We start from the raw sequence: 72089 nt of genomic DNA, 5'->3' as shown, positions 1-72089 counted from the left end.
GCTCCTTCAGCCCAAGCGCTACATAATTGCTGCGGCGTGCAGCCCGATCCATATAAGTAATTGTTGCGGCGTGCAGCCCGATCCATAATATGTAATTGTTGCGGCATGCAACCCGATTCATAATATAAATATCCTCACTATTGGGTCCTCGACCCCTCTCAGTCATTTAAAAATCACAGCCTCTCAGGCGTAATGTACGGTCGGGATCTAAGCCCTCATATCTCTTCCTATTTATGATTAACATTTCAAAAATCTGGTTCATATCATTCTTAAACAATTGGAAACATGACTGAGGATATAAATTCTTTTAACAAAATAAGTAAGGAAAACCAGTCAAACATTCCCTAAGGGTTCTACAGGTCGGCATAAGGCCCCAAGCATGGCAACAAGCCCAATTCACAATAATAAAGTATATGTCTCAATCAAAAATGTAGTAAAATATCATTCGGGATGGACCAAGTCACAATCCCCATAGCATTGAACCTCACGCTCGTCACACAACGTATATCTCAACTTAGTATAACACTACGTTGTTCAAATCCGGAGTTTCAAACCCTGAGGACATCATTTAAAATCATTACTCACCTCAAACTGGCCAAAACTCTAGCTTGTTATGCCCTTGCCTATCAAATTGGCCTCCACGCGCGTCGAATCTATCCAAAATCAGAACGAATAGGTCACAATATGCTAAGGGAGCATAGCCCAAGTGAAAACATTCGAAACATATCAAAAATCTCGAAATTAGCAAAACCCGAGCCCCGGGCAACGTCTCGAAATCGGATAAAATTTACATTTTCAGAATCCTCATACCCTCATGAGTCTAACCATACCAAAATTATCCAATTACGATACCATTTGGTCCTTCAAATCATCATTTTACATTTTTTAAAGATTTCACAATTTTCTTCCCAAATTCCATCCCAAATCACGAATTAAATGATAAATTCAGTGATAGATTCATGTATTCTAGCAAAATCTGAGTTAAAATCACTTACCCCGATGAATTTCTTGAAAAACTTTCGAAAAATTGCCAAAATCCGAGCTCTCTAGGTCAAAATATTAAATAAAACTCAAAACCTCATATTTATAGGTACCCCCTCAGATTTCAGCTACCGCGGGCCGCACCAAAACGACCGGGGTCCGCGCAAGCCAGTGCAGCCCGCGCAAACACAACCGCGGCCGCACAGGCCTTCCTCTGCAGTGATAGGTTTTAGTATTTTGTCCATAACTTTTGCTACAGATGTCCAAATTGCAATATCTTTACCTTTCTGGAAACTAGACACGAAGGGCTACAACTTTTGTTTTTGAATCACCTCAAAATTCCTTGTAGAGCAAAAGATATGAGCTTACGGCGTTGGACTAGCGGGAAGGTTCTTCACCGCGGCCGCGCTCACTTTTGTGCGGTACGCGCGACACCTACCGCGGCCGCGGCCGCTTTTGTGCGGTCCGCACAGCACTCATCGTGGGCGCACTCATTTTTTTGCGGACCGCATGGGTGAGTTCTGGGGCCTGCAACCCTCCTGGACCTGCTGCAACTATGATTTTCGGCCTAAAACATCCTGGAACCTACCCGGGACCCCCGAAACTTCAAACTAATTGTACCAACACATCTCATGACATCATTCAAGCTTGTTCAACATTTCGGAACGCTTCCAACAACATCAAATCACCAATTTAACATAGGATTCAAGCCTAAGAACTCCAAGAACTCTTAAATTATGCTTTCCATCAAAAGGCCTATCAAATCTTGTCCGAATGACCTGAAATTTTGCTCACACATCCCAAATGACACAACGAAGCTACTGCAACTCTCGGAATTCCATTCTGACCCTATATTAAAATCTCACCTATCAACCGGAATTTGCCAAAATATCAATTTCGCCAATTCAAGCCTAAATCTTCTCTACAACTCCAAAACCCATTCCGATCGCGCTCCTAAGTCACAAATCACCTCCCGAAACTAACCGAACCATCAGAACTCACTTCCGAGCCTTCTAACACATAAGTCAATATCCGGTTGACTTTTCCAACTTAAGCCTTCTTAAAAGAGACTAAGTGTCTCATTTCTTACCAAATCCTCTCCGAACTCGAACTAATCAACCCGATCACATAAAATACGGATAACGAAGCGTAAAGAAGCTAAAATAGGGGAAACGGAGCGGTACTCATGAGACGACTGGCCGGGTCGTCACATCCTCCCCAACTTAAGCAAACGTTCGTCCTCGAACGAGTCAGAGTTGTTCTAGAAGCCAACCAATAGCTGAATAACTTTACCATGCATATGCCTGGGGGTGATCCCACGTCACCCTATCTCATATAGGTCTGATAACACATTGTAACTAAAAATTTTACAGTCCAAATCCCATAAACCATAGAATCACATTTCCACTTCTAAAGTTATCGATACGATCAGAATCTCACATCTATTTTCATAATTAGCTCGAACAAGCTGTAATCACCCATACTTGCAATCTCAGGTGCAATCACTTGATATGACACAAAACTCAAACACTCGTAGTGATAACTTCTACTTATAGCAGCTGCACACAATCGGAACACCGATTGAAAAACTCTTATCAACTAGAGTCTCACCCCAACACCTTTATATATTGCCAATGATCACTAAAACACGCGGTAAGCCATAACCATTTCCCAAATTAACCTTTCAAGAGGACACTCTTCCTTTGGCAAATACCACAACAAATTTCTGAGCTGAAGCTCGATATTATCCTTCCAATATGCTGAAATCGAACCCGTCCGTATTCATTAATGATCCCAACGATCTCATCTAATCCAACACACCACTCTGGTGACATGGCACCTTAATATAGGCCTAAGCAACAACTTGCATAATACGCGCACCAATAAGCAACAATCCGAACATTCCTCCAATCATGAAAATGAATCAAATGAAAGAGTTGTACTTCAAGCTCACTAGTACCGCCACAACACAAGGCTGAGACCCGACTCGCATTGTAGGAACGTAATACACGAATCTAACCCGCAAGATCATACCTATACATAACTTCTCTGCGATGTGTGATCCTATCCAACACTACTCTATATGGACCACCTCAAGTCACTATGCTCGAAATCGATAACCACGTACAATTTGATGTCTAGAACCAAAGAAAATCATCATACCCACAGTAGAGCAAATAACCTACATCACACAAACCCGACAAGACATAACCAATACACCATTCACCGAGCAATACCAAATTTCTCTTCCTGCTCGACTTCCACTATGAAACCCCAATCGAACCGTACCATAAGTGCCTATAGCCAACGAATCACAACACCTTGCAACACAGAAAGGTAACTCATAGATCTCCCTAGATTACTAATAAGCTCAATAACAATCGAATCAGCACATCCCTCAGCAATACAATTCGGAGCCAACCAAGCCGACTCAAATTAGAACACGCATCCGTGTTGGCCTGCCAACGAACTTCTTATCACAAAAATCCTGGAGCTGCTCTACAACTCCCTTAACTCTGTCGGTGTCATACGATACGGTACTCGGCATCGAATCAATAGCAAAATCAACAACCTTGCCTGGCGATATGCCCGGCCACAAGAAACACATCCGAAAAGTCCATTACTACCGGAACTGAATTAATATGAGGAGCCTCAGCACTAGCTCCCATTACAAGAGTCCAATTAAGAAAGGCAAATCCTTCCCAGTCGTCCGTTAGGCCTTCGAAATATAAAAATCTCTCTAATAGGACATGATCCATCGAACATCGCCACTCAATTCGTGGCATTTTCCGATAGCCAACAGTGCCGCCTTAGCGCAATAGCCCAGAATAACACAACACGGAGATAACCAGTCTGAACCTTATATCACGTCTAAGATCTAATCTACCAAGTAACAAAAGATCCGTTCGGGTCTCCAAACCCCGATAGTCACTAAACAGTGTCGATATACACGATCTATAACCATACATAGCCTGAATATAAGAACTTCCGTCTCCAAATCCAGACGACACATGAACCACCGTATCTGATCCCAACTTCGCCGTCCGAATACATGCCACACCTCTAATACCCAGTCATATCACCAGAGATACTCTAAAATTCTTTTATGCCACCAAACAAACTCGAATATCAGCAGTCGATCTAGCCCAAAAGTGTCGCACTACTACCGAAGTGCCATCAACTTAATCGCATTGCTTTTATTTTTCTGAAACATATAATCTCATCAAATCATTTCCTTAATCATCTGAAGATTCCTTCTCAAACCATCTGACATTCATTTCTCTAATTATCTGAAACTACCAGTTGCCTAAGAGTTTTATGAACTCCCTTCCAGAACTGAACTGAACCTTACACACATTAATCTCGATCCTCCACTACATATCGCACATACCACACCATCCTAGTATAACTTGAGAACTTCATCTCCCTTCCGAGCCACAGACATCTACGTACTGAACTAGTCAAGAACTTTCCATTGATCCCATCACAAAGAAAAATCACTATACCTCACATGCTCCGCATGCCTATAGAAAATATACATCTCCAAACCGCAGTAGAAATCCTCACGGACTCTCCGAATTCCATTTACACAAATTCAACTGATCCTTCTACTAGACCAAGCAAAGCAAGCCATCAAAACCCAAGAGCATTGCTGCAAAATACCTGTAAGAACTCATTACCTCGAACACACACAAGGAGTTAATCATATCCTTACCATACTGATCCGGTCTACTATCAAGCTGCTCCATCTATCTAAACTTCCTTCTGATTCATCTTCAAGTTGCAATTCCCTCTTGCTATAGCACCATAATTCTTCAACCCAGGCTTGCTACACAAGATTCAAGCGTAAAACCACACTGTCTAAGAACCATAAGCCTGACTACTCTCTCAAATATTCCAAAAAGTACTACATCCGAAATACTTCGCTCTGAAGAACTTTCTGCGGATCTAAATCAGTTACCTCCTAATATTAATACATAGAATCCCACAATTAATATAGAAAACACCACAAGTCTTGACGTCTTCCAAGGAAACCTCAGTTTCTATCCATAAGTACAACTTGAAAGCCTACAATTATTGCATGTAAAATTTTGAACACAATAGGACCATTCTCTAGAGGCATCCACTCTACTTAAACCGTAGTTAGATTGATTAAATGAACCAAACAACCTGTGCTTTATTTGCGCTCCGACACCGCAGAATGTGACCTTATTTCAATATAACCAAGCAACTTCCTGCACTATGCACCGAGCATTCCTTACCAACCACAACTCAAGTCATTCCCCGATTCTCGTACACCCATAAGGCATAACATAACCTTTATTGAAATTTCCTTTACTCGAGCCATAACTGATTCACAAATATGCCTCAAACAGGAACCATTAGAGCAGATAACCGTGCAATCAACTATTCAATAGTGGACTCCCCCACTTGGCTCAAAGCCATAGATCAAAACACGCACCATAACTTATAACGCGTATACTTTTTTTGTTTCCATAATACCATAGTGAGATTAGACTCAGTCCTTCATAAGCTCTTGAAACACCGACCATCAAGTACTTTAACTCTATGCAAATCTCACATTCACTCTCGTAACAGTTAAGCCCACTCTATTAAGTGACCCAAATTTAAGTTTCAACACATATGTTTCACTTGTGAATGAGATCTTCTAACAGACAGCATAAGGATCACACAATCTTAGAACACCGTAGGAGAAAACCCGCCTGCTTCGCCTCAATATAACATTTATGTATACCTTCCACCGTCATACACATTACACAGTCACTTAATTTTCCTGAGTCTGAACTCATACCGCAACATCAAATTTACTTCACTCCAACTAGGAGACATGAAAAGATTCTTCACGCGCCCATAACTCGGGGCTACACATCCAACCACAACGGAAATCAAACACTTAATAGTTCATTTATCATCCATCAAACCTTCCTCGTCACTTCCAAGTCATATAGATACCTCTCGCAGTACCAACATACTCATCACATAGTTGTCAGCCATCACTTCTACTAATGGGGACAATACCGCACATATAAGTTCAAAACGCTTGCTCACACAATCCTCACCTCGGTGATCAAGCCATAGGCAAAGATCCGACCTCAAGTCCTCTAGATTGGCCCAACATCAAACTCACAGAGATCATATCTCCCCCCTCGATCAGGGAATCACAAGCCATCAAGGCATATCTGATACTAAGCGCTCATGCACACATACGAACGCGTGGAAGGAATTTCAAGAGTTACTTTTCAAGCTGAATCAAGAACGCACGATAAGAATTCAAGAATACGAAGTTTTCCTAAAGGTTCTGCAACCTCTCGAGGATAAATACAGACGTCTCCGTACCGATCCACGAGACTCTACTAAACCGGCTCATGACTCGCGAGACCAAGTAACCTAGGCTCTGATACCAACTTGTCACGACCCCAAACCCTGGCCGTGATGGCGCCCAACACAATTCTAGGCAAGCCCGACCAATTAACATCTTACAATCTCTTTTTTTATAATTCAATACCAATTTTTGGGATTTAATACCAATTTGATATAAATAGAAGTATGAATTTTAACAAATGAAATGTGCGGAAACCATAATCACGAAAAATCTCTATAAAATAGCCCACTGATCCGGTGTCATGAGTCTGAGCCTCTAATACAAGGTTTCAACAATCTAATACAGAAATATATCTAAAATGCGGAATAATAAGTGGAGATAGAAGGAGAAATCGGGTCTGTGAACGCCATGCATCTACCTCGATAACTCCAATGAAAACCGAATGGCAGGAAAGCTTGCTCTATGCCTCAGGAATACCTGTACCTGGATATAGAGATTGAAGCGTAATTGATTTATTTAGTTTCATCGAAATGTTAGATTGCCATTGTAGATGATGCCAAGCAAATCATAGATAAGTCCTCTAAGGCAGTATACTATAGCTAATCTTTTCAGTAGGAAGATCAATATAAGTTCAAAGCATGCCTCACGGTATTATTGCACAAAGGGTATTTAATCAAAATGCAGTACAATAAGAATATGAAACTAATTAAACCAGGATAAGAGCTAGACAGTAGCATAAAATTCCAATCACATTTTCTGGCTAGTGCCTAGTAGAGCCAATAGCAATCCAACCACCAATTAATACTCTGGCATAAGATAGGACTTCTGCTCGAGAAAGCACCAATTCCTCCAAATGCTAACAATACCAAGCTCACTGCAGCCACAATAACAGCAAGCTTGTTCGAAATTAAATCAAGATTAATTATTATTTTTAAGTTGTCTAGAATTTGATATTTGGTAGTTTATTTAATTCATGTCTTATTAAGATTTGCTTTTACCAATTTTATATTGGAATAAGTTTTTGTTTTGTAGTATTATAAATAGGGGTGCTACTACATATTTTCTAGTGTGGAGAGGTAGCTACGACATATAAGAGATTCAAGAGTTTATGAGTTGTGCAAAAGCCCCCTACCAAGTTCTCTCCCTAGTTTAATAAATTTCTTATATATAGCTTTTGCTAAATCTCTTGCTTGTACCCAAATTGTTCTTAGGGTATTTCAATCCTTCAAATTGGTATCAGAGCCTGTGTGAGATCCTGTCAGAGCCGGTAGGAGATCCAAAAAAAATGGATACTCTATTACCTAATTGTCCTGTTTTTGTATTTGAGGGCAAAAGTAATTTTGAAACTTGGTATCAACAGATGGAGAATTTTTTTAAGGATATTGGATTATAGTCCATCATTGATAAAGGATTTGAGGAATCCCTAGAAGGCACAACATTGACAGGTGATGCAGCTACGCAATTGGAGAACAAAATACATTTAGATTATAAGGCACACTACTATCTCGCCATCAAAGTCGATTTGTATATATCTAAAAAATATTTGTATGCAAAGTCATCAAAGGAGGCTTGGACAATCTTGGTGAAATAATATCGAAAAGTTACTGACATAAAAAAGGAGAAACTGCAAGAGTTTAGGAGTCAATTTGAGTTGGCTCATATGGGACCAACAAAGTCTGTCAAAGAATTTTTTACGAGAATTGAAGAAATAGTCAATGGTCTAAGGATCAATTGAGAAGTATTGGAAGAAGTTAAAATTGTTGAAAAAGTATTGCAGTTTCTAAGTTTAAAGTATAGCAACAAGAAAGTTATTCTTGAGGCTACCAAAGATCTTAGCACTCTCGGACTTGATAATTTAGAAGGAGAATTGGTGATATATGAGAGATCACTGAATCAACAAAAAGATGATACATTGGAGGAGGCATCACGAGAAAAGGATGATCAACCAAAAGAAAATAAGACACATCAAATCCGGCGGAGATAAATCAAGAAGGCCAAAATTCAGAAACAGAGGAGAAAGGAAGAGATGGTACATGTAATTTTTGTTGTGATAGAGATTCTATTGAATGCGAAGGAAAGTCAAATAATATTCAAATTGATCTGCCAAAAATTTCTCCGGTTGCTTAAAAGGAAGAAGTGGTTGCAAGGGACGTTCGTCCAAACGAGGTTGGTGTTTCACCTGACAAGTTATTTGATAGTATTGAAGATGAACCTATTAACGAAAAAAGCAAGATGGTCCATCAAGAGAAAGTCTCTGATGATCTACACAAGATTGATGCAAAAATATCTTGGGATCCAGAACTACAACACATGATTATTGAAGATGAAATAAATTTTGCGCCATTGTTCGAGATAACATGTTTCAAGGAGCAAGACGAAATATCTATTGGTGGCATTACTCTACAACCTATACAATGTTCAATTGGAGTTGAATGGGAGTACAAGTCTAACTATAAGGCAACTCGAGAAGTAGATGATTTCAAAGTAAAGAAAAATTATATTGATGATATTTTGGAGGGATTACCATGGTTAAAGACAAATCATATATGGCCAATATTGAAGGGAAACTGATGTTAACTAAAGACGATACTCGTGACTTTGTTGATGCAACATATTTTAGAGAATTGGTGGAGAATCTAAAGTACTTGACTTCTACAAGGCTTGATGTTACTCATGGCATGAGCAAGTTTGAAGATCTTGGTTTAAGGGAGGCTGTTGGAAATTAAACCAAGATTAATTAGTATTGCTAAGTAGTCTAAGATTTGATATTTGGTAGTTTATTTAATTCATGCCTTATTAGGATTTGTTTTTACCAATTTTATATTGGAATAGGTTTTTGTTTTGAGTATTATAAATAGGGGTGCTACTACATATTTTCTAGCGTGGAGAGGTAGCTACGACATATGAGAGATTCAAGAATTTATGAGTTGCGCAAAAGCCTCGTACCAAGTTCTTTCTCTAATTTAATAAATTCCTTATATATAGTTTTTGCTAAATTTCTTGTTTGTGCCTAAATTGTTCCTCGTGATATTTCAACTTATGATACAAATGTAGCAGCAAGAATAGCACAACGACACCCAATTAATAAAAATGCAATACTCGAGGCCACGGCTGACTTCTTTATTTGAGCTAACTTTATGACAAATTCTCCCATTGCCATGCTATAAATACCTGCAAAGCCAGTAATGATCATGGTTTTAACATTTTCTTGGACAATGCCAACGCCCATCATCAAGGATGCTACTTAACGGCTTGTATGGATGGTTGTTCTGTATTGTTTCATAATGTATTGTACAGTATTATGTTATATTGTATTATATTGTATTGTATCGTTTTGATGTATACAATATTTGGATAGATTGTATTGTTTGCCGTCGTTTGATGAAGTCATGCACTAAAAATATGAAGAATAAACTTGCAATATTATATAAAAAAGAAGAAGTAAGGTACGAGGTAGAATTATCTATCTATATTATTATAAAAGCATGAATAAAAAGTTGGATTACAAAAATAACCTTTTAATATTAAGCATAATAACTCACAATAAAAGGACATAATTGGAATTCTAGACATTAACCTTGTAATCCTATTAGTTTTAGGACATAATACTATACATTAGAAATTCTACATGATTACCTTTATTAATCCTACTATTATAATTATTTTCGGGCATCTATATTAGATATTAAAATAGATGTGCGTTCTAGCGAAATATAATTATTGTTGCAATTCATAAATTACTTTCTTCGTAGTTTTGTAGCTTTAGGAGAGAGACTTGTGACTTTAGTTATGCTATATAATGACCTAGATACATGCATATATACACGTTTGATTTTCCAAGTTAAGGTGAAACATATTATAGTTATATATTTCGTACATAGTTCTAATAAGGAAGTAATTTTATAAAGGTTAAAATCTTAATCAACTTTAAAGTCCTAAATATTAGGATTTATTACATAGTTCAAATAAGGAACGATTTAATGAATAAAATTTTAGCTGATTGCTAAATCCAAAATATTAAGAAAATGATTAAATTACAATATTGTCCAATGTAAACTCTATTTTTAAAGAGTAAAAAAGGTTATATTGCCAACATCCATTTAGAAACAAGATAGTATATTTTATTATAAAGGCCGATTATTAAACAAAAGAACTCATCGGAAAAAAACATAGTTGTAATAACTTTTTTTGGACTACAATAACTTTTATGTTAATTTTTTTAATATTTAATATTTTAAAATTAATACAATCTTGTCTATTAACTTCTTATTTAAAATATGTAGGAAGGTTTAATACAATCAAATCCATAAGAATCCTTCATATTGATATGTCACGACCCCAAACCCCGGCCGTGATGGCGCCCAACACAATGCTAGACAAGCCCGACCAATTAACATCTCACAATCTCTTTCTTTATAATTCAATACCAATTTTTGGGATTTAATACCAATTTGATATAAATAGAAGTATGAATTTTAACAAATGAAATGTGCGGAAACCATAATCACGAAAAATCTCTATAAAATAGCCCACTGATCCGGTGTCATGAGTCTGAGCCTCTAATACAAGGTTTCAACAATCTAATACAGAAATATATCTAAAATGCGGAATAATAAGTGGAGATAGAAGGAGAAATCGGGTCTGCGAATGCCATGCAGCTACCTCGATAACTCCAATGAATACCGAATGGCAGGAAAGCTCGCTCTATGCCTCAGGAATACCTGTACCTAGATACATGGTGCAGGGAGTAATGTGAGTACTCCGACCCAGTGAGTAATAACAATAAATAATGGCTGACAGTATGAAATCACGTAAAGGCACTAAGCAGTTCTATACCAAAACAGTAAAATCGTTTAAGCAGCAGTGAATGAGGAAATCATGTGAAATTCTTTAAACCAGGTAAAACAGATATAATCAGTATAAATCAGCTCCTCAAGCATTTCAGTTCATTTATTCGTTCTTATCCTCAGTTCTCAATTCATATACTTCTCACGATAACCGAATCAATAAATATATATACCGCTGCAGTGTGCAGCCCGATACGTATATCGATATGGCGTACAACCCGATCCATAATAATAATAGTCGACTGCGCTCGGGGTGTGCAGACTCCGGAGGGGATCCTTCAGCCCAAGCGCTATATAATTGTTGCGGCGTGCAGCCCGATCCATATAAGTAATTGTTGCGCCGTGCAGCCCGATCCATAATATGTAATTGCTGCGGCGTGCAACCCGATTCATAATATAAATATCCTCACTATTGGGTCCTCGACCCCTCTCAGTCATTTAAAAATCACAGCCTCTCAGGCGTAATGTACGGTCGGGATCTGAGCCCTCATATCTCTTCCTATTTATGATTAACATTTCAAAAATCTGGTTCATATCATTCTTAAACAATTGGAAACATGACTGAGGATATAAATTCTTTAACAAAATAAGTAAGGAAACCCAGTCAAACATTCCCTAAGGGTTCTACAGGTCGGCACAAGGCCCCAAGCATGGCAACAAGCCCAATTCACAATAATAAAGTATATGTCTCAATCAAAAATGTAGTAAAATATCATTCGGGATGGACCAAGTCACAATCCCCATAGCATTGAACCTCACGCTCGTCACACAACGTATATCTCAACTTAGTATAGCACTACGTTGGGCAAATCCGGAGTTTCAAACCCTCAGGACATCATTTAAAATCATTACTCACCTCAAACAGGCCAAAACTCTAGCTTGCTATGCCCTTGCCTATCAAATTGGCCTCCACGCGCGTCGAATCTATCCAAAATCAGAACGAATAGGTCACAATATGCTAAGGGAGCATAGCCCAAGCGAAAACATTCGAAACATATCAAAAATCTCGAAATTAGTAAAACCCGAGCCCCGGTCCAACGTCTCGAAATCGGATAAAATTTACATTTTCAGAATCCTCATACCCTCACGAGTCTAACCATACCAAAATTATCCAATTCCGATACCATTTGGTCCTTCAAATCATCATTTTACATTTTTTAAAGATTTCACAATTTTCTTCCCAAATTCCATCCCAAATCACGAATTAAATGATAAATTCAGTGATAGATTCATGTATTCTAGCAAAATCTGAGTTAAAATCACTTACCCCGATGAATTTCTTGAAAAACTTTCGAAAAATTGCCAAAATCCGAGCTCTCTAGGTCAAAATATTAAATAAAACTCAAAACCTCATATTTATAGGTACCCCCTCAGATTTCAGCTACCGCGGGCCGCACCAAAACGACCGCGGTCCGCGCAAGCCAGTGCAGCCCGCGCAAACACAATCGCGGCCGCACAGGCCTTCCTCTGCAGTGATAGGTTTTAGTATTTTGTCCATAACTTTTGCTACAGATGTCCAAATTGCGATATCCTTACCTTTCTGGAAACTAGACACGAAGGGCTACAACTTTTGTTTTTGAATAACCTCAAAATTCCTTGTAGAGCAAAAGATATGAGCTTACGGCGTTGGACTAGCGGGAAGGTTCTTCACCGCGGCCGCGCTCACTTTTGTGCGGTACGCGCGACACCTACCGCGGCCGCGGCCGCAATCGTGCGGTCCGCACAGCACTCACCGTGGGCGCACTCATTTTTTTGCGGACCGCATGGGTGAGTTCTGGGGCCTGCAACCCTCCTGGACCTGCTGCAACTATGATTTTCGGCCTAAAACATCCTGGAACCTACCCGGGACCCCCGAAACTTCAAACTAATTGTACCAACACATCTCATGACATCATTCAAGCTTGTTCAACATTTCGGAACGCTTCCAACAACATCAAATCACCAATTTAACATAGGATTCAAGCCTAAGAACTCCAAGAACTCTTAAATTATGCTTTCCATCAAAAGGCCTATCAAATCTTGTCCGAATGACCTGAAATTTTGCTCACACATCCCAAATGACACAACGAAGCTACTGCAACTCTCGGAATTCCATTCCGACCCTATATCAAAATCTCGCCTATCAACCGGAATTTGCCAAAATATCAATTTCGCCAATTCAAGCCTAAATCTTCTCTACAACTCCAAAACCCATTCCGATCGCGCTCCTAAGTCACAAATCACCTCCCGAAACTAACCGAACCATCAGAACTCACTTCCGAGCCTTCTAACACATAAGTCAATATCCGGTTGACTTTTCCAACTTAAGCCTTCTTAAAAGAGACTAAGTATCTCATTTCTTACCAAATCCTCTCCGAACTCGAACTAATCAACCCGATCACATAAAATACGGATAACGAAGCGTAAAGAAGCTAAAATAGGGGAAACGGAGCGGTACTCATGAGACGACTGGCCGGGTCGTCACATCATCCCCAACATAAACAAACGTTCGTCCTCGAACGAGTCAGAGTTGTTCTAGAAGCCAACCAATAGCTGAATAACTTTACCATGCATATGCCTGGGGGTGATCCCACGTCACCCTATCTCATATAGGTCTGATAACACATTGTAACTAAAAATTTTACAGTCCAAATCCCATAAACCATAGAATCACATTTCCACTTCTAAAGTTATCGATACGATCAGAATCTCACATCTATTTTCATAATTAGCCCGAACAAGCTGTAATCACCCATACTTGCAATCTCAGGTGCAATCACTTGATATGACACAAAACTCAAACACTCGTAGTGATAACTTCTACTTATAGCAGCTGCACACAATCGGAACACCGATTGAAAAACTCTTATCAACTAGAGTCTCACCCCAACACCTTTATATATTGCCAATGATCACTAAAACACGCGGTAAGCCATAACCATTTCCCAAATTAACTTTTCAAGAGGACACTCTTCCTTTGGCAAATACCACAACAAATTTCTGAGCTGAAGCTCGATATTATCCTTCCAATATGCTGAAATCGAACCCGTTCGTATTCATTAATGATCCCAACGATCTCCTCTAATCCAACACACCACTCTGGTGACATGGCACCTTAATATAGGCCTAAGCAACAACTTGCATAATACGCGCACCAATAAGCAACAATCCGAACATTCCTCCAATCATGAAAATGACTCAAATGAAAGAGTTGTACTTCAAGCTCACTAGTACCGCCACAACACAAGGCTGAGACCCGACTCGCATTGTAGGAACGTAATACACGAATCTAACCCGCAAGATCATACCTCTACATATCTGCGATGTGTGATCCTATCCAACACTACTCTATATGGACCACCTCAAGTCACTATGCTCGAAATCGATAACCACGTACAATTTGATGTCTAGAACCAAAGAAAATCATCATACCCACAGTAGAGCAAATAACCTACATCACACAAACCCGACAAGACATAACCAATACACCATTCACCGAGCAATACCAAATTTCTCTTCCTGCTCGACTTCCACTATGAAACCCCAATCGAACCGTACCATAAGTGCCTATAGCCAACGAATCACAACACCTTGCAACACAGAAAGGTAACTCATAGATCTCCCTAGATTACTAATAAGCTCAATAACAATCGAATCAGCACATCCCTCAGCAATACAATTCGGAGCCAACCAAGCCGACTCAAATTAGAACACGCATCCGTGTTGGCCTGCCAACGAACTCCTTATCACAAAAATCCTGGAGCTGCTCTAAAACTCCCTTAACTCTGTCGGTGTCATACGATACGGTACTCGGCATCGAATCAATACCAAAATCAACAACCTTGCCTGGCGATATGCCCGGCCACAAGAAACACATCCGAAAAGTCCCTTACTACCGGAACTGAATTAATATGAGGAGCCTCAGCACTGGCTCCCATTACAAGAGTCCAATTAAGAAAGGCAAATCCTTCCCAGCCGTCCGTTAGGCCTTCGAAATATAAAAATCTCTCTAATAGGACATGATCCATCGAACATCGCCACTCAATTCGTGGCATTTTCCGATAGCCAACAGTGCCGCCTTAGCGCAATAGCCCAGAATAACACAACACAGAGATAACCAGTCTGAACCTTATATCACGTCTAAGATCTAATCTACCAAGTAACAAAAGATCCGTTCGGGTCTCCAAACCACGATAGTTACTAAACAGTGTCGATATACACGATCTATAACCATACATAGCCTGAATATAAGAACTTCCGTCTCCAAATCCAGACGGCACATGAACCACCGTATCTGATCCTAACTTCGCCGTCCGAATACATGCCACACCTCTAATACCCAGTCATATCACCAAAGATACTCTAAAATTCTTTTATGCCACCAAACAAACTCGAATATCAGCAGTCGATCTAGCCCAAAAGTGTCGCACTACTACCGAAGTGCCATCAACTTAATCGCATTGCTTTTATTTTTCTGAAACATATAATCTCATCAAATCATTTCCTTAATCATCTGAAGATTCCTTCTCAAACCATCTGACGTTCATTTCTTTAATTATCTGAAACTACCAGTTGCCTAAGAGTTTTATGAACTCCCTTCCAGAACTGAACTGAACCTTACACACATTAATCTCGATCCTCCACTACATATCGCACATACCACACCATCCTAGTATAACTTGAGAACTTCATCTCCCTTCCGAGCCACAGACATCTACGTACTCAACTAGTCAAGAACTTTCCATTGATCCCATCACAAAGAAAAATCACTATACCTCACATGCTCCGCATGCCTATAGAAAATATACATCTCCAAACCGCAGTAGAAATCCTCACGGACTCTCCGAATTCCATTTGCACAAATTCAACTGATCCTTCTACTAGACCAAGCAAAGCAAGCCATCAAAACCCAAGAGCATTGCTACAAAATACCTGTAAGAACTCATTACCTCGAACACACACAAAGAGTTAATCATATCCTTACCATACTGATCCGGTCTACTATCAAGCTGCTCCATCTATCTAAACTTCCTTCTGATTCATCTTCAACTTGCAATTCCCTCTTGCTATAGCACCATAATTCTTCAACCCAGGCTTGCTACACAAGATTCAAGCGTAAAACCACACTGTCTAAGAACCATAAGCCTGACTACTCTCTCAAATATTCCAAAAAGCACTACATCCGAAATACTTCGCTCTGAAGAACTTTCTGCGGATCTAAATCAGTTACCTCCTAATATTAATACATAGAATCCCATAATTAATATAGAAAACACCACAAGTCTTGACGTCTTCCAAGGAAACCTCAGTTTCTATCCATAAGTACAACTTGAAAGCCTACAATTATTGCATGTAAAATTTTGAACACAATAGGACCATTCTCTAGAGGCATCCACTCTACTTAAACCGTAGTTAGATTGATTAAATGAACCAAACAACCTGTGCTTTATTTGCGCTCTGACACCGCAGAATGTGACCTTATTTCAATATAACCAAACAACTTCTTGCACTATGCACCGAGCATTCCTTACCAACCACAACTCAATTCATTCCCCGATTCTCGTACACCCATAAGGCATAACATAACCTTTATTGAAATTTCCTTTACTCGAGCCATAACTGATTCACAAATATGCCTCAAACAGGAACCATTAGAGCAAATAACCGTGCAATCAACTATTCAATAGTGGACTCCCCCACTTGGCTCAAAGCCATAGATCAAAACACGCACCATAACTTATAACGCGTATACTTTTTTTGTTTCCATAATACCATAGTGAGATTAGACTCAGTCCTTCATAAGCTCTTGAAACACCGACCATCAAGTACTTTAACTCTATGCAAATCTCACATTCACTCTCGTAACAGTTAAGCCCACTCTATTAAGTGACCCAAATTTAAGTTTCAACACATATGTTTCACTTGTGAATGAGATCTTCTAACAGACAACATAAGGATCACACAATCTTAGAACACCGTAGGAGAAAACCCGCGTGCTTCGCCTCAATATAACATTTCTGTATACCTTCCACCGTCATACACATTACACAGTCACTTAATTTTCCTGAGTCTGAACTCATACCGCAACATCAAATTTACTTCACTCCAACTAGGAGACATGAAAAGATTCTTCACGCGCCCATAACTCGGGGCTACACATCCAACCACAACGGAAATCAAACACTTAATAGTTCATCTATCATCCATCAGACCTTCCTCGTCACTTCCAAGTCATATAGATACCTCTCGCAGTACCAACATACTCATCACATAGTTGTCATCCATCACTTCTACTAATGGGGACAATACCGCACATATAAGTTCAAAACGCTTGTTCACACAATCTGCACCTCGGTGATCAAGCCATAGGCAAAGATCCGACCTCAAATCCTCTAGACTGGCCCAACATCAAACTCACAGAGATCATATCTCACCCCTCGATCAGGGAATCACAAGCCATCAAGGCATATCTGATACTAAGCGCTCATGCGCACATACGAACGCGTGGAAGGAATTTCAAGAGTTACTTTTCAAGCTGAATCAAGGATGCACGATAAGAATTCAAGAATACGAAGTTTTCCTAAAGGTTCTGCAACCTCTCGAGGATAAATACAGACGTCTCCGTACCGATCCACGAGACTCTACTAAACCGGCTCATGACTCGCGAGACCAACTAACCTAGGCTCTGATACCAACTTGTCACGACCCCAAACCCTGGCCGTGATGGCGCCCAACACAATTCTAGGCAAGCCCGACCAATTAACTTCTTACAATCTCTTTTTTTATAATTCAATACCAATTTTTGGGATTTAATACCAATTTGATATAAATAGAAGTATGAATTTTAACAAATGAAATGTGCGGAAACCATAATCACGAAAAATCTCTATAAAATAGCCCACTGATCCTGTGTTATGAGTCCGAGCCTCTAATACAAGGTTTCAACAATCTAATACAGAAATATATCTAAAATGCGGAATAATAAGTGGAGATAGAAGGAGAAATCGGGTCTCTGAATGCCATGCATCTACCTCGATAACTCCAATGAAAACCGAATGGCAGGAAAGCTCGCTCTATGCCTCAGGAATACCTGTACCTGGATATAGAGATTGAAGCGTAATTGATTTATTTAGTTTCATCGAAATGTTAGATTGCCATTGTAGATGATGCCAAGCAAATCATAGATAAGTCCTCTAAGGCAGTATACTATAGCTAATCTTTTCAGTAGGAAGATCAATATAAGTTCAAAGCATGCCTCACGGTATTATTGCACAAAGGGTATTTAATCAAAATGCAGTACAATAAGCATATGAAACTAATTAAACCAGGATAAGAGCTAGACAGTAGCATAAAATTCCAATCACATTTTCTGGCTAGTGCCTAGTAGAGCCAATAGCCATCCGACCACCAATTAATACTCTGGCATAAGATAGGACTTCTGCTCGAGAAAGCACCAATTCCTCCAAATGCTAACAATACCAAGCTCACTGCAGCCACAATAACAGCAAGCTTGTTCGAAATTAAATCAAGATTAATTATTATTTTTAAGTTGTCTAGAATTTGATATTTGGTAGTTTATTTAATTCATGTCTTTTTAAGATTTGTTTTTACCAATTTTATATTGGAATAAGTTTTTGTTTTGTAGTATTATAAATAGGGGTGCTACTACATATTTTCTAGTGTGGAGAGGTAGCTACGACATATAAGAGATTCAAGAGTTTATGAGTTGTGCAAAAGCCCCCTACCAAGTTCTCTCCCTAGTTTAATAAATTTCTTATATATAGCTTTTGCTAAATCTCTTGCTTGTACCCAAATTGTTCTTAGGGTATTTCAATCCTTCAAATTGGTATCAGAGCCTGTGTGAGATCCTGTCAGAGCCGGTAGGAGATCCAAAATAAATGGATACTCTATTACCTAATTGTCCTGTTTTTGTATTTGAGGGCAAAAGTAATTTTGAAACTTGGTATCAACAGATGGAGAATTTTTTTAAGGATATTGGATTATAGTCCATCATTGATAAAGGATTTGAGGAATCCCTAGAAGGCACAACATTGACAGGTGATGCAGCTACGCAATTGGAGAACAAAATACATTTAGATTATAAGGCACACTACTATCTCGCCATCAAAGTCGATTTGTATATATCTAAAAAATATTTGTATGCAAAGTCATCAAAGGAGGATTGGACAATCTTGGTGAAATCATATCGAAAAGTTACTGACATAAAAAAGGAGAAACTGCAAGAGTTTAGGAGTCAATTTGAGTTGGCTCATATGGGACCAACAAAGTCTGTCAAAGAATTTTTTATGAGAATTGAAGAAATAGTCAATGGTCTAAGGATCAATTGAGAAGTATTGGAAGAAGTTAAAATTGTTGAAAAAGTATTGGAGTTTCTAAGTTTAAAGTATAGCAACAAGAAAGTTATTCTTGAGGCTACCAAAGATCTTAGCACTCTCGGACTTGATAATTTAGAAGGAGAATTAGTGATATATGAGAGATCACTGAATCAACAAAAAGATGATACATTGGAGGAGGCATCACGAGAAAAGGATGATCAACCAAAAGAAAATAAGACACATCAAATCCGGCGGAGATAAATCAAGAAGGCCAAAATTCAGAAACAGAGGAGAAAGGAAGAGATGGTACATGTAATTTTTGTTGTGATAGAGATTCTATTGAATGCGAAGGAAAGTCAAATAATATTCAAATTGATCTGCCAAAAATTTCTCCAGTTGCTTAAAAGGAAGAAGTGGTTGCAAGGGACGTTCGTCCAAAAGAGGTTGGTGTTTCACCTGACAAGTTATTTGATAGTATTGAAGATGAACCTATTAACGAAAAAAGCAAGATGGTTCATCAAGAGAAAGTCTCTGATGATCTACACAAGATTGATGCAAAAATATCTTGGGATCCAGAACTACAACACATGATTATTGAAGATGAAATAAATTTTGCGCCATTGTTCGAGATAACATGTTTCAAGGAGCAAGACGAAATATCTATTGGTGGCATTACTCTACAACCTATACGATGTTCAATTGGAGTTTAATGGGAGTACAAGTCTAACTATAAGGCAACTCGAGAAGTAGATGATTTCAAAGTAAAGAAAAATTATATTGATGATATTTTGGAGGGATTACCATGGTTAAAGACAAATCATATATGGCCAATATTGAAGGGAAACTGATGTTAACTAAAGACGATACTCGTGACTTTGTTGATGCAACATATTTTAGAGAATTGGTGGAGAATCTAAAGTACTTGACTTCTACACGGCTTGATGTTACTCATGGCATGAGCAAGTTTGAAGATCTTGGTTTAAGGGAGGCTGTTGGAAATTAAACCAAGATTAATTAGTATTTCTAAGTAGTCTAAGATTTGATATTTGGTAGTTTATTTAATTCATGCCTTATTAGGATTTGTTTTTACCAATTTTATATTGGAATAGGTTTTTGTTTTGAATATTATAAATAGGGGTGCTACTACATATTTTCTAGCATGGAGAGGTAGCTACGACATATGAGAGATTCAAGAATTTATGAGTTGCGCAAAAGCCTCGTACCAAGTTCTTTCTCTAATTTAATAAATTCCTTATATATAGTTTTTGCTAAATTTCTTGTTTGTGCCTAAATTGTTCCTCGTGATATTTCAACTTATGATACAAATGTAGCAGCAAGAATAGCACAACGACACCCAATTAATAAAAATGCAATACTCGAGGCCACGGCTGACTTCTTTATTTGAGCTAACTTTATGACAAATTCTCCCATTGCCATGCTATAAATACCTGCAAAGCCAGTAATGATCATGGTTTTAACATTTTCTTGGACAATGCCAACGCCCATCATCAAGGATGCTACTTAACGGCTTGTATGGATGGTTATTCTGTATTGTTTCATAATGTATTGTACAATATTATGTTATATTGTATTATATTGTATTGTATCGTTTTGATGTATACAATATTTGGATAGATTGTATTGTTTGCCGTCGTTTGATGATGTCATGCACTAAAAATATGAAGAATAAACTTGCAATATTATATAAAAAAAAAGAAGTAAGGTACGGGGTAGAATTATCTATCTATATTATTATAAAAGCATGAATAAAAAGTTGGATTACAAAAATAACCTTTTAATATTAAGCATAATAACTCACAATAAAAGGACATAATTGGAATTCTAGACATTAACCTTGTAATCCTATTAGTTTTAGGACATAATACTATACATTAGAAATTCTACATGATTACCTTTAGGAATCCTACTATTATAATTATTTTCGGGCATCGATATTAGATATTAAAATAGATGTGCGTTCTAGTGAAATATAATTATTGTTGCAATTCATAAATTACTTTCTTTGTAGTTTTGTAGCTTTAGGAGAGAGACTTGTGACTTTAGTTATGCTATATAATGACCTAGATACATGCATATATACACGTTTGATTTTCCAAGTTAAGGTGAAACATATTATAGTTATATATTTCGTACATAGTTCTAATAAGGAAGTAATTTTATAAGGTTAAAATCTTAATCAACTTTAAAGTCCTAAATATTAGGATTTATTACATAGTTCAAATAAGGAACGATTTAATGAATAAAATTTTAGCTGATTGCTAAATCCAAAATATTAAGAAAATGATTAAATTACAATATTGTCCAATGTAAACTCTATTTTTAAAGAGTAAAAAAGGTTATATTGCCAAAATCCATTTAGAAACAAGATAGTATATTTTATTATAAAGGCCGATTATTAAACAAAAGAACTCATCGGAAAAAAACATAGTTGTAATAACTTTTTTTGGACTACAATAATTTTTATGTTAATTTTTTTAATAGTTAATATTTTAAAATTAATACAATCTTGTCTATTAACTTCTTATTTAAAATATGTAGGAAGGTTTAATACAATCAAATCCATAAGAATCCTTCATATTGATATGTCACGACCCCAAACCCCGGCCGTGATGGCGCCCAACACAATGCTAGACAAGCCCGACCAATTAACATCTCACAATCTCTTTCTTTATAATTCAATACCAATTTTTGGGATTTAATACCAATTTGATATAAATAGAAGTATGAATTTTAACAAATGAAATGTGCGGAAACCATAATCACGAAAAATCTCTATAAAATAGCCCACTGATCCGGTGTCATGAGTCTGAGCCTCTAATACAAGGTTTCAAACAATCTAATACAGAAATATATCTAAAATGTGGAATAATAAGTGGAGATAGAAGGAGAAATCCGGTCTGCGAACGCCATGCAGCTATCTCGATAACTCCAATGAATACCGAATGGCAGGAAAGCTCGCTCTATGCCTCAGGAATACCTGTACCTAGATACATGGTGCAGGGAGTAATGTGAGTACTCCGACCCTGTGAGTAATAACAATAAATAATGGCTGACAGTATAAAAACACGTAAAGGCACTAAGCAGTTCTATACCAAAACAGTAAAATCGTTTAAGCAGCAGTGAATGAGGAAATCATGTGAAATTCTTTAAACCAGGTAAAACAGATATAATCAGTATAAATCAGCTCCTCAAGCATTTCAGTTCATTTATTCGTTCTTATCCTCAGTTCTCAATTCATATACTTCTCACGATAACCGAATCAATAAATATATATACCGCTGCAGTGTGCAGCCCGATCCGTATATCGCTGTGGCGTACAGCCCGATCCATAATAATAATAGTCGACTACGCTCGGGGTGTGCAGACTCCGGAGGGGCTCCTTCAGCCCAAGCGCTATATAATTGTTGCGGCGTGCAGCCCGATCCATATAAGTAATTGTTGCGGAGTGCAGCCCGATCCATAATATGTAATTGCTGCGGCGTGCAACCCGATTCATAATATAAATATCCTCACTATTGGGTCCTCGACCCCTCTCAGTCATTTAAAAATCACAGCCTATCAGGCATAATGTACGGTCGGGATCTGAGCCCTCATATCTCTTCCTATTTATGATTAACATTTCAAAAATCTGGTTCATATCATTCTTAAACAATTGGAAACATGACTGAGGATATAAATTCTTTAACAAAATAAGTGAGGAAAATCAGTCAAACATCCCCTAAGGGTTCTACAGGTCGGCACAAGGCCCCAAGCATGGCAACAAGCCCAATTCACAATAATAAAGTATATGTCTCAATCAAAAATGTAGTAAAATATCATTCGGGATGGACCAAGTCACAATCCCCATAGCATTGAACCTCACGCTCGTCACACAACGTGTATCTCAACTTAGTATAGCACTACGTTGTGCAAATCCGGAGTTTCAATCCCTCAGGACATCATTTAAAATCATTACTCACCTCAAACAGGCCAAAACTCTAGCTCGCTATGCCCTTGCCTCTCAAATTGGCCTCCACGCGCGTCGAATCTATCCAAAATCATAACGAATAAGTCACAATATGTTAAGGGAGAATAGCCCAAGCGAAAACATTCGAAAAATATCAAAAATCTCGAAATTAGCAAAACCTGAGCCCCGGGCCCACGTCTCGAAATCGGGTAAAATTTACATTTTCAGAATCCTTATACCCTCACGAGTCTAACCATACCAAAATTATCCAATTCCGATACCATTTGGTCCTTCAAATCATCATTTTACATTTTTGAAAGATTTCATAATTTTCTTCCCAAATTCCATCCCAAATCACGAATTAAATGATGAATTCAGTGACAGATTCATGTATTCTAGCCAAATCTGAGTTAAAATCACTTACCCCGATGAATTTCTTGAAAAACTTTCGAAAAATCGCCAAAATCCGAGTTCTCTAGGTCAAAATATTAAATAAAACCCAAAACCTCGTATTTATAGGTAGCCCCTCAGATTTCAGCTACCGCGGGCCGCACCAAAACGACCGCGGTCCGCGCAAGCCAGTGCGGCCCGCGCAAACACAACCGCGGCCGCACAGGCCTTTCTCTGCAGTGATAGGATTTAGTATTTTGGCCATAACGTTTGCCACATATGTCCAAATTTTGATATCCTTACCTTTATGGAAACTAGAAACGATGGGCTACAACTTTTGTTTTTGAATCACCTCAAAATTCTTTGTAGATCAAAAGATATGAGCTTCCGACGTTGGACTAGCGGGAAGGTTCTTCACCGCGGCTGCGCCCACTTTTGTGCGGTCCGCGCGATGCCTACCGCGCCCGCGCCCGCTTTTGTGCGGTCCGCACAGCACTCACCGCGGGCGTACTCATTTTTGTGCGGACCGCATGGGTGAGTTCTGGGGCCTGCAACCCTCCTGGATCTGCTGCAACTATGATTTTCGGCCTAAAACATCCCGGAACCTACCTGGGACCCCCGAAACTTCAAACTAATTGTACCAACACATCCCATGACATCATTCAAGCTTGTTCAACATTTCGAAATGCTTCCAACAACATCAAATCACCAATTTAACATAGGATTCAAGCCTAAGAACTCCAAGAACTCTTAAATTATGCTTTCCATCAAAAGGTCTATCAAATCTTGTCCGAATGACCTGAAATTTTGCACACACATCCCAAATGACACAACGAAGCTACTGCAACTCTCGGAATTCCACTCCGACCCTATATCAAAATCTCGCCTGTCAACCAGAATTTGCCAAAATATCAATTTCACCAATTCAAGCCTAAATCTTCTCTACAACTCCAAAACCCATTCCGATCGCGCTCCTAAGTCACAAATCACCTCTTGAAGCTAACCGAACCATCAGGACTCACTTCCGAGCCTTCTAACACATAAGTTAACATCCGATTGACTTTTCCAACTTAAGCCTTCTTAAAAGAGACTAAGTGTCTCATTTCTTGCCAAATCCTCTCCGAACTCGAACTAATCAACCCGATCACATAAAACACGGATAACGAAGCGTAAAGATGCTAAAATGGGGGAAACGGAGGGGTACTCATGAGACGACTGACCGGGTCGTCACATGATAATACATTACCACTCTATAATATTCAATACCAACAAAAAAGTAATGCTAAACGGACTGCATAAAGCGTTGAAATTGAGAAAAAAATTCGGAAGATAATATATTATTATAGTACATCTGAATGGTTTCCTACTCAAATAATAATTTTTTTTATTATCAATTTTTCGTGTAATATAGAAAAATATACCCAATTATTAAAGAACAACTACGAAATTTTTTACGAATATAATGTGTGAGAAAAGAAAGAAAAGGTTGGTAAGAATCCATACCATTAATGATTTTACAAACATAAAGATCTAAACGTAGAATGTCATCGATCTTTTTACTCTTTGAAAATAAAACTTATGGTGGATAAAATTATAATCACGGTTGAATATCCAAACATGAAATGAACTAATATTAAGAATATAATTCAACAGAAAATAAATTATATTTTATGTTAAAACTAAACAATCAAATCTTTCAATTAATTATTTAGCAAGAGAATTCAATTAAATTGTTTAATAAATCATCATATGAGTAAAATAATTTTTTAAGTTACAAAAATCTTAGGGTACATAAATTTATTCCATAAAAAGTGTATTAGAGATTAAAAAAATAGATCACAAAGTAAAAGAGATTAATATAATATTAAGAAGGCCATACAAGTGTTTGAGGAAGCACAACTAAAGCTAAATCCTAAACAAAAATGAGCTTTCAAGACTATATTATAAAAAATTGACTCTGGTATAGTGGGATTATCCTTTGTAGATGTCTCCAGTGGAATCGAAATAATATTTCTATGTCATGCATTACTTGCAAATGTCAGATCAAGAGACATGATATTGTTAGTAATAAGAATAAGTGGTGTACTAGCAACGATTTTATTATGAGGTCGTACAACTCACTTCAAATTTGATATATCTCTTCAAATAACTGAATTAATCATCATAAATATCAAATCAGAGCAATAATGCTAAATTTATAAGGAAGACAAAAGTGATAATATGGGATGAAGCGCTTTTGGTTAAGCGTCATACGATTGAAATAATCACCCACAGTTTTAGAGATATGATGGATATCGATGAACCGTTTGGTAGAAAAATAATAGTTTGGGAGGTGATTTCTATCAAGTACGATCAGTAGTTCCAAAAGTGACCAAAACATAATTTGTAAAAGCTAGCTTGCCAAAATTATACTTATGACCTCAAATGAAAAATATTCAAATGAAAAGAAATATAATAGTAAGAATAGATCTAACATTCAGTGACTTCTTGCTTCGTATAGGAAACTAAGAAGAGCATCCAATAAAAGATGATTTGATTCTACTAGAACACTTGGTTATCAACCCCAATAGTAATAGTAGTGCATTTAATAAGGAAAATATTTTCATCATTAGATTAAAATGCAATTTGTGCATATTACATGATAGAAATTAAAGAGCTTTCTTAGCTAGCAGAAATGAATATATTGATTAACTAAATAAAATGTTGATTGCTAAGTTTTATGGTAAAAACAAAATATTTTTCAAGTCTAACTTAGCAGAAGATGATACCAACAATAACTACCAAGAAGAATACTTAAATACTTTAATACCAAATGGCCTTCTACTATATATGTTTGTTGTCAAATTTATTATTTCTTACATATGTTAGTGTCGCCATGTATATAATAGACTAAGTTAAAAATGATCTTCCATTGCATATAGGTTGATTTTGAAGAAAAATATGTCCGTCATGCTACTGAAAACTTAGATTCACTAAATAGCTTATATAATGGTACACATATGGTATATAGAAGTTTGTACAATAACGTTGTCACGATCCAAATCCCAAACCTGGTCGTGATGGCGCCTCTCGTGAAGACAAGGCAAGCCAGTCTAACACAATTCATCCTTTTAAACAGTTATTTAACACAATTATAGTACAACATGGTTTAATAATACCAAATACCGGAAAATATAGATAAAATGTGGAAACCCAGCCCGACATAGCCCTAACCGGGGTGTCACAAGTCACGAGTATCTACTAGGGTATAAATACGACTGAAAGCCTGGAGTGTACAAATACAGACTAATGAAATGAGGAGAGAGAAAAGCAGTGTTGCGAACGCCGGCAGCTACCTTGCCAAACTCTAATGACTCTGCCTTCGATCAGCCAAAACATACCTGAATCTGCACACAAGGTGCAGGGAGTAATGTGATTACTCCGACTCCGTGAGTAATAAATATAAATAACGGCTGAAAGCAAGAAAACACGTACAGGCACAAAGCATTCTATACAGAAGCAGTGAAATCACTTAAAACCAGTAAATCAGTGAAGTATCAAATGAAATCTCTTTTAAAACAATTAAAACAGGTAATTTGGCAGTAAATAACAAGTAGAAATCTGCCCCTCAGGCTCAGTATCAAAATACAAGTAGAAATCTGCCCCTCGGGCACAGTATCAATCATTCAGTACAGTATCAGCCCCTCGGTCTCACTCTCAAAACAGTATCAGCCCCGCGGGCTACCTCACAATCACTCATATCAGCCCCTCGAGCATAGTATCAATCACTCAACATAATGGGTACCCGCGCTCACTGTGGGTGTGCAGACTCCGGAGGGTCCCCTTACGGCCCAAGCGTTATATCAAGCCACCTCGTGGCATCATCACTCAGCATATCCTCACATCACTCAAGCCACCGCGTGGCATATAAAGTATCATAGGCCCTCGGCCTCATATCACTCGGCCTCACATCACTCAAACCACCGCATGGCGTATAAAGTATCATAGGCCCTCGGCCTCATATCACTCGGCCTCACATCACTCAAGCCACTGCGTGGCGTATAAAGTATCATAGGCCCTCGACCTCATATCACTCAGCATATCCTCACATATGGCCCTCGGCCTCACTCAGTCCGAAAATCATCATAAGCCCCTCGGGCATTTGTAAAATAGTAGTTCTCAGCCCAAAATATCATTTAGAAATATCATTTGAGTTTCAAATCTGTATAAAAGTGGTTGAGTTTGTAAAATAATAATCATCAACAGGACTGAGTTTAAATATAAGTCAAAACAGTAAGGAAATAGTGATAAAAATCCCCGAAGGGTTCAAATAATTGGCATGAAGCCCAAATATGGCAAACAACCCAAATCATGATGATAACAAATAAATTTCAGTAAAATACGCAGTAAAATCATCAATCGGAACGGACCAAGTCACAATCCCCAGTAGTAAAAGACCCCGCGCTCATCATCCAGCGCGTTTCTCACCTCAATATAGCACTACGATGTGTAATCCGGGGTTTCAAACCCTCAAGGCATCATTTACAATCATTACTCACCTCGAACCGGCTAATTCTCTAGCTCGCGATGCCTTTGCCCCTCGAATTGATATCTGAATGCCTCGAATCTAGCCATAACGATTCGATTCAGTTAATAAAAATTATAAGAATTAATTCCATATGGAATTCTACATTTTTCATCAAAAATCTAAAATTACACTCAAAATTTGCCCGTGGGGCCCACATCTTGAAACCCGACAAAAGTTACAAAATATGAAATCCCATCCAACCACGAGTCCAACCATACAAATTTTACCAAAATCCGACAACAATTCGGCCTCCAAATCTAGAATTTTCGTTTTTGAAAGGTTTACAATTTTCTCCAATTTCTTCCATTTGATTCACTAATTCATGATGAAAATAACCATGGAATCATTAAATATAATCACTTTTAGATATAGAACATTTACCCCAATCCATATGGTGAAAATCGCTTCGAAAATCGCTTCAATCCGAGCTCCATAGCTCAAAAAATGGGAAAACTCTCGGACTCCCGAATTATACATTGTCCAGGAATTTTCGGGGTACTGTTCATACGTTTTTACTATTCACGGTACTGTTCACGGGGTACTGTTCATGAGGTACTATACACGATACTGTTTCTGCAATTTTCTGCAATTTTCCCTAAGTCCGAAATCACTCCGAGACACCTCCGAAGCACTCCCGAGCCCTCGAGGCTCCTAACCAAACATATACACTAACTCAACAACATCCTACGAACTTAACTGTGCGATCAAATCGCCAAAATAACGTCATATACCATGAATTAAGCTTTAAAATCCAAGAATTCTTTCAAATTTCATAAAACATCAAATTTTCCATTTTGAGTCCGAAACACGTCAAACGACGTCCGTTTTCAACCAAACTTTACAGAAAGTGCATAAACCATATATAAGACCTGTACAGGACACCAAAACTAAAATACAGGCCCGATATCATCACTTTCTAATCAAATTTCATTTCCATTTTCCTTAAATATTTTCAAAAAATAATTTTACTCAAAAATTCATTTCTCTAGCCTGGAACCTTGAAATTCGATGATTATTGTTCCTATGAGTCACAAATAATGATACAAACATAGACCTTCAGTCGAAACTCAATTCGGATCTTATTTGCTTAGTTCAATACCCATTTAACTCGTTAAACAATTAACTCATGTTTAGTGTCAAAAACCCAATCGCGACTTGATGAAATTAGACCAAACTTTTCAGATCAGTCCTATAATTCATTATCAAAATTCCAGAAGTTTCGAAATCAAATTTTGATCTCTAGAACTAAAAATAGACCTTTGGATCATTACATGCTTATGCTCAAAATGGCAAAATCTTCCAAACACTCTTCCAAAACTTATCCGAGCCTCATGGGACCCCGACCAAAAATGTCAACATAATTCATAACATCATTCAAACCTGCTCCAATCATCAAAACACCTCAAACAACATCAAATTACCCAAAACTCATCGAATTCAAGCCTAAGTTTTCAAAAACTTCCGAAATACTCTTTCGATCAAAAACCCGACCAAACGATGTCCGAATAACCTGAAATTTCACACACACATCACAAATGACATAATGAAGCTATATCAACTCTCGGAATTCCATTCTGACCACTATATCAAAATCTCGCCTATCAACCGGAATTCGCCGAAATACTAACTTCGCCAATTCAAGCCTAATTCTACACCGGACCTCCAAAACCAATTCCGATCACACTCCTAAGTCACAAATCACCTAACAGAGCTAACCAAATCATAAAAATTCCAATCCGAGATCAAATACACATAAGTCAAATTTTGGTCAAACCTTTCAAATTTCAAGCTTCAACTGAGAACTGTTCTTCCAAATTCATTCTGATTAACCTGAAACCCAACCCCAATGATTTACATAAGTCATAATACACCACATGGGGCAAGTAATGCCCAAGAACTGGCGAGCGAAGTGCAAAAGCTCAAAACGACCGGTCGGGTCGTTACATCCTCCCCCACTTAAACACACGTTCGTCCTCGAACGTACTCAGAGTTGTTCTAAAAGCCAATCAATAGCTGAATAACTTTACCATGCATATACCCGGGGGTGATCCTATATTACCCTATCTCATATAGGTCTGATAACACAATGTAACTGAACTTTCACAATCCAACCTAGCACATAAACGTTAGAACCACATTTCCACTTCTGAAATCATCTATAAGATCAGAATCTCACATCTATACTTTGAATAAGTCCGAAAAAGCTGTATTCTCCCATACCTGCATCGTTAGGTGCAATTATATGACATACCACATAACTCAAACATATGTAGAGATAAATTCCATTCATAGCAGTTGTACGCAACAACCGAATACAGGTAGAAAATCTCTTATCAACTAAAGTCTCATTCCAGCACTTTCATATACTGCCAATGATAATGAAACACGCAATAAGCCATAACCATTTCCCAGATCAACCATTCATGAAGCCACTTTTTTTTTTGGCAAATACCAAAGCAAATTTCTGAGCCGAACCTCGATATTATCCTTCCAACATGTTGAAATCGAATCCATTGTATTCATTGATGATCCCAACGATCTCATCTAATTCAACACAATTACTCTTCCCGCTCGACTTCCATTATGAAACTCCGATAGAACCACACCATAGGTACCTATAACCAACAGATCATAATGTCTCACAACACTGAAAGGTAACGCATAGATCTCCATAATTGCTAATAGCTCAAAACAACCGAAGCAACACATTCTTCGCCAACAGCAACTCGAAGTCAACAAAACCGTCTTGATGCCGGACACATATCCCATATTGGTCTACCAATGGACCATACATCAACTCCAGTTACACACAACCGATAAATAATCCTTCGAAGGTCCACAATGACTGAATCATAGCACATACTAATATCTGACTAACTTACCCATATTTTGCCATCCACAACCACAATCTAACCTGTATATGAGAACTCCTAGTCTCCAAGTCCATAAAACACATGAATTACCATATCTGATCCCAATTCTGACTCTCATATATAACTCACCTCTAGTACCCAATCACTTCACGAGAGATACAAAAACATTCTTCTGTGCCACCAAGCAAACTCGAATATCAGCGGTCAATCTAGCCAGAAAGTGCCGCAATACTACTGAAGTGCCATCCACTTTATTATGTTACCCTTTTTTTGAACATATACTATCGTCAAATCACTTCTAATTAGAAATATCATTCCCTTAACCATCTAAGGCTACCCACTGCCTAAGAGTTTTATGAACTTCCTTTCAGAACTGAACTGTAACTCTACACACGCAAATCTCGATCCTCCACTACATACCGCACATACCATACCATCCTGGTATAACATGAGAACTTCATCTCCCTTCCGAGCCACACGAATCTACGTACTCAACTAATCAAGAACTTTCCATTGGTCCCATCTAGAAGAAAAGTCACTACACATCCCATGCTCTGCATGCCCATAGAAAATATATATCTCCAAACCGCGGTAAAAACCATCAAGAACTCTCCGAATTCCCTTTGCACAAATCAGACCTGCCAAGACTGAATCCTTCTAACTCGGCCAAGCTAAGAAAGCCATCAAAACCCAAGAGCATTGCTGCAAAATACTTGTAAGAGCTCATTACCTCGAACACGCACAAGGAGTTAATCATATCCTTACCATACTGATTGGCGCAACTATCAAGCTATTCCATCTATCTGATTTCCCTTCTGATTCATTTTCAACTTGATATTCCCTCTTGCTGTAGCACCACAATTCCTCAACCCAGGCTCACTACACGAGACCCAAGAACAAGACCACACTATCTAAGACCCATAAGCCGCTGAATACTCTCTCAAATATTCCCAGAAACACCACATTCCAGAATACTTTACTCTGAAGAACTTCCTGTGAATCTAAATCAGTTACCTTTACTTTCCTGATACTGATACATAGAATCCCATAATTAACATAAAAATACCACAAGTCTTGACCTCTTCCAATGAAAATACAGTCTCTAACACATACACAACCTTAAGATACCCGATTGTTCCACATTCCATGTAGAATCCTGAACACATTAGAACCATTCTCGAAAGTCATTCACTCTTATTCAAACTGCAACTTACCTGACCTAACGAACAAAACTACCCGTGCCTCATTGGCACTCTGATACCGCAAAATGTGACCTCATTCTAATATAACCAAGCAATTTCTTGCTCTATGCACCGAGCATTCGTTACCAACCACAACTCAAGTCATTCCCCGATTCTCGTACACCCATAAAGCATAACATAAACTTTATTGAAATTTCCTTTACTCGAGCCACAACTGATTTACAAATACGCCTCAAACTGGAACCATTAGAGCACATAACCGTGCAATCAACTATTCAATAGCGGACTCCCCCACTTGGCTCGAAGCCATAGATCAACACACGCTCAATAACTCATAACGATTATACTCTATTGATGCCATGATACCATAATGAGATTAAACTCAAATCTTTTATAAGCTTGTGAAAACACAGATCATCTAGAATTTTAACTCTTCTGCAAATCTCGCATTCCACTCTCTCAACAGTTACACCCACTCACTAAGCGACCCAATTTAAGTTGCAACACATATCCTTCACTCGCAAATCTAACAGACACATAAGGATCGTACAACCTTAGAACACTTCGCATGAGATAACCCACCTTCTTCGCCTTAAACTAACATTTATGTATACCTTCCACCGTCATAACCATTACGAAGTCACTTAGTCTTCCTGAGTCTAAACTCATACCGCAACATGAAATTTACTTCACTCCCAACTAGGACACATGAAAAGACTCTTTGCACACCCATAACTCGGGGCTATACCTTAAATCAAGATGGATACATCTCGCAGTACTAACATACTCATCACATAGTTATCCAGCCATCACTCCCACTAATAGGGACACTACCGAACATATAAGTTCAAAAATACTTGCTCACACAATCAGCACCTCGGTGCTCAAGCCATAGGCAAAGATCCGGCCTCAAGTCCTTCAGACTAGCCCAACATCAACTTACAGAGATCACATCTCGCCCCTCGATCGGGGAATCACAAGCCATCAAGGCATATATAATACTGAGCGCTCATGTGCATGCGAACACGTGGAAGGAATTTGAATAATTAATTTTAAAGCTGAATCAAGGACGCACGATAAGAATTCAAAATGTGAATTTTTCCTAAAGGTTCCGCAGCCTCTCGAGGATAAATACAGACGTCTCCATACCGATCCGCGAGACTCTACTAAACCTGCTCATGACTCATGAGACCTATGTAACCTAGGCTCTGATACCAACTTGTCACGACCCAAATCCCGAACCTGGTCGTGATGGCGCCTCTCGTGAAGACAAGGCCAGCCAGTCTAACCCAATTCGTCCTTTTAAACAGTTATTTAACACAATTATAGTACAACATGGTTTAATAATACCAAATAGCGGAAAATATAGATAAAATGCGGAAACCCAGCCCGACACAACCCTAACCGGGGTGTCACAAGTCACGAGCATCTACTAGGGTATAAATACAACTGAAAGCCTAGAGTGTACAAATACAGACTAATGAAATAAGGAGAGAGAAAAGCAGTGCTGCGAACGCCGGTAACTACCTTGCCAAACTCTGATGACTCTGCCTCCGATCAGCCAAAACATACCTGAATCTACACACAAGATGCAGGGAGTAATGTGAGTGCTCTGACTTAGTGAGTAATATATATAAATAATGACTGAAAGCAAGAAAATACGTACAGGCACAAATCATTCTATACAGAAGCAGTGAAATCACTTAAAACCAGTAAATCAGTGAAATATCAAATGAAATCTCTTTTAAAACAATTAAAACAGGTAATTTGGCAGTAAATAACAAGTAGAAATCTGCCCCTCGGGCTCAGTATCAAAATACAAGTAGAAATCTGCCCCTCGGGCACAGTATCAAAATAACAAGTAGAAATCTGCCCCTCGGGCACAATATTAGTCACTCAGTACAGTATCAGCCCCTCGGGCTCACTCTCAGAACAGTATCAGCCCCGCGGGCTACCTCACAATCACTCATATCATCCCCTCGAGCATAGTATCAATCACTCAGCATAATGGGTACCCGCGTTCACTGTGGGTGTGCAGACTCCGGAGGGTCCCCTTACGGCCCAAGCGCTATATCAAGCCACCTCATGGCATCATCACTCAGCATATCCTCACATCACTCAAGCCACCGCGTGGCATATAAGGTATCATAGGCCCTCGGCCTCATATCACTTGGCCTTACATCACTCAAACCACCGCATGGCGTATAAAGTATCATAGGCCCTCGGCCTCATATCACTCGACCTCACATCACTCAAGCCACCGCGTGGCGTATAAAGTATCATAGGCCCTCGGCCTCATATCACTCAACATATCCTCACATATGGCGCTCGGCCTCACTCAGTCCGAAATTATCATAAGCCTCTCGGGCATTTGTAAAACAGTAGTTCTCAGCCCAAAATATCATTTAGAAATATCATTTGAGTTTCAAATCTGTATAAAAGTGGTTGAGTTTGTAAAATAATAATAATCAATAGGACTGAGTTTAGATATAAGTCAAAACAGTGAGGAAATAGAGATAAAAATCCCCGAAGGGTTCAAATAATTGGCATAAAGCCCAAATATGGCAAACAACCCAAATCATGATGATAACAAATAAGTTTCAGTAAAATACGCAGTAAAATCATCAATCGGGACGGACCAAGTCACAATCCCCAGTAGTAAAAGACCCCGCGCTCATCATCCAGTCTCACCTCAATATAACACTACGATGTGCAATCCGGGGTTTCAAACCCTCAGGGCATCATTTACAATCATTACTCACCTCGAACCGGCTAATTCTCTAGCTCGCGATGCCTTTGCCCCTCGAATTGACCTCTGAATGCCTCGAATCTAGCCATAACGATTCGATTCAGTTAATAAAAATTATAAGAATTAATTCCATATGAAATTCTACATTTTTCATCAAAAATCCGAAATTACACTCAAAATTTGCCCGTGGGGCCCACATCTCGAAACCCGACAAAAGTTACAAAATATGAAATCCCATCCAACCACGAGTCCAACCATATAAATTTTACCAAAATCCGACAACAATTCGGCCTCCAAATCTAGAATTTTCGTTTTTGAAAGGTTTACAATTTTCTCCAATTTCTTCCATTTGATTCACTAATTCATGATGAAAATAACCATGGAATCATTAAATATAATCACTTTTAGATATAGAACACTTACTCCAATCCATATGGTGAAAATCGCTTCAATCCGAGCTCCATAGCTCAAAAAATGGGAAAAATCTCGGACTCCCGAATTATACACTGTCCAGGAATTTTCGGGGTACTGTTCATACATTTTTACTGTTCACGGTACTGTTCATGGGGTACTGTTCATGGGGTACTGTGCACGATACTGTTTCTGCAATTTTCTGCAATTTTCCCTAAGTCCGAAGTCACTCCGAGACACCTCCGAAGCACTCCCGAGCCCTCGGGGCTCCTAACCAAACATATACACTAACTCAACAACATCCTACGAATTTAACTGTGCAATCAAATCGCCAAAATAACGTCATATACCATGAATTAAGCTTTAAAATCCAAGAATTCTTTCAAATTTCATAAAACATCAAATTTTCCATTTTGAGTCCGAAACATGTCAAACGACGTCCGTTTTCAACCAAACTTTACAGAAAGTGCATAAACCATATATAAGACCTGTACCGGACACCAAAACTAAAATACAGGCCCGATATCATCACTTTCTAATCAAATTTCATTTCCATTTTCCTTAAATATTTTCAAAAAATAATTTTACTCAAAAATTCATTTCTCGAGCCTGGAACCTCGAAATTCGATGATTCTTGTTCCTATGAGTCACAAATAATGATACAAACATAGCCCTTCAGTCGAAACTCAATTCGGATCTCATTTGCTTAGTTCAATACCCATTTAACTCGTTAAACAATTAACTCATGTTTAGTGTCAAAAACCCAATCGCGACTTGATGAAATTAGACCAAACTTTTCAGATCAGTCCTATAATTCATTATCAAAATTCCAGAAGTTTCGAAATCAAATTTTGATCTCTAGAACTAAAAATGGACCTTTGGATCATTACATGCTTATGCTCAAAATGGCAAAATCTTCCAAACACTCTTCCAAAACTTATCCGAGCCTCATGGGACCCCGACCAAAAATGCCAACATAATTCATAACATCATTCAAACCTGCTCCAATCATCAAAGCACCTCAAACAACATCAAATTACCCAAAACTCATCGAATTCAAGCCTAAGTTTTCAAAAACTTCCGAAATACTCTTTCGATCAAAAACCCGACCAAACGATGTCCGAGTAACTTGAAATTTCGCACACACATCAAAAATGACATAATGAAGCTATATCAACTCTCGGAATTTCATTCTGACCACTATATCAAAATCTCGCCTATCAACCGGAATTCGCCAAAATACTAACTTCGCCAATTCAAACCTAATTCTACACCGGACCTCCAAAACCAATTCCGATCACATTTCTATGTCACAAATCACCTAACGGAGCTAACCAAATCATAAAAATTCTAATCCGAGATCAAATACACATAAGTCAAATTTTGGTCAAACCTTTCAAATTTCAAGCTTCAACTGAGAACTATTCTTCCAAATTCATTCTGATTAACCTGAAACCCAACACCAATGATTTACATAAGTCATAATACACCACACGGGGCAAGTAATGCCCAATAACTGGCAAGCGAAGTGCAAAAGCTCAAAACAACCGGTCGGGTCGTTACAAACATCATACATGCAGAACTTATGATACTGCTCAATGTGCTTCTAAGTATGTGTTTATTCCCGAATTCAACTTTTGTCTTTCGAAACTAAAGAATATCCTTTTAAATTTGTTTGAAAATAATTTTCAGTATGTTTATGTTTTGTAGTTATAATAAATAAAGCACAAGGACAAACATCCTAAATATTGAACTATATTTACCACAATATATTTTCTTACATGAATAACTATATTTTGCACTTTCAAGAGAGATATCAATATAAAAAAGTGTTCGGTAAGATACTATCACATTAGATAACTTTATACCGCAATACATAATTATCTACTTAACATCACTAAAATTGATCATTTATGTAAGTTCTGATGATATCCTTTCATTTTGAATTCACGTATTATGCTAATGTAACAATATTTTTCGTCATTTAGATGATTGTTGTAATATTATATATAAGATTTCTCTCATTAATTAAATTCTATTGTTCCTTCATAACAAATTAATATTTAAACCATCACGTGCTATTATTAACGTGCAACACACGTTTATAGATACTAGTTATATAAAAAGGTAGGGTAAAGGATAAAATAAAATTATTATTTAATATAATAAGGAAGGGCAAGATGAAAGAGAAAAATAAGGTAACGATGCGATCACACAAAATTTGTCGTTCTATAAAGTGACACTTTTCATCGTTACGTAACAACGAATTTGACGATGCGATACAACAAAATTTAAGTAACAATCAAAATAAATATCGTATTTAAAGTAACAATACGATACAATACAATATGTGACAGCCATCCAAACAAGCCGTAAACATTGATTACTGCATTGGACGACACCTCACAATCTTCTATTGGCACTAAAAAATAGAAGTGTGTGTCTTCCACAAGAAAAGCGGTTAGTTATGGCATTACATATCCCTGTACAATTAATCCGCGCACAATTTTCTCTAAACCAAACGACCCCTAAGTTTCTTAACATAGGGACTCAATTGAAAATTACAACTAGATTAAGGACAAAACTATATAAACACAAGAAATTTCTATCAACAGTTAACTTCTTAAGTCTTAACGTAATACTCCCTTCGGTCCAAAATAAGTAATTTTTTGGCCTTTTATTTGTGGTCCATAAGTATTTTTCCAGATTTCAAGAACGGATTAATTATTTTTTTCCTATATTGTCCTTGGAGTAAATAGTATTGGAGTATGTGTTAGGATTATTTATGTGAAGAAATAGTAAATATTAATATAATTAATTTCATTGCTAATTAATATTAAAAGATGAATTTCTTAATTTACACGAAAACAACTAAAAAATCATGGACCGTCGTCATAGTACTCTTTTAGCTTAGCGTACTATCATTTCATAACACAATAAGGACAAATTTTGGTTAACTATAGTGCAAAACCATTTGGAAAAATTTAGGGGCAAATTTGTATCGTTGCCATTTTACACGATAGATTCGATTATTTATCCAAAACGATGATCGGAAGTATCCTAGTTCCGGCGCCGTTGACGCTGCCACTTCACCGGATAAGCCTCTGGAACCGTCACGCACAGTCAGGTAGTCCTCGTTGCTCATTAAGCAAACAAGGCCACCGCTTTATCTCCACCCTTATCGCCACCGATTCCGACGATATATCCGCTACTCACCGCTTGCTACGGAAATTCGTCGCTTCTTCTTCAAAACACGTTGCTCTCAGTACTCTATCTCAGCTCCTATCTCCTACTACCTCTAACCTTCGCCTCTCTTCTCTTGCCCTCCCCGTACGTCTCTCTCTTATCATCTATTTCAGTTTGTCCTTCTCATTGATTAAGCTAAGAATGATACGCTGCCAAGCGAAATATGTTTGCAGTTATATTATTTTGTATTTCAATGTTTATACAATCAGATTAACTTATTAGGTAATTAAAGTATAATTTAAGCTATATATTTTGTCAGTTCAAGTAAGATGTGCGCTATGAGGTCATTTTTAGCTGTTGTAGAAGGTAATATATCTTATTTTCAAGATTACACATTACCTTGACGGTGTATGTAACTTAAAAGTATTACACAAAAATCTCTGGATAAGCATTAATTAGTAATCTGGTAAAAATGTTAACTAACCTACTATTTAAGGTTACAATTCACTGATAGTGTAAAATAATTTCACTGTCAATGTATAAAATTTATATCTATTCCAGTTTCCTACTTAATTTCTAATACAATTAATCTGATTGAATGCAAGGCAAAGTGTTTATTTGCAGTTGTATTTGGAAATCAGTGAAGCGTCATGGTTTGATTGGAATTCGAAACTAGTGGCTGACTTGGTTGCATTGCTTTACAAGCTAGAGAGATTTGATGAAGCTGAAACCCTAGTTACTGAAACGGTTTCTAAATTGGGAAGCCGAGAACGAGATTTGTGTAGTTTCTACTCTCAGTTGATTCATTCACTATCTAAGCAAAAATCGGAGAGAGGAGTTTTGAATTTTGTTACAAAATTGAAGCAGGTTATCTTGTGTTCGTCGTCTGTTTATTTGAAGCAACAAGGGTATGCCTCGATGGTGGATGCATTTTGTTCTATTGGATTACCGCGTGAAGCTGAGGAATTCATGGAAGAGATGAAGGAATTAGGATTGAAATTATCAAAGTTTGAATTTAGAGCTCTAGTTTACTCATATGGGAAATCAGGATGCTTTAGCGAAATGAAAAGGATTGTTGGTCAAATGGATGGTCTGGGACTTAAATTAGATACAGTTGGTGCGAATATGGTGCTTAATTCATTTGGATCTCAGTACGAGCTTTCAGAAATGGTGTCGTGGCTCCGAAAAATGAAAGCTTCAGATGTTCCATTTTCTATCAGGACTTACAATTCGGTGTTGAATTCATGCCCCACGATTAGTCATTTGCTGCAAGATCCAAAGAGTCTTCCTCTTTCTCTGGAAGAGTTAATGGGCAATCTGAATGAGAATGAAGCTGGTTTGGTGAAGATACTGGTTGGCTCATCGGTTTTGGAGGAAACAATGCAGTGGAACCCTTCAGAGTTGAAGCTGGACTTGCATGGGATGCATTTGAGCTCTGCTTATGTGGTCATATTACAATGGTTTCATCAGCTTCAATGCAAGCTTGTTGCTGAAAATCGCGTTCTTCCTGCGGAAATCACAGTGGTATGTGGGACGGGAAAACACAGTGTTGTTAGAGGAGAATCCCCTGTGAAAGGGTTGATCAAGGAAATACTGCTACGGGTGGGATGTCCACTCAGGATTGATAGGAAGAACATTGGATGTTTCATTGGTAAAGGAAAAAATTTCATGGAGTGGTTATCAAGTTACAATGCCACTTATACATGAAAGGATATCCCGACAGCGATAGGTCTACATGTTGAATCAAGAAAGATGTTACCACAACGGATTACTACAAGAAGCTGAATATGTTCAATTGAGTTAATACCTATCAATCTAGTTGGTATGTTTGAAAGTTGAGACACGATCATCTGATATCCTCAAATGTGCATTTTGCCGTCATAATCAGTGAGGTAGCTGATAAGAAAAAAGGTAAATCATTAATTGTTGCGGCATGTAGCTTTTTGTTGAACGGTCATCTTCAGCTATTGAAGCATCTAATATTTTGCTGCATATTGCGAACTGTTCAAGCATTTAATATTTGGTTATTGGCCTAATTACCTGTTTTTTCACAATGGCAAAACGCCTGCAAAGAAGTCAAAGAAACAAATCGAGCTGCATCGCAGTTCAGAAGTAAGCAATGACAGCGATTTGCATCCAAACTGAAGTGGAGAAACAAATCATAGCAAGATTTCCTGTTTAAGAAATATATGAATTTATTACTCTTGCAGGGTTTATGAGCAAAATCTTAAAGATCAAGGTCCTTGTTTGGGTGGATTATTCATAATAGAGGAGGACAAACATGCCGGCAAAATCGATTTGTAGCATAGATTGCTCATACCTAACCAATCACACCAACGTTTACTGCTCCGTGGAAAAAAAAACGTTGGGTTGCAAAAACATTGTCATTTTGTCTCGTGATGGTATCCAAAAAACTCAGCAACATCCACCTTTGTGCAAAATTGGCGAGACCATCCGTGGACCGAGGAGCGGAGTAATAGTCGAGGAATATCTGTAAGTTCTTCTGTTCAAGAAGAAGGAATTCTAACCAACAAGTAAGACAACGAGCTTGCGCACTACAAGATTTAATGATGGTGTAGCTCCAACCCGAACAATTGTGTACAACCGTGCTTCAATATTTCTGATTGCCGCAGATTTTACGCAAGGTCAGCACAGAAGTTATGTCCATTATTTTATCCTTGGTATGATAGTTATATTAGATCAATGATCACCAGGTGGAGAGAATCTCTTTACTAAAAGAATTCAGGCAACTGAATGTAATTCACTCTACTAAACTACTTCCTTCTTGCGAAGGCAATATTCATTCAAGAAGACTTGCTAGCTTGCTGCTAATTAAGAGAATTCTCACTTCAAAGTAATGTACCAAAAGCTGGCTCCTATTTGAATTTATCATTACAAGAAAATGTTGCACTATTTTAGCCTTGTCATTAGGTCCGTTCAAAAATATTACACGATCCTCCAATATGACAATCCTACTTGATCCAATCCATTCCTAATTGCACGTTGTTTAGTAGGCGCGAATAGATGTGTGCCTTTGTAGCAAGTATAGTAGGCAGGGATAGGTGTGCATCCTCGGTAGCATATAGAGATGCACTAGTCACTTTTGGCTCAAATTCTTTTATGTAGTTGCATAATTTAACCAAAAAAAAAAAAAAAAATAGTAATATATTTATGCTAATTTTACCTTGATTGTCACAAACTGGATGAATGTGGGTACTTTGTACCTAATTCCTTGATCTGCCTATGTTAGAACTTAGAAGGGAAAAACTTCTAATTATAATAACCTTCTCTACTTTAAAAAGTGGAAAACAACTTATGCCGAGGCCATCCAGGGCAACACCAAAAACCCTGTGGCATAATGTCCTATACTAATAAAAGAACACCAAAAGTGAAGCTCTCGCATTTGGAAATTGGAGCATCTGCAAGCCAATTCCGATGAGATTTTCTTGCTTAGTTCCCAGCAGTAGGCCAAGTTGAGGGAACCCTGTTGGAGGTAATGGGAGGCATACCGCGGACATTGATGTCAATGGGATACAGTCGATATTCAATGTCTAGCTCTTTGAAAATCTTAACCATTTCCTCAATCAATTGAGCTCTTCTGAGCCATTTCTCTCCCATATCCTGATGGTTCATTCTATGTCTAATCCATACAGACATTTTCAACCTGTTTAGGTCTTCCAGGTTCATCAGTACAACTGTAGGAGAGGGATACCAGTGGTCCTTCTTGCTCTCAATATAACTGCAATAGCAAGCCACCAAAATTATGTCAAGTCATAACTCAATATCATCTAATTTTCACTATTATACAAATTCTTTTAACTAATAAAACTTTTATTTAACGGTGTTAGGGCTAGCTTGTGTGCACCTCGATTATCCACCTGGTATTTGCTACCCCACACCAGTGCGAATATTGGATAACTTTGCCTACCAAGACAAAGTTACCAATACATGTACTGGTGGGAGATAGCAGGTACTTGGTGGAATAGTCAAAGTGTGCTCAAGATGACCCGGGGACCATTTAGATTAAAAGAAAAAAAATAGCTTCTCTTCAGCTTTTTTAGTTTTTTACTTTTTCCCCTTTTCTTGCTAGGTGGATATACACATGAAAACATTAAAAAAGGAAAGAAAGGGGCATCCATCTAAAGGCCAATCAAACATCCTTTTCGCGACATTATGTCACGAAATTCATATGCGGCTGGTGCGTTCTTTCTTTTGAATTCTGTTACTCTAATGTCTTTTGTCAATTAAATATGTAAGTAAAGTTTTCTACAAACCTGTTGCAAAGCATTCGCAGAGGTGATAAAAGATAATATTGGATGACAAGAATAAATATATACCTGGTTATTCTTTGTTTCACAGCAGCAATTTTATCTGCTGGTGTAGCAATGTGGACAGTAAAGTCAATCGAGTCTCCCATATCAGGACTACGGTAGTAATTGCCAATAGGTCGAGTTGAAAGAGTACTATTTGGATACATTATCTTTTGGTTGTCGAATCTCAGAAAGACGGTAGTTAAAATGTTCATCTCTTCAACAATCATCTGAAACACAAAAAATTATACATATCAGGCCTTGCTAAACACATAACTACGCTAAAAAGCGGTACTAGATTGTTTTAAAAAGAAATGGCACCTATCTATATTTGGAAGACCTTTATATTTAGACTTTCCGTTTTACCCTTAATGGCATTGCTCTTATAGCCAAAAAAATATAATGAAATATTTAATACCACAAGTTCTAAGATTAATCTTGTAATGTGAATTACTTAAATTTTGTGTCAAGTCAAACACTGATATAAAAGATGAAACAGAGGAAGTATTATGTTTGAATAGAAAGGAATGAACAAATAGAGACATAATTAAAAGGAAAAAGGATCAAGAAAGTATGCTATATACCTGAACTCCATCAACCTCACAACGATCTCCCACGTCAAATGGATGCATTACAAATAAGAAGATGATGGATTCAAATATGGTTTTGCAAGTGTTTCCAAATACAAATGCCACAACAACAACCTGAGAGCTGACGAAGAGCAAGAACTTGCTGGTCGCGATCCCTAAAATTACAAGGCAGATGACCAGAATGATGATGCTAACTAAAACATTCACCATCTGATGAAGTTTGTTCACAGCTGTTTTTGTATCATTTAGCGTCAATGCAAGTGCCCTTCGTTCTCTAAAAGCATTCACCTGCAGAAATTCAAGGATAGTCGTTTGATAACGTGGACATAGACAACTATTGATAGAGTGTTGGAATTCAAATTAGGCTAGCTACCACTTATTGTAAATGGAAGAAGAGACTAACAAAATTCAAAGGAAGAAAATTATAAGGCATAAGGAGGATGGAAGAGGGAGATAACCACTGATAAATATTATGAAAAACTCCACCATTACAATACAAGTTCAACATTTATAAACATTTTAGGATGATTCAAAAGACACCACCCTGTAATAACTCAACAGAAAAATGAAAACATTTAAGGGATCGTTTGCGGACTAAATTATCCTGGGACTATTATCCTGGGATTATAATCCCTACACTAATTTTAATCCCAAGTTTGATGGGATAAATTTAATCCCACACCTTAATATCCCACCTTATTCCACGTACCAAACGACCTCTAAGTTTATTATTTCAAACAAAGAGTATGTAGAAAAGAAAAAAATATGTGCATAACTTCATCAAGAATTAATGAGCAGAAAGCAATAGTTATTGCATAATATGCATTTCTTACCACCCAGCTCTTGAGTGATGCTTTACTGATCTTTTCTCTGTCTGGTGATCCTTCCACAAGATTCATAGTCTTCAAAGCCTCTTCTTCTCGCAAGAAACACCTCAAGTCGTCCAGGTAGATGAATCTGTCCGAAGAACAAAGTTTTAGACAATTTTACTGAAGTGATATGATCATGTGACTGCTATTTAAGTAGTATATGATTCTTTGTGACATGAGTAATAAGTGTACCACAAGATAGAATAAATCAGGTGATCTTTATTCAGCATAAAATATGGAAAGGTGTTATTGATCAGAACAGTAAGGGCTCGTTTGGTAGGAGGGATAAGGACTAATTAATTCCGGGATTAAATTTGAGATAGGTTTATCTCACGTTTGGTTGGGATAAAATCGCGGTATAACTAACTAATTCGGGGATTGTAGTGTTATTTTTATCCCTACAGGAAGGTGGGATAACAATCCCGGGTTATCTTGTTTCCCAACCAAACGACCCCTAAGTTATTAAGAATAAAAGTCAAACTACAGCAGGTCACAAAACCAAAGTATACACTATACAATTAAAAAAAAGGGCAACCCGGTGCATGAGCCATTCCGTATTCACGCATGGTACTGGGAAGGGCCGCACCCAAGAGGTGTGATGTAGACAGCCTACCTTAATGAAACATTAGTGACTGATTTCACGGCTCAAACCCGTGACCTATAGGTTACACGGACACAACTTTATCGTTGTTCCAAGGCTCCCCGTCATACACCATACAATAGTAATTCCAAAATTGGGAATCATTTCAGGAACTGCTAAATGTTATTGCCACAAAGTAGGTATTTAACAAGAATCAAACGTGAAGATCAGAATATGATGAAAATTACATAGAAGTATCTTTTTTCCTATTGTCTTCCATTATGTTAATTGTATTAGCATAAGAGGGGGATCAATGCAACCTCAGATTTGGACTAATATGTCTGACTGACTGAGCGTTTATGAAATTACTTACTTGGATCGAGGCTTGGCAACGTTTCGGAATATCTTCCTGGCTGCAACTTTGGCCTCATATTCACTTCTAATCTGTGTCGTAGACTCATCCTCTTGTTTGGTATCCAGTATTTGCTCATCCAGCGTAGATATTACCCCATACCTTACTATTTTAATCAATCTCTTCATATTCCAAGCTGAAATATTCTTGGGGTTCAACTTATGCAAATGATCAATTGATATCCCTTGGTTCTGTTCATCTGGATTTTTTGACAAGGGACCAGAAATACCAGAAATCGAAATGCTTACTGTTCTTGATGGTTTTGGTGTTGGCGTTTGTCCTCCATTAACACTTACGCCCTTGTTACTACTGTATTGAGGAGCAATCGGGGGCCTAAGTTCTGCTGGTAACTGTGCCCCTGCAATATTCTGCAGCTTCCAAACTTCAGCCAATGTTCTGTCCTCTTCTACTTGAGATCGATGAATTTCTATCAAAGGTGGTCCTGATAGTGTCTCAATCACATATTGATTGAACAACGATTCTTGAATTCGATCAAAGAAAGTGCTAACATGAAATGAAGATGCTAGCACTTTAACCATAAGAGTTTTCACTAACCATAACATTGTCCCAATTAACATACATATCATCAATTTATTAATATACCCTAAAAACTTATTGTTCTCATCAACTTTCTTGTCAAACATGAAGTGCCACGCAATTAAAACGAGGCCTAACCAAAGACAATTCTGAACAGGCTTTCTAACACCATAAACAAAATATAATACCCTTTTTCGCAACAGAAAATTCCTCTCAATGAAGAACACAACTAACCGAATCACCCAACCGGATAACAATCTCCCACATATTAAAACAAGAACCAAAACCTCCCATTTCCACAAATGGAGTCCCCTGAATTCTTTCCTCTTCAATAAAGGGATAGCAAGTGTGCATATTAAAGCTGTCACAATAATAACAAGACTTATCCATTGCAACAGAGTCCAACAATCAACTTTGTCCTTTTTAAATTCATCCGGAAGATCTTCATCGAATAATGGATCATCGTCTTCCTCCTCTGGTGGCTTTAGCATCCCAGAAGCTCTTCCTAACAATCCAGATCTTATTTGACCTGATTTTCCAATTTTTCCTGATCTCCTCTCAGGTATCTCAGGCGGGTCAATTAGTCTTGATTTTGTCTTTGCTCTTCCTAACACGCTCGCTCTTCTCTGAAATGAAGTGCACCTTAGCACCTGATCATTATCACCAGCATTGGTTTTAGGAGTATAGTAAGTATTGTTGCTGTTATTACTATCATCTGGAGGATTATTAATGTTCATCGTCCTTCTTCGGCTAAGATACTTTGGTTCATCGGGTGTTGCATCGCTAGTTTCACCTTCATCAGTCGAGCAACATTCATTGTCATTATAGGCTTGGTCAGGCTCGATGTCAACCACATTACTAGGTGGTGACGGAGCCTGAAATGAAACTCTTAGATCCTTTGACGTCGTATAACGATGATTATTTATGTTGTTGTTCATGTTATTGTCAACAGATGGAAAATTTAGTGGACTGGATCCGGCAGCGCTATCATTATCAGGTTTTGGATGATTCCTCAGTTCATCCATATCCAAATCCATGTCCAATGTCATTTCACAACCAACAGCTCTCTGTTTATTCAAGAACTGTCCGATTAATTTCGAGGGTGGATCTTCAGGCATGTCCTTAATGCCACGTTGGATTGTCGCGCCATTGTTTTGAGGCCCGCTATTCATCATATCCTCTCTCCAAAATTCATAACTTGTCTCATGCCATAACATGTTACGTTCGCTTCCATCCCGAGTGGTCCTTTTTTCTCCGCCATCAATCTTGACAATGACTTCGCGACGATCATTAAGATCAATGGATGATCTTGTTGTCAACGAGGAAGAATTGACGGACGAAGAAGCAGAATACGGGGTTTCGGGGCTTTGATGAGAGAGGATAGGTTGGTTTTCGATATCGTGAGGAACGGATAACTTTTTCGTATGTTTATAGGAACTATGAGGTTTAAATGATTTCTTGAGAGATGAGGAAAGTTGATCCATGCCTTTGTTAGATGATTAATATGAAATTTTCTATGTTATTGATGTTTCCTCTAATCTTTCAGGTTGATGAAGCACATTTTTGGATGAAATTTCAGTTATGAGATGCTGTAGTTGGGAAACATTTAATGTTCTAAATTCCCATATTAAATGTAAGTTTGTGTTTGTGTTTGTGTAAATCTAATGACGTGGTTTTGGACAATTATGGTATTGGAAAGGAAGAGAAAATTAAAGAAAAGGGAAAGAGATTAAGGGAAACAGAATCACAGATGGGTTATGTGACGATTAATTAGGAGGTAAAATACGGCGGGCTTTGCGTTAATGTAGGTTTAGACTTTGTATTAGCCAAAACTTTTCTTTCTTTCCCATGAGATATGCTTGCTTTACATGACATGAAAATTCTTGTGTAATGTTTTCTGGAATTCTGGTTCACGTTTAAATCTTAACCTAAAAGGAATTATACGAATGCATCGAAAAAATGGCTCTAATAATAATCATGAGACGAGTAAATTAATTAATTTAAACATTCTTTCAATATTTCTTACACTTAAAAATATGTTATTTGTGGCACGATAAATAGAAATATATCAAAAAATTATATTATAAACAAGACTTTTAATAACTAAATTGTGGATGTTATTGCGTTTTATATGAAACACGGATCCTCAACAAGAAAGAATCTTTCAATTTTGAAGACATAGATTTTTCTTTTAGGAAAAATAAAATTAATTATGGTAAATATTTTGCCCTTCCATAATCAAATATGGTAATAAATCAGGGTAAATCTTAACCACTTAATTATACCGCACATAAAATTTAATTAGGCTGAGAAAGAAAAACTTTGAAACTTGTCCTATTTAACATGCACTAGTCTTTAGGGTACGCGCGTTGCGCGTGTACCTCGTATTAATAAATATTAAATTTTAAAAAAATAACATAAAGTTTAAACTGAAAATTTTGATTGAGTTATCATAAAAGAAAAGTTAAAACAAAGTATAAGTTTACTAATATAGTAATTGTTTGGTGTATTCCTATATATAGGTGGTATTTTCCTATTTTAAATTTGTACATGAGTGTGCTCTTATTTTAGGACTCCTTTATTACATACATAACTGCAATGTTTATTTATGTTTCTTTATTAATCATATAAAAATTAAGTATAATTTAATGATTATTCTATCATTTCAAGTCGTCTTATATATTTAAAGTAACTTGCGTAAGTTCAGATATTTAAGTTGGTGTAATTTTATGTGTTTATTGGCTTATATCAATGAAGTGATAAATTCTCAGTAGATTATATATATAGTAATGAATATTAGGAATTTTTACCTAATTTAATAAATAGTGGTTCAAATCAGATTCATTCCTATTTATTCTCTCCTCATTTTTTTTAGGCTTTGCAGCTCATGAAACAAGAGTTAAACATGAAATAGGACTTAAGTTTACAAATGCAATAAGAAAAGCATTATAGTGTAGATGCATAATACAAATAAAATAAGGAAGAAGTATCTATACATAAATTCTTCATTGATTTAAACTCCTTAATATTAGGAAAAAACTTAAATGTCGGTAAATTTTTTAAAATCTGAAAAAAATTAGTATTGTTAATTATTAAACGTAGAAAAAATAATAGGGAACTAATAAGACATACATCAAATTTCTAACTAATTATTTTTATTGAATCACCCAAACAAATTATCTCAAATTTGAAATCCTTCGAGTCCAAAACATGAAATTGAAAAAGATATGTTAAGGGAAAATAATTGAGAAGTTGGTGTAGAAGATTTTAAGATAAAGAGCAAATAAAAACTATCTTTATATAAAACCGAATCATTGTCAAAAAGAAATTCTGGCAGCTCTGTGTATTCAATAATAATGTAGAAACGACTTTTACTTGTACTATCTATGTGTATTTTGCCAGGCTAGTCATTGCTTGATTTTAGCACATTATCAAATCTTTCTTCACAAAATTACTAACGTGGTTACAATTGCAGATTCTAAGGCTAGTTAATTATCATATCACGGTTTCTATATATATTACACTATGTTGTCTACAATAAATCTGTCTAAATAGAGTATTGCAAGACTTTAAGCAAAAGAAGATTTTAAGTTGGTCAACATAGACAAATTACCAAGAAATCATAAGAAACGTAATAATGGCTTTTTCGTTTTCCTTCTTCTTTGCGATGAAATGCATATTCTTTTTAACTGATCTTCATGCTTATTAACAACCACAACATCTGCGTGCAACAATGGTTGATAACAACTATTCCTACTAATTAATAAATAAAAAATGTCACCGTATCAGAACTAACAAATAATACTACTAAAACAAGAGGTAATATGCATGCTAGCATAGTTTATGTTCTTAGTTGGTCAAATATCAGAGAGTTAAACACAACTCAAAAAGTAATTATCATAATTAAAAAGTCAAAAAATCCGAGCATGAATAAATATAAATTGTTTGTATTCAGAAAAAGAGAATCTGGAAATCGAGACTTGGAATAATAGCTCTTTTATAGAAGTTTTGCCTATACAATTCGAAAAGGAAAGAATTTATGATTAGGAAAAAATTAAATGACTATTTCTATATATTAGGAAAATAAATTAATGAATATTCAGATATTAACGAAATAACTAAATGACTATTTTATCTAGTGTGAATTCTGTTTTAAAAGGGTAAAAAAGACGAACGACATTTCGCTAAGGACCTTCGTGCTTTTAATATAGTACTAGTCTCAGGGTACGCGCTCTGCGCGTGCACCCCATCTCAATAACTATAAAACTTTAAAATATTCTATAAATATTATTAAGCTACATATATTTAATGTATAATTGTTTTGTATCATTTCAAAATTATTCCTAAAATTTAATGTTGAGATAAAAAGTATAATAATTGTGGATATTAATACAAATTATTCTAATTATAGTATTTATTAGAATGTTTATTTACATTTTGATAAATAAACTTTCTAGAAGGAGTGTTTGATTAAAGAGAAATGGAAATATTATTATATATCCAGATAATCAAACATCATTTTTCATACAAAACTTCTATGTGTGTTTTTTATTCTACTAAGATAATTATTTATATAAAATTAATTTGTCTTAGTTCTAACAATGGTAAGCAACCTCCGCTTCCAACCAAGAGGTTGTGAGTTCGAGTCTCCCCAAGAGCAAGGTGGGAAGTTCTTGGAGGGAAGGATGCCGGGGGTCTATTTGGAAACAGCCTCTCTACCCCAGGGTAGGGGTAAGGTCTGCGTACACACTACCCTCCTCAGACCCCACTAAGTGGGATTATACTGGTTTGTTGTTATTGTTGTTGTTGTTAGTTCTAACTATCTATACTATTATAAAAGCACTAAGCCCATGCGTGACATATAGATCAATTATTTTTTTATTTAAAAAAAAAAGAAATTGCACCATAAAATTATCATCTAGGTATATTTTTAGTTTGTGCGGCTTGATTATTAAATAAATTTTTCCTTATTAAATAATTTCTAATATGAACCATCTAGGACTCTTAATATTTAGAACTTTAAAATCAATCAAAATTTTATCTAATATAAATTCTCATCTTATTTGAACTATGTAGCACAACTATAATATCCTAAATGTTAAATAAAATTGCAGTTATAATAAGTTTTTAAAAATTCTATTATTTCATTATATTTATTGTTTGATCTCTAAGTATTTTATATATTTTGCTCATTTCAAAAAGTTATATAAATATTTTTTTATGAAGACCAAATTATTGAAAAAATTCTTTATATCATGTTGGAATTAACATAAAATAGGAAAAAATTATAATAGTATAGTTATATATAGATATATAGATAATAGTTTTTATGAAGACCAAATTATTGAAAATATCCTTTATATCCTGTTGGAATTAACATAAAATAGGGGAAAATTTATAATAGCATAGTTATATATAAATATAGATAAAAAACTAACTAAAAACCAATTTAGCTCCTACATATATATGGAGAAAGTAAACGCAATGAGTTGAAAATGAAGGAAACTTTATTAATATGGACTGAAAGCACTTAAAATTTCAGAGCGGAAAGGAATTGGAATATTATTAATATTATAAATGATAAGAGAATAATTAAATGACTATTCCTAAAGAGTAGGAAATTAATTAAATAACTCTTCCTAAATAATAAGAAAATAATCAAAAAGACTATTTTATCCGGGGTGAACTTTATTCTTTTAAGGGTAAAAAAGGCAAACGATATTTCGCTAAGGGTCTTCGTGCTTTTAATATAATATATATATATATATATATATATATATATATATATATATATATATATATATATATATATATATATATATATATGTCTCCTTATTTAATCATATAAGTATTAAGTATCAATTAATTGTTATTCTATCATGTCAATTGGTTTTATCATTTCGCTAGTTTTAGTGTGCGTGTGTTGCACGTGTTTTTTGCATCAATCAATAAAAAATGTACAAAATTTAGAATAAGAATAAATTATTGTAATAGCAATTGACATCAAGATAAATACACCATTTCTTTATTGAAAACAATTATTTTAGTCTATTAATTTTTACTTACGCCGTCTTATTTATCTAATAATATAGACAAATAAATATACATATAAATGCCTTAAAACAATAATTTATAGTCTTTACGCATGTACATTGCAATGCATTTTGTGTTATTATAGATTTGAAAAGTAAAATGTTGAAAGATATATGTGCCAAATTTCAAGAGAAATTCTTTTATACTTTCTAATAAATGAAATCATCTTGTGAATTAAAGCTTACTTATGACAGAATTATATACAAGATAATAAATTTATATTTGATTCTTTTAGGAGCAAACTCACAACAACTTTTATAAAGAAGCAATAACGGTTCGTTTCTTTGATATACTTGGAAGTCATATATATAGAATATTTTCTTAAAAACAGTTCTTATTTGTGTTTTTGAAAATATGCAATTATGTTGTACATAGAAGATAAGTAAGACTGCATTGTGCATATATAAAAAAAAGGATTAATTATTTTTCTATAAGGAAATAAAGAAGATATGTTTGGAGGCTAGCACCTTTGTGTTTATTTTTGATGATTTTGAGAGAGCTGAGGAATGTTCAAAGGAGTTGAAACACCTAAACAAAAGATCAAGAACTTTATTAGTAGATTTATCTTAATTAAACTCAGATTAGACTCTATTAATATTTTGTATAGAGCTAACCACTTGAAATACCATACAAGTCCAGAAACTCAAGAGAAGAAATTTAGATGACTTGTAAATTTAATAAATTCTATTATCAATTGACTTTAAATTTCTAAGTATTAGGTAAAGTTCTACAAACTACTACAACGTAACTTTATTCTGATTGAATTTTTTTTAGAGAACTAATTTACTATTTTAACGTAAAATATAAACGTATTCCCACAAGATATTCTAAATGAGGTACTTCCCACAAAATTTTGAATTTTGTTCTTTAAATCTTGAAGCATATACAATATTGATGAAGACCGTTAGTTTTAGTATTTTAAACGTTTTTTTGTCGTCACTGATAAATAAAAGCAGCATGGCTTTGACCATTGGAATAAACTTTAAAAAATCAAAATAAGAAAAGACATTTTTAAATCCAAAATAATTTATTAGTTACTTACACAAGTAAAATAATAAAATAATTTATGTAAGAAAATTTTTGTTTAGAAGTTTCTATATAGTTCAAATAAGAAAAAAATTAATAAATTAAAAGTTTAAGGTGATTTCTCAGTTCTTAATATTAAAAATGATAAAATTGTGATTTTGTCCAATGTAAAATTAATTTTTTAAAGGATAATATATATTCTCACAACATTCATCTACAAGGAATAAAGCTCTTTTTGTTATTTAAAAAATTCAAATAGTTACTAAAAACTTGAAAGAAGCAAATATTCTCATAAGCAACCCATGCACACATCGTACAATGAAATAAATTTGTATTTATTAATTGAAAAAGGTCAAGGAATTTTAGAAACCTCATAAAATTTAGGAGAGAAAGTGAAAAATTCATAGTTGAGTTCAAATTTCAACTTCTTAACATTGGAAAAACAATAAAATTATAATTTTGTCCAATGTGAATTGTGAAATCAATTTTTTAAAGGATAATATATATTATCACAACAATCATCCACAAGGAAAAAAGCTATTTTTATTATTTAAAAAAATTCAAATAATTACGAAAACTTGAAAGAAGCAAATATTCTCATAGGCAACCCATGCACGAATCTTACAATGAAATAAAAAAATATTTATTATTTTGAAAAAGGTCATATAATTTAAGAAACCTCATAAAATTTAGGAGAGAAAGTGAAAAATTCATAGTTGAATTCAAATTTTAACATATTAGCTCATTCTAAATTGAAGAAAAAAAAAATCTAAGTCCAACATTTAAAACATTGATGGCATATCCAATATGGAATGTATATTTATGCTAATATATTTATTGTTTGTAATCAAATTTAGTCTAAAATAATTAATTAACTCTAATGGGGAAAAACAAATAGTAAAAATTTGAAGAAGCAAATTCTCTCACTACATATTTCTATCATATTTAATAGAATCGTCGTACATAAGGAGATAGAGTCTTTTTTTTAATTAGTTTAAAGGTCAGACATTTAGAGAAAACTTGGAAAAAAAAGAAGAAGCATTTTTATCACTACATTCCGAACGTGTACCACAAAGTTTCCATAAATTGATATAATAATGGGATTTTCCTTTTTCACAAATTAATGTGATTTTCTTTATAAATTTATTATATTATATAGCTCAAATAAGGAAGATCTAATATAAAAATTTAGTTGATTTTGAAATCTTAAATATTAAAAAATAATTAAATATTTATATTTCTCAAAATTAGGAAAATAATTAAAAGACTATTTTATCTAGTGTGAAATTAATTTTTAAAGGGTAGAAAAGGCTTGTTGTTGTTGTTGTTGTTGTTGTTGTTGTTGTTACAACTTACAATTTATATTTATATTATTGTACAATAAATATGTTAAAGGAATATTGTCGTACCAAAATGTACAAATGTCAGATCAAATATTATAAGAATATTTTTTTATACTTTTGATTCCATAATAGTAATAACCAAATAATTATACCAAAAAAATAATATTAATCTATATAAATAACATGTTAGCTGCAAAAAATATATAAAAACGTGAAACGTCAACTTAAAAAAACCTAAGCGACATGGATGTATCAATTGTGGCATTCTTATTATCCTAATCTTGATGGAAGACTTTACATTATGGACCTTTGGATACAGAAGTATACCTGCGGATGGTCAACATTAAATTGAAATATTTGCACAAAGTTATTTTGTGTGATCCCTTCCCTCTTTTAAGTTTTTTTGTGAATTGAAGAGCTCTTTTGCTTTAGCACAAGTGCTTCGAATCTAATTTACGAAATGCCAGCAGTCACCCGATCAATTCATGCACCAAAAGAATTAGAAAATTAGAAGAGAATAACTTGCATAAAATATACAAACTTTCTCTCTCCAAATTAATATACAGGTCTTGGTTTATAACAAAACTAACTAAAGGAATAATCTACAACTTTAACCAGGGAAGATATTTGTTCTAGTCTAAAGACATGAGATTTTAGAAGACTTCTTAGGTTTATGTAAATGGAGTTTTCTTGAGGCAAAAGTCTCTCGCTTTAGGAAGAGTAGGATTTGCAGTTTCGCATAAGAAGCATAGCGAGAATACCCCTAAAAACATGTTGTTCCTTGAGTCCATTTAATATTAGTACTTTTTACCATATTCAAATAAGGAAAAATTTAATGTACAAAATTTAATTGATTTAGAACTCCTAAACATTAAGGATAAGTTTAAATGACAATTTTGTCCTAAGGGGAATCTATTTTTTAAGGGTAAAAAAGGCGAACGACATTTCGCGAAGGCCTTCGTGCTTTTAATATATTATAGATATAAATATAGATATAGATAGATATAGATATAAATGAGATTTCTGTAATTATAAAAATATGCTATCCAGGGCAAAATCATAAGCTTAAAATTAAATTATTTTTCAGTCCGGCAATAGAGTCTCTAAAACCTTGACATTTGACTTCGTTTGTCATTCTGTAAAGTTTGTTTCGTTTTTTATTACTTTGCGTTATTCGTGATCTAGGTTATTAAGCCCGTGTTTTAAGATGCTAAAAATATTGTTATCGAGTTTCTCCAATCATATATCTCAAATTGCTTTAAATTTTGATTGCCATGAAAGATTTAACTTCAATGTGACAGCATAACACTACATTTTATATAAACCAAAAGAGCCCGTGCACATAACACCTTAAGTTCATGCAGGGTTCAAGTGTGATGTAGATAGCCTAAAACTTAATGCAAGCATTAGTGGCTGCTATCACGGCTTGAACCCGTGATCTATAGGTCACACGGAGACAACTTTACCGTTGCTCCAAGACCCACCTATAGCATTAGTGGCTGCTATCACGGCTCAAACCCGTGATCTATAGGTCACACGGAGATAACTTTACCGTTGCTCCAAGACTGTCCTATACGTCACAATATTTTATATCCAAAATACTAAACCAAAAAAAGAAAAGAAAAAAAGTGCAACATTACTCGTGGTAAAAAAAATGGCAATCAAATAGAGATGGTTGAAGATTGAACGTGCACATTTTAACAATAGAATGGTTGTTTAACTAAAAATGAAATCGACATTAACATACTATGATCAAAACTGTGTTTATATCCTGTAGACTAAAGTCATTATACGAGATTCCAAATCTTTGCTACAAGATAATCTCTCATTCAAAATTTTCAGTTGCTTAATTTTCACTACATAATTCAGAAAACTTTGTGAGCCTTTCCATAGTATCTGTTTATAAATGGAGACTTGACCTGAGATACATCAGGAGCATCAGGTGAAGACACAGGATAAAATTTATAGAATTTCATACTCTGAAATGCAGCTTTCTTTTCTTCACTCATTTCATCTATAGCTTTTTTCGCCTCGATTATTCTTCTTTCCTTCTTCAACTTTCTCCTCAACAAATTTCACAAATTCATCTTTTTTATCTAAAGCCAACTCCTCTGCCTCAATAAGTTAATTTGCCATTTCCTTTGGCTCATCAAATTCCCAATCAAACTCACAAAATACAGGCGGTTCAGTTGGGAATAAGATATGCACAACGGTGCTTTGTTCGAGCTGATCATCTCCTGAGAATGGATGATAAAAATAAGGTAAGCAATATTCAAACTTCTTCACTCGCTCTAATTTCAAGTGTTTTAAACCAGGTCTTCTTTGAGTACACCTTAGAATAAAAATTTGAGATTTGAGTTTTTCAACTTGAGATTTTCGTTTTTCTAAAGGAATATATGGAAACCACTCCATTTTCATCTGTTTCATTGGTAGTATCTCTTCAGCTTCTCTTTGTACGGAATTTATTCCAATTTTATCAGAAGGTGGAAAAAAAGATACAACAGCAATCACAACAGGTATGCATATGACTTTTGATTGGCCATGAAAATAAACTAGTTGTGGTTCAGTACAACCAAAAAGATAGACTTTTTTCCCATGCAATTCTCCGCCTTGTTCAAATGCATATTCGAGATTCGAGAAATTCCACTTATATAGGTAAAGGCTTAATTTAAATGATGGTCACTTTCAAGTTCACTAAAGTCACTCAATTATTTTTTGTCACTAAAAGTAACTAAACTTTCACATTTTGGCTCAAACCCCTACTAAAAATATGACATGACATAAAATTTAATGAGAAAAATCCAAAAATAAATGCCACATAAACTTGAATGGACTATATCCACTTTAGATCCATTTCTTCCTTGATGTTATTTGACCCATAACCAAATGCTTTCAATAAAAAAAATATTAAATTTCACATTAGTTTAAAATGATTATCCTATACTACAAAATTCTTGTATTTTCTGTTACATAATGTCTATTTATAATTATTCTATACTAAAAAAATTCTTATCTTGTTTGTATGCCCCATCCGAGTCGTTTTATAAATCTACTGAATTAAAATACGACTATATCCAACTCACATAATATATTTATAATTTTCTAGTGAAATTAAAATAGGATTGTATTCATCTTACATAACATATTAATGTATTATAAGCATACAAGAATAATAATAAGGCTAATAAGAGTCTATTTTCATGATGAACATGCAATTACAGACAACCTATTGCAATTGTTTAGACAAAAGAAATATTATTTGTACGATAAAAACCCCACAAAAAAATTACAAGACCTAATTTTATTAGCGGTGTGTTTTCCCCCCTATTGAAATCCATTTGGGTTATAGGTCAAATCAAATTAAGGGAGAAATGGATCTAAAGTAGGTATGGTCCATTAAGGCTTACGTGACATTTATTTTTGAATTTTTCTCATTAAATTTTATGTCATGTCATATTTATGGTAGAGTTTTGAGCTAAAATGACTTTTAAGTAACAATGTAAAAATTTAGTTACTTTTAAGTGACAAAAAATAGTTGAGTGACTTTAATGAAATTGAAACATAATTGAGTGACCATATGTGAAATTAACCCTATAGGTAAATCATGTCGATTTGATCCCATTCTGTGCCAACAGGAAAAACTTCTTGCCATAAATTTTCCAAATTACGCTTATCAGGAAAGTACTCTGTCTCAATCTCAGGCCTAGCAATTATGTGAACATATTGGCTTTGCTCAACAGCTGATTGGGCTTGTTCTTGGGTCGATTCTTTGAACTTACCTTTTCCTCGTACTTGTGCAGCCTTTCTCTTTGTGCCTTTCCTCATTGTTTATTGATTTTTGGGTATGGTAATAGAGGTTAATCAATGTCTATGGGTGCTATAGGTTGGTTTTGGGGGATTCTGACGGTAATTTAAAGGATACATAACCTATATTTATAATAGTATGAAATCTATTTTGACTAAGAATTGGAAAATTTATTTCTATATATAATTGACTATAAATTCAATGTAAACATGAACTAAGTAAATTAAAAAATACCAAATCGTTTTCCTTCTCCAACTTTGAATTAGTCTTTAACACTATGTAAATTGTAATACCCTCAAAGCAAACGGAAGAACGACAAATTAAGGGCTGCCTTTTGTGAGTCTGTGACAGTGTCTCTACTTGCATTGAAGACTTTAGTCGGCAGATATGGAAGGGATTCTTTTCACGATGCAATAACATATTGAGAGAACAAAAAATAAAAGACATGCATGTTAAAATTTGAAAAAAATGATTTTAGGATTGGAGAAACTTGCCAAACATCTATATTATATTAAAAGCACGAAGGCCCTTAACGAAATGTCGTTCGCCTTTTTTACCCTTTAAAAATAGAGTTCATACTGGACAAGATAGTCATTTGAGTATTTTAATAATATTTATGACTTTAAAATCAAATCAAAATTTTCCTAAATTTTTGGACTTAAAAACAATTAAGATTTTATATTATATAAAGTTTCCTTACTTAACATAACTCTAAACTAATACGTTTTCTTTGCTTGATTTATTAATGAATCTTAATAAAATCCTACTTTAGGTTAGAAAACCATCAATAAAAGAATCCTAAGAATGAAAGAAAAGTTGAGTTCTGCCACAACTCATAAATCTATTGCTTATCAGATTAGACTCTCAATTATGTTGCTTTACCGACTTTAACCAGGTCTGATTCTCCGCTTAATATCAAACTAACTTGGGATATTTGACATTTTAGTTTATAAATTTGATTATGCATTCTTTGTTTGTTGCGATTCGTGTGGATTTTCAAGGATTTATGTTACCTATTGGTATACCTCATGGTTTTAGTGGATCTATGTTTCTATAATTTTTTTATGTTTCTATATTCTTGAGAGCTCAATCGCGCTTTGTGTGTCATAACTTTGAAAGAAAAATGTATTAGTATGTTTCTTACTTGCGTACAACTTTAGTTGGTAGTTGGTACTACTTTAATGCTAGGGATATGTAGTTATGCACCACTCTTAGTTTTTGATAATTTTTATATCCATAGATTGTATGTTAGTACATTCAGTCATGTCACTCTAACGACACTTCATGTAGAATCATAATTCCAATATATGCATTAAGTGAGTGTTAATTTGTACTTAAGAAAAGAAACGAAACTGAAAATCATTCAACCTTAATTCTATTCACATAGAAAAAGTTATCCTAGATCTCTATGTACAAAGATTTAAAAATTAAGAAGAACTCATGTTGAATAATCATTATGCAAGACGCAATCCCAAAAATATTACTGCAAGAGTTTTAACTTATATTGTAAGTGTAATATTCATCTTTAAGTTTTATAGCAGATTATAGATCTTACTTTTTTTATGAATGATTATTTGTAGATTTTTGTTGGATGACCTAATAGTATAAATATATTTTCTAAACTATTGGTATATTCAAGTTATACTCGTGTTCAACTAAAATTCTTTTATCTCAAATTTAGTTATATGATATTGCCATTTTTTTTTTTGGAAATTTGTGATTCCTTTCCGACATGCTTCTGGTCAACTTTATTAGTTGAATATTATCTATTTGATGCTTTCTTACATTGTTTGTTAGAGAAAACATATAACAAAGATGAAATAAATAAGAGTCATTCCTAATGTGCGGAATAACTTTTAAGATCTCATTCATTGTTCGTCTAATAACTACTAACATTAAATTAGGCTAATGCTGCTAGAAGTATATTTTATATGTGAAAGATTAATAATCTCTCAAATTTCATATTGATGTGTTTATTCGCTTATCCTTTATTATTCGAGCTAATTGATAATTTTTTGGCAACTCTTTTTGATAAGTTGTACGCAAAATTTTTTAAGGTATATTAAAAATGTGGCCATGATAAAATAATGTAAATGTTGTTGTCATGATAAAATAATGTAAACGTTGTTGTCATGATAAAATACGTAAACAATAGAAAGGAAATGAACCCGTAAACTAAATTAATATATTGGTCATGTGTTGTTCACAAGCAATTTGAGATGAAGTGCTAGGTCGGTATTACATTGATGTTTCACACCATGTTCTATTTTCAACAGTAATTGATCACATACTTAATTAAATTATTTTTCTCAAATAAATGATCTTAGAATGTATGTGGTGTAAATTTTATTTCGCTATATAAGTTTCATAATTGTAACATCGATTTATTTTGTTAATATTATCTAATGATAATATTTGAATTCAATATAAAGTTTACTTGATTATGGTAAGCCTTACGGTCTTACCGTAATCATACGAACATATTTAGCTTTTTGTTGAGCTAAAACATACTTGGGTCGTTATAACTAAAGCTAAAGTCTACATATTAGAACAATTTTATAAAAGCTAATCTTAGTTAATTTTAAAGTCTTGCATATTGGGATTTTATGTATAGTTCAAATAAGGAAAGATCTAATAAAAAGATTATAGTTGACATACAAATTTAAATACTAAAAAAATAGTTAAATGATAATTTTGTCCAGTATAAAATATATTTTTAACAGGTAAAATTTTTTTGTCAGTATCTTAATTTTGGGCGTTCGGTGAAAAAATAAGAAAGATTTGTCAGTTAGTTGATCCTATTTTATATCTTCTATAATTAACATATGAATATATAGTTTTTCAAAAAAAAAGAATTCTTAATCTTCAAGGATATGTGTACTAATAATAAAAAGGAGCACGATAACCTCATAAATTAAGTAATAAAATTATAAAACTAAAATAAATTTTAAGTTAAATATATTGATTAAGACAATTGATCGACTTATGCAGGGATAAATTTCTTACATTATTGAGTTACCTAAATAGGATCAACAATCATCATTTTTAAAAATTTAAATTTTTTCGTTAACTTCTACCTTATACATATCTCAGACACAAATTTTAAATATAACATTTATGTGATATTTTAAAATTTTAACTTATTAAGATAAGGTACACGCGCAACGCGCTTACCCTGAAACTAGTGCTATAAAAATAGGAACACTCTTAGTGAAATATCGTTCGACCTTTTTACCATTTCAAAATAGAGTTCACATTGGATAAAATAGTCATTTGATTATTTACCTTATATATTTAGGATCTTAAAATGCAAAATATTTGCATATAGAATCCTTCCTTATTTGAAATACTACTATATAAAAAGTACTAATATTTAAATCCTAATATTTAGGATTTTTAAAGCAATTAAAATTATAACTAATACGAATTATTTCCAAACATGAACGGCATAACACGTCGTTTACATAAAATGTAGAGCTTACATGAAAACTTTACGTCATTAGTATGGTGATAAAACTAGCTCACCTTTTATGAGCTATATTTTAAAATTCAAGTTTATGTTACATTCAATTAAAAATATGTATGATTGATTTTTTCTTTGGTTGAGTTTTTAAATGATTGGTTCATAGGCAAAATACTAGCATTTTGGTCCAAACTAGAACATATTGAACTTTCTGAGAAGCCTATTCATTCAAATAATATTTATTTTACAAATTGAAACTAGATAAAAAGTAACAAATCAAATTTGTATAATTATAAAACCAAACAAAAAGCACGATTTAGTTGGATTTAAAATAAAACACCACAAAAATTTAAACCGAAAAGGGCCAGACCTGTACCTAACGTATCAACTTCAGTCTATAAATGTCCCCCGTTAACCTATTTTGCTAAGACTGACCCTACCATTTAAAATCTAGTATAGTCATGCCCTTAGTTTTAACGGCTTACTTATGATTTAAATAAATATTTTCTTAATTCCATGTCATTATTTTTGATTGACTATTGTCACACCTTCTTTTTACCCACCCGAGGGGGTATATAAAGGAGTTTTTCCACTTTAAGTGACATTATTCGATATGGGATTATTTAATTAATTTCAGAGTCGCCACTTGGGATAATTTATGGTGTCCCAAGTCACCGGTTTATTTTTTAATCCAAAATCGAGGAAATTTTTGACTTTATTTAAAAGTCTGCGAACCAAAAATTCTAGATAAGGAATTCTGTTAACCCGGGAGAAGGTGTTAGGCATTCTAGGGTTCCGTGGTTCTAGCACGGTCGCTTAGTGATTTATACTTGGCTTAAATTGTCTATCTACTTATTTTAGGACCTATGTGCATTTACCTTTTACCGCTTTTAGTTGCTTAATTATTCGTAATTTTGAAAATGTCTTAAAAGGAGTCACGCGTACGTGTACTCATTTTGTTTTGCGCGTCAAAAATCATGTCCACGCGTATGTGTCCATAATTAATCATGCTTTATTATTATCAAGAAAGTTTGGCCGAAGTTGTGTGAACGCATACCTCGATTTTTATTTTTATTTTAGAAAAAACAAAATTATGTTACGCAAACGTATACATAATCACGATAATAGACTAAGCCGCGCCTAAAGCAAGCTACGAATGTTCAAGTTATTTCCTAAACTACTTTGAGATTATTGTGAGGCTATAGATTGTGGAAGATTGTTGTAGGAGAGGCAATGTGAATTAATTAACACAAAATTATAAAAATCTACTAAAGAATTGAAATTCAAGCTCTTGGGAAAAATAGTACTACCACAACGTCCATAACTAAAAGAAAGTTCAAATTAACTAAAAATTAATTCAAGAAATAGTTCAATCCATGGCAATAAAACAGGTAAGGCTCAGACTTGTATGATACTCACAAGCTAATATTCTCTTTGGCATAGGACTCCCATTTTTTCAAAAAAACTCAAAAAAATCAGAAGGTGCTAAATCATCTCAATCATAATATGCCCATAATTTAAATTACAACAATAGTGCAAGTCAGACCTCATCTTTATTCTATGTGTTTGTGACTTTCTTTTCATTTACTTTTTTTTTTGTCAATAAAATAATAAATTTATGTTTGAATGACCAAAACCAATACCAATCTTAACTTTGTCCACTTTTAAAGAAAAAGACCAGAAATGATCACCCTTTTGAAAATTTGTACAAAAGCTCAAATAAGTACATAATTAAAGATCAGTCTCCACCGTCCATTTCATTCTTTAGTTAAATTACATAATCATTTCTAACTAGATCTATATTCTGATTGTTTAATAACAAAATCTCTTCACAAAAAAGATTAAATTATTTTTAAAAGAAAATACATTCTAACAGGTTGCCATGGGATCCCAAGAAACTCACAATCTCATCTCATAAACTCAAAAAAAGAAAGAAAAATCTAATGTGATGTATAACATACCTAATATGCATGAAACGGAAAGGATGGACCAAATAAAGGTCTAAAGAAGCTATGAGGTGAAGCTCATCTAACAAGCATCAATTTCAGCAACCGAAATCACCAGAACAGTTTCAATTTAAAATCCAAAAATCAACTCAAAACCCAGAATTTAATGCATTGATGTAGCCGAAATCAGAATAGTATTGGAAATCCCTTTTTGATTTTTTGCTTTGCTCTTTGGAGCTCTTCTTTTCCTTCAGATTTAGAATTTAATTTCTCTATTTCTAGCACTTTTTTTTTTGCTTCTAAAGGTGTGTGTTACGTGAGTGAAGTGAGTGAAAGCAGATGAGAGAGAGTGAGATATGATGGTTAGCTTTTGATTTAGGGGTTGAAAAAATGGTGAAGAAGAAAATGGGAGCTGGTCGTTTGTCTCTTGTTTTTGAGTAGAGAGGCACCGTTCCTCTAAGATAGAGAAAGGAGTCTCATTTTTCGTAGAGTAGATCATCCTTTTCTTATTCGGTCCCTTTATTTGTCTAGGGGCTAGGTTTTTATTAAAGGGTAGGGGGTTTGGGTAGGTTAGAGAGGTGGGATGGGCATTTTTTGAGGGAATTGGGCCATACAAATTGACCCATATCCGAAATTAGACCCGAAAATAGCTTAATCCCCTTTTTCTTTCTTTATTTTTATTTAATTAAAAATCCTAAATTAATCTAAATTGTACAATTAAGCTAATTATCTAATTATAAAAATTATTTAATGCTAAGTTAAAAGTGAAAAATCAATAATCTAAAAATAAAAAGGAAAAAATGTAAAAATGGGCCATTTTGTGATTTTAATTTTATTAAAGGAAATAATTTACTAATTAATCCTAAAAATATAAAACGAACCTAAATGCAATGCATGGTATTTTTGGTATTTTTTCATGATTTTTAATAAAATTAAACGTGCACAAAAATGCAAACAATTAATAAAATTCTACAAAAAAAGGCAAATAATTAAGAAAAATCTATTTTCTTGGGATTTTATAGGAGTAGTTCGTATAGGGAAAAAATCACATGCTCACAGCTGCCCCTCTTTGCTTGGAAACACGAAGGGTTTTCGGGCAAAGATAAAATGAGCAATTACGAGAGATTTTTGCCTATTTGAAACTCCATGAGAATCATCTTTTGAAAAAGTCTGATCGAACCTTGCTTCAGAGGTTGCCTACATATAATTGGCTATAAAGGAATCAGGTCAGTGTAGTTTTGAAAGTTTTGGTAGCCGGGACTACCGGAAAATTGTGATTTCACTGTTGTTGCTGCTTGCTGAGTTCCTTATTACACCGAAATAAAAGATGAAAATCTAAAAAGCCTATCAACTACGAGTTACAAGATTCCTATCTATAAACCTTTTAAAGCTTGATCTTGAGTCTTGGATGGCTCCTCTTGCAGACTTTGACTTGAATCTTGATGCTCGTTAGCTGCAACCGCTGGTTCATTCTTCTTCAGCTTCTCGGATCAAGGCGGGACATGCAAAACTTCTAACTTCAATCATATCTTTGGGTAGCCTGCATCTTTTCTCCACTTCTACACTTAGAGTTCAACTTGTTTTCTTTTCTTGTTTCTTCTTTTCTTTTATTTGGGTTGAGACTTCTTCTTTTGGTCATCTCAAACCTTGTGCCTCACGGTGAAAACCTGTTCAGGCACCAAAGCAAACAAACAAACGAAATTTTCTGCCCCAATTTTCACTAGGAAAATTTCATAAGTTATTGTAATGAAAATCTAAATTACTTCTTTATTGAAAGCAACAAAATTTGGATTGTGTATCCTTGAGGAAAAGAGATTAGAGAGTGGAGACTCTATATCTAAAATTTAATCAAATGGGGATCAGAGGCCCCAAGTTGGGAAGATTACCAGGTTATGCTGGAAAAATTACCGGGTTATGCCGGAAAAGAAAAAAGGTCCTTGGGTTATGCCGGGGAAGGTCATCGGGTTATGCCGGGAAAGAAAAAGGGTCATCCGGTTATGCTAGGGAGGTCCACGGGTTATGCCAGGAAAGTCATCGGGTTATGCCAGGAAAGAAAAAAGGTCATTGGGTTATGCCGGAAAAGTCATCGGGTTATGCCGGAAAAGAAAAAAGGTCCTCGGGTTATGCCGGGGAGGTCCACGGGTTATGCCGGAAAAGTCATCGGGTTATGCCAGAAAAAGAAAAAGGTCCTCAGGTTATGCTGGGGAGATCCACGGGTTATGCCGGGAAAGTCATCGGGTTATGCCGGAAAAGAAAAAGGTCCTCGAGTTATGTCGGGGAGGTCCACGGGTTATGCCGGAAAAGTTATCGGGTTATGCCGGAAAAGAAAAAGGTCCTCGGGTTATGCCGGGGAGGTCTACGGGTTATGCCGAAAAAGTCATCGGGTTATGCCGAAAAAGAAAATGGTCCTCGGTTTATGCTGAGAAGGTCCACAGGTTATGTTTGGAAGGTCATCGGGTTATGCCGGAAAAGGTCCTCGGGTTATGCCGGGGAGGTCCACGGGTTAAGCTGGGAAAGGTCATCGAGTTATGCCGAAAAAGGTCCTCGGGTTATGCAGGGGATCAACTAGGGAGTGGGACCCTATACTAGCAAAGACTACCAGGTTATGCTGGCAGCGACTAGGGAATGAGACCCTATGTTGAAAAAACGTAGCTAGAGATTGGGGACCCTAGGCTACCATGATATTGAATTTTTCTTCTTCTTTTTCTTTTCATTTCATTTCATCATCATCTTCTTTTATTTTTCTTTATTATTTTTTTTATTTCAGAGCATGAGTAAATGTGGGAAAGAATTTCGGAGGAGACTTCCCTTTTTGGGTTGTTCCTGCAAAGCTGTTTCTAGCCCTTGCGCAGTTTCTTCTTGGTTGCACCTGTTTCTTGCAAGGTTGCTTTGGATTGCACCTATTTCCTGTTTTTCCAACAAAGAAAAATTTGTCGGTTTGAATTGGTGGTTGGTTTTGTGGCCTTGAGCATTTCAGTCACTTGATCTCGACCCTTTCAACTGCAACTGGTTGTTTCCTGAGGACCGATTTCATTTCAGGCCCTGGAGAACCTCTGGTTTTTCCAGACTTTGCCATTACGGTTGGTCGGTGGAACTCAACCTTATCGACTTTATTTTTCCTCTGTAGGCCTTACCCTTTTTGACTTGTTTTTTTTTTCGTTTTTTTCTTTTTTTTACCCTCGGAGCATTGGGGAACTTTCGTCTCCTCAAACTTTGTCGCAACGGCAAGTTGCGTGGGATTTAACCTTTTCCAACTTTATTTCGCCTTCATGGGCATTTCATTTCTGGATTCTTTCTTCCATCTTTAATTTCAGATCATTTGAGTATCTTGGCTTTTCAAACCTTTGCCGAGACGGTTGGCCACGTGGGACTCAACCTTTTTAACTTTATTTGCCTTTATAGGCACTTCATTTTGATTTTCTCCTTCCGAGAGTTTTGAATTCGAAGCATCGGCCGCCATGGTTAGTCGAGGTCGACTTGATTCCCCTGACAAGGTTGGGTGCCTTTTTGCATATTAGCTTGTATCAAATGAGAACCCTGTAAATCAGTCTTAGTATCCTTTCTTTGTCTTAGTTTCGGAATAGAGTTAGACCGAAAGGGATTCAAAGAAAAGCAAACAATGGAATGGACAATGAATTTAAATGAGAGGTATCCCTTTCGGGGAGAAGAAAGAAGGACTTATTTGGAGTGCATGCGGATTTCAATGAACATGACATGCCTTTTGGACTGGATGCTTGATCTGTGTAAACCGTTCGACTCTCAGAAATTCATCACAACTTTTCCTCTAAATCAAGGAACCTCGCGAGGACTCTGTTGATACTGATGGTTGCGAGGATCCTCTTTTCGATCAGGGGCGCCCTTTGCGGGTTTTCACGAGCTGACCTCTCTTATTTCTCTTCTCACCATCGCCTTATAGTGCTCTTTGTGAGTTTTCACTAACAAGACTCTCTCATTTTCAATTTCTCTGCTTACCACCGCCTTACGATGCCCGTGTGGGTTTTCACCAATAAGACTCTCTTATTTTATTTCTCTCATTTTGTTGTATCAGATCTAAGTAACTGTATCCGCCAATTTTGAACATCTTTTTCCAGTGATCGAAAGGACTTGAACAGGATTTGAGGTAAAAAGAATTTGGATTGAATTACAACTTTGGAACCTTTCAAGCGAAACCATCGCCAAACCATTATAACTTCTGCCCCAGTTTCAACTTTTGACGGAATTTGGATTTTTATTTTGGTGTGACTGAACCTCAGAGAGAGGCTGCCTACGTATCCTTTCGGAATCAAGTCGAACATAGTTCAGAAAACTTTGTTTTTGATTTTCTTTTGTTTTTCTGTTTTGTTTTGTTTTCTCTTTCTTTTTCTTTTCCTTTTTTCTCTCTATTTTTGTTTTTTTCGTTTTCTTTGTCTTTTCTTGTATCTTTCTTTTTCTTCTCCTTTTTTTTACTTTTCATCTCATTTTTTTTGAATTTTTTTTTTCAATAAAACTTTCAGGTTCCAAAGAAGGTAATCAAAGAAGAGTAACCAACTCAAAGGATTTGCAAAGGATTGATAGTGTTTGGGTTAGCGAGAATGAAAGCTTTTGTCATCCCAACCGGAGAATATTAGTACTATATGGAGGATCCAACATAGTACCTTTTGACTGCATTTGCATTGACAGTTATTTCAGGGACATTTTCTTCGATGTGTCCCAAGTACAACACACTCTTTTGGCAGTACTCTTGTAACAATGTATGGATCTTTCCAATCCGGGAACTAATTTTCCTTCAGTTGTTCCAACTCTTTGTTTTATTTCCTTAAAATTTATCTTCATTGCGATCTAATCCTTGATTCATTATTTCGAAGTTTGACAGCTTTCAGGATCTGGGCATGAAGTCCGCAAATATGTCATGTTATTGAAATATGCATTTAACAGAACTAAAAAGAGAATAAGAAAGAAAAATGACAAAATTTAGAAAAGAGACATTTCTGGACAATGAAATATTAATTTCATTTGATTTTTTGATTTTTTTCTTTTTTTTTTCAATTTTTGAAGATAGAAGGGTTTACATCAGAAAGTAAGACAATAAGGTAAAACATCCTGATCACACCCTGAGATAATCGAACGCAGAAAAGATAGCAAGACTGGCTACTAAGACTCCCGTCTAATGGGAAACTTTCATGCTTGGAGACCATTTTTTGGATTTTCTTCTATCTCGGTAATGGCTGCAACGACTTTCAGTGCCGGATCAAATTCCTCAAATTCACACATCATTCTGACTATTGGCCCGATGTTGTGGACAGGCAACATATTGTTCATCACATCAACAGCTTCTTCGTCCCGAAAAACGATTCTTTCAGCTTCAATCAAATCTTCAACTGCACTTTTGAGGGTCCAAAAGTCCTCCGTACTGTGTCCCACTGCCCTAGAGTTGTATTCACATCTAGAATCAGCTCGGTGCGCGAGGGACTCGGGGTTCGGCCAGTTCGGGACCACTGGCCGCAATAGATCTAGCCTGATTAGCTTTTGGAACAGGCTTGAATACGATTCACCAATATGGGTGAACTGATTCTTTCTGAAAGTCTCTCTTGGGCGAGGATTGTACTGGGGAATATTTGGTTGGGGATTATATGGAGCTTGGTAAGGATGGACATTTATGGGAGGTGGATTTGTGTATAATATTGTGGCCGCATGTATGGTTGCGCGTTCATCACCACATAAGAAGGTGATGCCACAGCATAAGCAACATCTTGAAGGGGGTAATAGTGTGGTGGGACCATAGGAGGCACATATGATTGGCTGAATAACCTGCAAGCCCTTCTCGAGCTTGAAGCCATCATGGCTCCCTCTTCACTTCCATCGTTGCTCATCAAACCCTCCGAACCATTTTGATCAGCCTGTGATGTGGCCTTAAAAACAACATGACTCAAGATTCGACCTGTTTTCAAACCGTTTTCAACCATTTCCCCAATTTTGATAGCCTCAGCGAATGACTTACCCATAGCGGACATTTTGTTCTGGAAGTAGTCTGCCTCTTGGGCCTGTAGAAAGACTGTGACCATTTCAATTTCGTCCATTGGATTCTTTACCCTAGAAGCTTGCTCACGCCATTTGACGGTATATTCGCGGAAGCTTTCTGCGGTTTTATTTTTCAAATTGGACAAAGAGTTTCTGTCGGGAGCGATGTCCACATTATATAGGAACTGGCAGACAAAATATCGAGCCATATCGTCCCACACATGCCAATGGGTAATTTCTTGATGCGTATGCCACTCAGAAGCGATTCCGGTGAGGCTTTCCCCAATATAGGCCATTAGCAGCTCCTCTTTTCCACCAGCGCCTCTCAACTGGTTACAGTATCATTTCAGGTGAGCGACCGGGTCTCCTTGCCCGTCATACTTTTCCAATTTTGGCATCTTGAAGCTAGCCAGCAAGTAGACATGGGGAAACATACAAAGGTCAAAGTATGAGACACTCTTCTGGCCACTCAGACCTTGCATGTTTTTCAGGATCTTCATCTTCCGAGCCATTTCCTCTTGCTCGGGACTTTTAACAACCTTTTCTTGCTCCACTGAGAAATCATATTGCGGAGGTTGAGGGAAAGAGTACGGGGTCACATATGCTATTTCTGATTGATGTTGTGGACCCTGAAAGACGAACATTGGAGGCGATGTCCTTGAAACCGGTGCTTGGGGGCAAACCACAGAAGGCATGCCAGGATCATTGGAGGTTGCCCGCCTGGGATGAATGGGTTGGGCACAGGGGCGTTGGTAACTTCGCCTGACCTGGGGATCAACTCAGGGAACCCAGGGATTGCACTTGGCGGTTCCCTACCATTAGACCAGGTGTCCCACATTTCCAATATGCAGAGACGCGACATCTTATTCTCTTCAGCAGCTGTTGATTCTAGCTACAGAATAGCCGATGTTGGGCTATCCTCAGAACTGATGATTGGTAGATTGCTTGCGGAGGCCATCTGTGCCTTTGGATCTTGTGAAAGAGGGGAGGCTAGATTACCAACAAAACCAACCACCAAAACCTGGCTAGTTTGCACATCGAACAACCTTGTTAGTTTGAGACGCTCAACAGATAGGAAATCGCACGTTTGGATGCAATGCACCTAAACAGTTAAACATTTCTACCATGTGTTTGAATGATTGCATGTTTTATTCCGGCCTTAACTATCCCTTTTCACTTTGTACCTCTTTTCTTTTATTTCTGTCTCTCTTTAATCACTCTTGATTTGATTTTTTTTCATTTCGTTTCTGTCACTCTTTTATTTTTTGGCACTCTTTTTTTTTTGTCACCCTTTTATTTTTTGTCGCTCTTTTTTTTCACTTTTTCTTTCTTTTTGACTCAAATTTTTTTTTCTCTTTTTTTCAGTTTATTTTTCACTCAATTTATTTATGGCTATGATCGAATTCGATGGGGATTGCCTACGTATAATGACGCCGCATGAATCAGATATTGCATAGTTCGGGAAGATCGAAAATAGAGTAAATAAACTAACTTTTTTTTTGGTTGGAATTTTTGAAAGAAATGCTTTAAAAGAAGAAAGGAAATATTATTTTTTGATTTTTTTGATTTTGATTTTTGATTTTATTTTTTTCCATATGAAAGTCTTCAGAAAGAAGGAAACTATTTTTTTGAGTTTAATTTTTTTTTTGAATTTTCTAAGGAAATGTTTCTAAGAACAGAATTAAAGAAAATTATTTTTGGATTTTTTTTTTGAAAAATTGGGACCGAAACCGATGAGGTTTGCCTACGTATCTCACATTCGGTGAGAATCACACCCGTGTCGTTCGGTCAGTTTTGATGGAACAGAGAAACATGGCACTTGAAAATTGGCTCATTTTGAAATGACCTCATCTTTTCCTTTCTCTTTTTTTTTCACAATTTCAGTAGAGCTTCAGGATTTTTTTTCAAATACTTGGGTTTTTCAGAACCGGGCTTTATTTCCTTCCTACATCACTCTTGGTTTTTCTCTTGATTTTCTTTTCCTAGCCGGTCAACATGCAAGCCGAAACAAATAAATGTTCACATAGCACGTAGGTTGCATTAGGATGGTCTGTTATTTTGGGTACACCTCTCCTAGATGGACCCAACCCATGTGTTGAGTCCCCAAGGTCAAATGCACGTGATGCAAATAAATGTTCCTACTAGGGATCCGGCATGAGTTTGTGTTATTCTAAGTTTAAACCTGGGGTTGTATTCTAAACCTGTCTTACCCGAATGGACAACTCGAGCTGAAGAGGGGGCAACGTACCAGGAGCACAAAAGTCTGCCCGGCCTTGTTGCTTGCTC

General features: G+C 35.8%; 2 protein-coding genes and 1 pseudogene across 2 annotated transcripts; 1 reads left to right on the top strand and 2 right to left on the bottom strand.

The window, feature by feature from the left end:
• Positions 1 to 20289: 20289 nt before the first annotated feature.
• On the top strand, positions 20290 to 41700 carry LOC104213350 (pentatricopeptide repeat-containing protein At2g17033). The gene is made up of 3 exons (XM_070164709.1): positions 20290 to 20478; positions 38670 to 38773; positions 39438 to 41700. The coding sequence occupies exons 1-3, from the start codon at positions 20290 to 20292 to the stop codon at positions 40537 to 40539; spliced, it is 1395 nt and encodes a 464-aa protein (XP_070020810.1). The 3' UTR covers positions 40540 to 41700.
• Positions 41701 to 41979: 279 nt separating this feature from the next.
• On the bottom strand, positions 41980 to 47075 carry LOC104213352 (mechanosensitive ion channel protein 6). Its single transcript, XM_009762847.2, has 5 exons — positions 45555 to 47075; positions 44566 to 44689; positions 43727 to 44020; positions 43170 to 43372; positions 41980 to 42571 (listed from the first exon to the last, which is right to left on the bottom strand). Exons 1-5 carry the CDS (start codon positions 47066 to 47068, stop codon positions 42283 to 42285), a joined length of 2424 nt encoding a protein of 807 aa, XP_009761149.2. The 5' UTR covers positions 47069 to 47075; the 3' UTR covers positions 41980 to 42282.
• A 9346-nt stretch (positions 47076 to 56421) lies between these two features.
• LOC104221342 (protein HEAT INTOLERANT 4-like) lies at positions 56422 to 58503 on the bottom strand (annotated as a pseudogene).
• Positions 58504 to 72089: the final 13586 nt, after the last annotated feature.

This window comes from Nicotiana sylvestris, chromosome 12 (assembly GCF_000393655.2).
Source record: "Nicotiana sylvestris chromosome 12, ASM39365v2, whole genome shotgun sequence".
Lineage (NCBI taxonomy): Eukaryota > Viridiplantae > Streptophyta > Magnoliopsida > Solanales > Solanaceae > Nicotiana > Nicotiana sylvestris.
Note: the sequence above shows the minus strand (reverse complement) of the source record. Positions and strands in the feature narration are given on the sequence as shown.

Bases quoted from the DNA above. Each gene is read 5' to 3' on its own strand.
- LOC104213350 (XM_070164709.1), top strand. From the start codon at position 20,290: ATGGTTAAAGACAAATCATATATGGCCAATATTGAAGGGAAACTGATG. The intron at 20,479-38,669 runs GTTGGAAATTAA...TTTACACGATAG, and splicing joins ATCTTGGTTTAAGGGAGGCT to ATTCGATTATTTATCCAAAA. The intron at 38,774-39,437 runs GTAGTCCTCGTT...ATTGAATGCAAG, and splicing joins GAACCGTCACGCACAGTCAG to GCAAAGTGTTTATTTGCAGT.
- LOC104213352 (XM_009762847.2), bottom strand. From the start codon at position 47,068: ATGAACAACAACATAAATAATCATCGTTATACGACGTCAAAGGATCTA. The intron at 44,021-44,565 runs GTAAGAAATGCA...GAATTTCTGCAG, and splicing joins CATCACTCAAGAGCTGGGTG to GTGAATGCTTTTAGAGAACG. The intron at 43,373-43,726 runs GTATATAGCATA...TTTGTGTTTCAG, and splicing joins GTGAGGTTGATGGAGTTCAG to ATGATTGTTGAAGAGATGAA.